Raw genomic sequence first — 72089 nt, 5'->3', positions numbered from 1 at the left:
TCTTTCTGCCTATAAATTATGCTTTCTCTTGCTACACTTGTTTTGTTGGATTACTGTTAATAGTTTATTGTCACTCAGACAAAAACAATAGTTTTAACCACTCCATTTCACAGGCCTACCCTGAAATGTGTGTTTATACTAAAAGTTTTTTTGAAAAATAGCTACCCAAGTGAGTGAATATATATCTATATACAAACACAAAATTATGTAGAGGTTAACAGTATGGGTATATCAACAAGTAGTTTTTAAACTGCTTTCCAAAAATGACCCAAAATAATAATTTTTAGAAGTTTTTTGTTTAATTTTTAAAAGGTAAAGAATTCCCTGTAAGAATCTTTGAAAAGTTCTACAAAGAATATTTTCAGTGACCTTTGCAGTATGCTTCTCTGTTAAGAGAGATTCTTAAAGGAGCAAGATGCTGGCAGCCTGCACTGAGGGTAGGTTGAGCTCTGGCAATGAAGGCCTGACTCTCCTCATGTAGTTCACACTGAGAGCCTTTCATAGGGTCTCTATGGCTGTCCCAGTATTAGGTAGGTTATTTGGTCATGAACATGTGGGGAAGGGGAAAGGACACTGAAGAACAGACATTAGGCCTATGCATCAAGAAAGATCCAGGAGTCATAAAATCAAAACTGCAGGAAACATAATCAAAAGAGTCAAGCATTTGGGAACACCCAACCTTCCCCAAACAGTAGATAACTATAATCTCTTGAGGGAATTATTACCCAGAATCATGGAGAACCCTAATCGAAGCACACAGTCTTCAGAAAAGTAGGATCTGCTAAAACAATACTACAGAGCACCTAAGCAGACATGTAAACCAATGGTATTGGCACCAAAGCAGACATGTAAACCAATGGTACAGAATAGAAGATATAGAGACAAACCCACATAAATACAGTTACCTTATACTAGACAAAGGAGCCAAAAACATACATTGGAGAAAAAACAGCCTCTTCAACAAATGGTGCTGGGATAACTGGAAATCCATATGTGGTAAAATGAAATTAAACCCCTGTCTCTCACCATGCACAAAACTCAACTCAAAGTAGATCGAGGACCTAGAAATTAAACCAGAGACCCTGCAAATAATAGAAGAAAAAGCAGGCCCAAATCTTCATCACATCAGCTTACTCCCCGACTTCCTTAACAAGTCTGTCTCCTAAAGTGCAAGAAATAAAAAAAAAAGAATCAATAAATGTGATCAATTCAAACTAAAAAGCTTCTTTTCAGCAAAGAAAACAATCAATAAAGTGAACAGAGAGCCTACAGAATGGGAGAGAATCTTTACACATGCACATCAGATAGAACACTATCTCTAGGATACATAAAGAACTCAAAAAAATGTAACACCAAAAAAAACCAGAAATAACTAAATCAATAAATGGGCTAAGAAACTGAACGGACACTTCACAGAAGAGCATATACATTCAATCAACAAATATATGAAAAGATGTTCAACATCTCTAGCAAATAGAGAAATGCAAATTAAAACTGCTCTAAGATTTCATCTCGCTCCAGTCAGAATAGCAGTTATCAAGAATACAAGCAATAATAAGGATGTGAGGGAAAAGGCACACTCATACACTGCTGGTGGGACTGCAAATTGGCACAGCCACTATGGAAAGCAGTATGGAGATTCCTTAGAAAACTTGAAATGGAACCACCATTTGACCCAGCTATCGCACTCCTTTGTCTATACCCAAAGGACTTAAAATCAGCAGTTAAGTGATGCAGCCACATCAATTTTTTAGAGGGGGAGGGAGGATATGGAGGGATTGACCTCAGGGTCACTCAACCACTGAGCCACATCCCCATTCCTATTTTGTATTTTATTTAGAGACAGGGTCTCACTGAGTTGCTAAGTGCTTCAATTTTGCTGAGGCTGGCTTTGAACTCGTGATCATCCTGCCTCAGCCTCCCAAGCCGCTGAGATTACAGGCATGCGCCACCATATCCAGCTCACATCAGTGTTTAGAGCAGCTCAATTCACAGTACCTAAACAATGGAACCAACCTAGATGCCCTTCAACAGGTGAATAAATAAAGAAAATGTGGTATATATACACAATCGAATATTACTCAGCCTTAAAAAGAATGCAATTATGGCATTTGCAGGTAAGTGGATGGAGTTGGAGAATATCATGCTAAGCCAAATAAGCCAATCCAATAAAACAAAAGCCAAATGTTTTCTCTGACATGTGGATGCTGATCCATAATGGGGAGTGGAGCTAAGGAAGAATGGAGAAACTTTGGATTGGGCAGAGTGGACTAGGGAAGGGGAGGGGTGTGGGGTGTGGGAGTAGAAACAACTGTAGAATGAGACAGAAATTATTACCCTGTGTACATGTATGAGTACACTGTGTGATTCTGCATCATGTTCAGCCAGAGAAATGAGAAGTTGTGCTCCATTTGTGTACAATAAATGGAAGTGCATTTTGCTGTCATGAATAACTAATTAGAACAAATTTTTAAAATTTTTTTAAATAGGGTCTGGCCTGTCAAGACCTCCCTCAGCTATAGTTAATTCTAACCCCTCAAGGGAAACTACTGCTTCCAGACCATGTCATCAGTTTCTCTCATAACCAGCTCATTAGGAAACGATGCGGCACCATGAAACCGTGTGACAACTGCCCAACCACCCTGCCAACCAGAACATCAAGACTCTCACCAAGAAAAGTCGCTGAGGTTAGTCAAAGGCTTATTACAAACTGATTACAAGCCGATGAAAGGGGCAGGAAAATTGAAGCAAGAACAGGAGGATTCAAATCTTAGAAACCAGTTCTGTGAGCACCCCACTGTCCTCTCTTCAAGGTCATCTGTGCAGTTTCTATGCTGTGTGTCACCCTCACTTCTCACCCACTCTATTAAACTTTTGCTTGCTACTCTCTGTGTTTCACTTGAATTCCTTCAGGTGGAATCACAAGAACCAACACAGCTTCCCCGGCTCTGTGATGGGCCCTTGCCCTGTAACACCAACACACAGAGGCACGCTTCCCCTCGCTGCACAGACTTAGCACACACACACGTACCGTATACAAGGCACAGTGCCCCTCAAATGTGCAGATGGTACAGGAAAGAGCAATCCACTAGGAGAATCTGAAGCATCAATCTAAATGTGGATCAAGTTCCAGCAAGTAAAAATCTAAATATTTTAAGAACCATAACAAACCCTGTGGCCCGACCACCACCCATATGCTCTCTGTCCCCAGTTAAGACCTGAATCCATCATGGAAAATATTGACAATTCCCCACCTCAAACACTCACCCCTGTTTCTCTACCTGCAGGCTCTCTCTGCCCTGTGGGAGATTGCTCAGGTCACTTACATGCACAGGTAACAATCCAAAAATCTTAATTATTGTACTTCAGGTGCGTTTTGTATTTCTATATTCTTGCTGAAATGGTACAAAGTTACTGCATACAACTCTCTTTTTATCCATACTTTTAGGAAGCCTGAAAATGACAGGAATCCAGCACAAGGAGCAACCCTCAACCAATGAGGGTCGTCAATATCCCAACTTCCTTGTCTCCATAGGGACACTTCTAAAGTCCTGAGAGCATCCCCCAGCAGAATCTGCCCCCACTGCCTACAGAGGTAGCCTGCTGCAGTCAGTGCACCCTCGGGTGGCTCTTCTCCCGTTCCTCTCACCTTCTCAGCTTCGCTTGTGCATCCTGGGATGTCTGCACACAAGTCCTTTTATCAGGATCTGAAATATCTTCTTTCAAACAAATTTAAGGTAGTGGGGTTCATTGGGGGAAGGGGGCAGAAGGGAAGAAGTGTTATCTTTTACTTAGCTGCAAATATATTCTAGTCAGAATATTCACTGATGTCTCCTTATACTAAGAAAACCTTATAAGAGGGCTGGGAATGTGGCTCAGTGGTAGAGCACTTACTTGCCTAGCATATATGAAGCTCTGGGTTCAACCCCAACATGACAAGAAAGAAAGAAAGAGAGAAAGAAAAAGAGAGAGAGAAAACCTTATAAAAGGCATATTGTCTAATTGTCTACTTTCCAACTACAGCCATTGTTAGGCACAGTTCCTGGGGCTGTCTCTCCGCTAACATTTCTTCCTCCTGGTATTTGGTTTTCAGTCACTAGGTATATCTATGTTATCCATCCTTTGTTCTATCTGCCAAAGTTACAAATTTACTAGTTCCATTGCCACTCTGCTTTATCTTTTACTCCACCTATTATCCGTCTAGCCTACAGAAACTGTTAAATATGTGAGTGGTTAAATAAAGGAAGAAGAGAAAGAGAAGAAGGATGCTAGGAATGAACAAAGGAAAGGAGGGAGGGACAGAGGGAACTACAATAGAATTTGAAAATGCATTTGGGGCTCAGCCATGCAGTTCTGAAGGGTGGGTTTGATTCATTTTATATAAATTATAGTACTTGCAAATTTCTAGGTTATCTGTAATTCTTAACAATAAGCCTACATACTCCTTAATGTCAAGTGGGGAAAGAAGTTTCACGTACCAGAAACAGGAAAAGCACTAAATCCGAGTTACATTTTTCAAAGAAATTAAAGTCTGAACAGGAAAGAGAGTTCAGTACAAGGAGTCAAAATGAAGCATGCCAAGTTCTTAGGAGAATGGCTTAGTTCAGGGATTTTATTACTCTCTTCTCTAGAGGAACAAAGAATTCAGAAATCAAATGTTTATAAAGGAAAACAAAGTGCATGAGTTTCCCAGTCCCTCAGAAACATAATAGAATGTTATGTGAAGATGAAGATAATAGTGAGAAATCTTACAAGAATTAAAATGACATAATTTAGTGTAACCAGGAATTATCTGCCTCAAAATATCTTGTTCAAGGCCTTTCTTAAGAAATTCTGTCTTCCTCTTCTTCAGAATTAAATCAAAATAAAGAAGCCAATAATATATTAAAATGCTTGTGATTATTTTGTTTTTCCTATAACACTGCCTCTAAATCATGTTTTCACAAGGAGCAAATCATTTTTGCATGTGAATGTGCAACATGTTTTATGTAAATATTCTCTGTGGATTGTATTCTCCAGTTGCTTTGGAATGTGTGTGATCTTTTGCTGCCTATCTCAAGAATGTTTTCTTCTTGATTTGTTTTGTTTTCCCTCCCGCAAAACAAGCAAGCTTTAGTTTAGTTGAGAAAATACAATAAGTAATTCATCCAGGCTATAATTTCAAACTCTTGAGTTTCTGGCAATTTGCCCGCCTTGTCATTTCTTTGAATCTGCCGCCCTTCCTCCCTCTCTTCACTCCCACGCACCCTCAGCCCCTCCGGGTCCTCAGTGGAAGCAATGTGGTTGCTGAGCTGAATGATGGGGAGGGGGCGGGCTTGAAGTCACCCAGGCATAAAAATTCTCTATTTTAAAATAAATCAAGTGTCAGGCAAAGTGGCATGATCAAGTATTGTGTTTTGTGCCTCTTTCTGAGGAACAAATTTTTCCCTCCATAGGGATAAGTATGGAGCTGAGATGATTTAGAGATTCGGGGTCAATTTCACCCCAAATCCATGATCTTGAAATACTGATCCTGATCAGAACTTGAGACAGTGCTGGTAATCCCCAGAAGGCCAGAATCAGATAGAGTGCCAGGAAGCATGATGGAGTTGCCCGGTCACGGGGACAGCAGCGACTCTAGTCCTTCTTTACCACTCAGGTCACTAACCAGATGCATTATATTCTCAAGTTCTGAAGTCATGTTCTTCCTGTGCCTCTTCTCTGCCTGGAATGGAGGAGTGGGAGTTGAAATAAGGACTGAAGTAAAAATCCTTTTAAACCCCAAGCTAGGGGCCAAAGCTCCCTTCATCAGATGCCTATTGGAGACAGGTCACATTGATCCTTTTGAGTCATTTTTGAAAGGGTTAATTCTAAAGCCAAATTCTATGTATCATGCTTTATGGCACTAAATGCCATTCCCAAGGTAATTTAAGCAAAATCCCAAAAGCCCCCAGGTATATCAGTGACAAAGACTCTCTTTCTTGATCAAACTCTAGTACCGCTTCTAGCAGATTAAATCCATGTTTCTAAGATGACACCAGACCTTGAACTCCTGCCCGGCTAGAATGCCCACCTGAGAAAGCTTACAATCATAAATCCTTTCTGTGCCCTTGAATTCTATATTCTCTACCACCCAAAACAGTTACAAGGAACGGGGAACTTCTCTTTGAAATACAAACATTCAAGGAAATAACTCTCAATCCCTGTCCGAAAGGAAGGATCTAACCTCCTGTTTAGATCTAACACCTTGCTCTAATTGTAAAACTACCCCTTGTCATACAGATAGGAAACGTTTGTTTTCTAACAAATAAGTGCCAATTAGCAAACCCAGGTGGCCTAGTCACATGAACCAAAAACTCTTTAATACTCAGTGCCTTATTTTTAGCGTGCAACACCATTTTAAAAGTCTCCCAATTTTTAAATAAAAGTTAATAAAAGGAAGAAACAGAAGAATTGAACTCAGTCTACACTGGCTTCTGTCTAACATTATACTAGTTATTGGATAAAATCAGCTTCGTTTGTTAGGCATCAGTCAGAGTTCAATGATGGAAACATTGAGCTGAAGGTGTTTCAAACAGAAAGAATCCAAATACAGGAAACTAGGTACTTGCAAAGTCATTGCACGAATTGGAGATATGGAGGTAAAGTTTCTATATTTACTGTCCAAAGTAGGACAGTATTTTAGAATGAAGGGGGCTCTATTATCAATTACACTAGCAAAATAGGTGGAAATCAGTACTGTTCCAATTATCTGGGTCCATGATTAGTCTAGAGCCAGGCAGTTACTACTGTGTCAAAGTCACACCAGTTAGCTGGTATTTGAGGTTTTGAAGCTGCTGCCCTCACTGTTACCACCACTGCTATGAATACCTCATACTCACAGAGCCAAACTAGAAAAAGGAGCTGAGGCCAGCCCCTGCCAACCTTAGCCAGCCTGTGCTCCTCAGGAAGACGCACCACCTTCTTCCACCACCACCACCCATTCTGAGTGCTTCTAATCACACAACCTGATTCATGTCTGGATCCCTACCTGCAGATGAATTTGGAAAGGTCATTAATGATTTTCCAGTCTCTCTGCAAAGGAGGAGGGTGGAATACAAGTTCAGGGAACTAATATAAGCATCCACCATAAGCTGTTGTGCCAGGCTTTGTGGCCTTAATTTCACACTGAAAAACAGATCTCTGCTGACAGAGTTTTTAAAAACTGGACTTCCCAAGTCCTTTCAAGATTGCCTGAGTGAACTCTGGGAAATCTGACCACTTTGATACATCATTCCTGCCCATTGTTAAGTGCTGATCCCAATTCTATTTCCAGTGAGAAGAAAGCAAAGACTATGTAAATGTGTAAGTGGTTAAGTGTGTTTCACACTGACTCTCTGTTGAAAATCAATGTATCAACACGTTTTCAAGGCAGCAAGCAGATAGTTATTTTCTAAAGGTTTAATTATAATTAATAACATGTGGGATTTGTGTGGTCAAGAGGAGGGCTGCCTAAGGAGTCATTAATATAATGATGTGTTAGTTGGGTTTCTGTTTCAGCTGCTGCCAGAATTATGGGACACTTATAAAAAATGGTTACTGGTTTTGTCCTTTGCGGGCAGCTATGACAGACACTAAGCAATGTCAGGACACCAAGCATCCATCTTGAAAGAAGTAGAAGAAGAGAAAGATAAAATAACAAGCACCCCACACACAGGCACCCTGATGGAGCAGATGTGTACACAAACAGCCAGAACATGAGGGAATGGGAGAAAGAAAAGAAAGAACGAAGTACGGAAACGCAAAATGAGTGAACAAAGCTAACATTAGGAAGACATAAATATTGAGATTGAGAAAGCCCTTATAATTGTGAAGTCATGAAAAGAATCATTATGGAACATGGACAAACCTTAGTTTTTCATTTTGTTATTGTTTTGTTTCATTTCTGAGGTTTTGTTGTTGTTGTTGTTCTTATGTTTTCTCGCTAATTGAAGAAAAGCATGTGAACATATGCTCTGATGATAAAACCAACTTGTATCCAGAATTGAATTAGTGAGAGACACATTTATGAGCGCTTCAAAGGAAATACTTTTTGAAGCTTCCAGATTAATAATTCATGCTTCCTCCATCCCATTATGAACTGTGGAAAATGGGAGCACCTGCTTTGTGACAATTGTTTTTGGTGTTAAATAAGTATTTCCTCTTGGTGTGACTGGAATTCAACATGTCTCACTGATTCTGTGGAATGAGGAGGCCGTTATTCTTCAAAGTGTTGTGGCTGATTATGTACAATTATGAATTCATTCATTTCTCTCGCACTTCACTACTTCCTCCAAATTAAAACAACTCTTCTAATAAAGAAGATTTTTCAGCTGGATATGGCAGCACATGCCTGTGATCCCAGTGACTTGGGAGGCTGAGGCAAGAGGATTGCAAATTTGAGGACAATCTCAGCAACTTAGCAAGATTCTGTCTCAAAATAAAAGTTTAAAAGGATGGTAGAGGTGGGCTGGGGTTGTAGCTCAGTGGTACAGCATTTGCTTAACGTGTGAGGCACTGGGTTCAATTCTCAGCACCACATATAAATAAAGATCCATTGACAACAAAAAATATTTTTAAAAAAAGGACAGAGAATGTAGTTCAGTGATAGAGTGCATCTGGGCTATATCTCCAGTACTAGTGGAAAAGGAGGAGGGTGGGGAGGAAGATAATATTTTTTCAAAGATGAGCCACAAACATATTAATGATGAAGTATCACAGACAGTTTTATTGCAATCAGGCACTAGGCAGGGATTCCCACTACCACCATGTTTTGAGGTTCAAGTTCATGTAACAAGACATTAAAATGGGGCAGTGCTGAGGGTATAACTCAGTATTTCAGTCTGCTTAGCAAACACGAAACCCTAGGTTCAATCCCAGCACCAAAACTAAAATAAATTAAGACAAATATTTTATTCACAGCTGTTACAAAAAGTACTAAATATCTCGAAATAAATTTAGTAAGAAAAATATAAGAGCTCTTGTTTATGAAATTTCATTACAGAACATAAAAAGATCTAAATAAAGAGAAAATCCATTATTCACAATGAGAAAACAGAATGTCTTGAAATTAATCCCATCTGCATAGATACGTAAGCATAATGAAATACTAATTTGAATATTAAAACAGAATTTTGAAACTTTAGAGAGTTCAAATGTCATACGACCAAATAAATATGAATGAATTGTTGAGAAATTTTTTTTTGAAGAATCACAAATGAGTGCTTGTTTCATAAAATGTGAAAATATTATCAAGTCTAGGTGAATGAAAACTGCACAGTACTATTATTGAAATAGATCAGTCTAGATACATATGAAAATATAATCTATGATGAAGGCAACTGCTATGGTTGGAACATGTCCCACAAAAGTTCATGTACTAGAGACTTGGTCCCCAGTGTTGACAGGTGGGGTTTTAAGAGGTTCTGGGTTATGAGGGCTCTTTCCTCATGATTAGATTAATCTATTCATGAACTAATGGGTTATTGCATCCGAGGCTTTGCTTCAAACCAGGTTCCCTGTAGCTTGCTCATTCTATCTCTCCCACCATGTGATGCCTCCCTCCACATTATGATATAGGAAGAAGACTCTCACCAAATGCTGGCACCATGCTCTTAGACTTCCTAGCCTCCAAAACCAGTAGCTAAACTAACCTCTACACTTTATAAATTACCAAGTATGTACTACTCTATCATAGCAACAGAAAATAGCCTAAGACACTGACAAGACAAATAATTTAGAAAGTGATGGACCATGCATGGTCCAATAAATTGTATTGGGACAACCAGTTATGAATCTAGAAGAAATGTAAGTAAACTCATAATCTCTCAATATATAATCTTTCAATTATACTACATATTAAAAAGGCTCAATGTATGCAATATATCCTTAAAACCTTAATACATATAGATGGAACAATATTTTATAATTCTTTGATATAGGATTGGGGGAAGGCTTTCTAGGTAAGACAGGACACCCAGAATTAATAAAGAAAAATCTAACACATTTGACGATATAAAAAATTTTGACTTTAATATCATCAATGACACCATCTAGAAATTCACCTAGTACCAGATAAGGAGAAACATATTGTAACATATACAACCAATAAAAAAGCTAATATCCCTAATACAAATATAAATAACTGCAATAAGGTAATAAAAAAGATAAATGAGTAGAAAAATGGGCAAAAATTCCAGCAGGTAATTCACTGAAGAACAAACACAAATAACCTACATACATAAAGGGACTCCAATTAAAGCCATCTATGGGCCTTTATTTGTAAACTGAATAAAACATTTGACTTTAAATTATCTTCACTTCTTCCTAGAGTAAATGCGATTTTATTTTCATTTTCTCCAAATATTCTCCTGTTTTTAGCTCTGTCACCTCATAGCCACCCAATAAATATTTGTTGAATAAATTAATTAGAAGCCACACACTTTCTATTTTTAATATTTAATATTCTTTTTGAGCCCCTTTTCTACCTTAAGTGTGTTAACTAGCTTTTATTCCTTTGAGCTTTTGAAATATTAATTATTTATAAAGTTTTTCAATGGTATATTTTAATTACTTCCATTACCTTAAGTATTTATCTACTTCTCAAGGCCCCCCTCCTTCTGCCTCCCACCCCTCCTCCACCACCTACCTACACAGCATGCATTTTTTAACATATTCTAACTCTGCCCACTTTAAGTCATTGATTTAAATATTATATCACAATAAAAAATTTTTAAAGGGGGCTGGGGTTGTGGCTCAGTGGTAGAGTGCTTGCCTAGCACACATGAGGCACTGGGTTCGATACTCAGCACCACGTAAAAATAAAATAAAGATATTGTGTCCACCTAAAACTTAAAATTTAAAAATATATATTTAAAGGGCTAGGATGTGGCTTAGTGGTAAAGTGCCCCTGTGTTCAATCCCTGGTACCAAAAAAATTAAATTAAATTTTTAAAGTTGGGTATGGTGTCACAAGCCTGTTATTCCAGAGGCTCAGGAGGCTGAGGCAGGAAGATTGCAAATTGGAAGCCAGCCTCAGCAATTTAGCAAGGTACCAAGCAACTTAGTGAGACCCTGCTTCAAATTTATAAATAAATAAATAGGGCTAATAGGACTAGGTATATGGTTCAGTGGTAAAATGGGTTTAATCCCTTGTACCAAAATAAATAAACAAAATAAAATAAGTGTTACATCACAAGAAGTGAATACTTTCTTTAAATTTGAAGAATAATTGTGTGAAACTCTTCGAAGAATATACTTCCAATTTGAAGAATGCATTATTGGGTTTAATCATATATTTTAATACCCTAGTTGAAAAATAATTGTCCAGTTAACCAGAGGAGGAAAATATTAATTCAGTTTTGAAAATACAGAATTATATTCCCATAACAAAAAAAAAGAGAGCAAAATGGGTTGGATCAAGTTCAGATTTTCTACAATGATGGTCAAATATTTTTTTTATTCATGGTCTATTTGAAGCTCCGGTTTCTTAAATCCAGACTAATGTGTTTGGTTTATCAGTGGCCTGAAGGGATAAAGATGTCACAGGTGAGGTGGTGGTGGTATTATTGTTTATGGTTTCTAATTCCTGTCCCTGAATCATCTAAACACTAGAAGGAAAAATAAACTAACATTTATTAACTGCCTAACGTATTAAGTCAAGTGTGAGCTACTCAATATATATATTCTCATTTACTTCTTTAAACATACTATTCAGAAGCTAGTAAAGATGATGACTCGGAAGACCAGGAAACAGAGGCTTAGAAACTCAAATACCTTGACTAAGATCTCACAGATTGCAAATGTTAAATTTGGGACAGAAACCCAGATCTAGCTCAAAGTTCATATCTCTACACCAAAAGGCAACCCTGTAAATTCTTAAATGTTGCTTGAATTAGAATATTCTTGCATAGATCTTCAAGCAAGTTTTTCCCATTTTATATTTCATAATGATCAAATTTCACAATGATCATCTTAAGTAGAATGGAATTCACCCTTATTAAAGTATAAATTGGAACTTTAATTACCTCTCTGAATAGTAACCTTGTTCTGTTCAAACAAATTCTTTGTCTGTTGGGAAAAAACACAGTTAAGAAGTGACTGAAGCTCCAATTTAATTATGTTCACTTGTCTCTAGGATTTTTCTCAGGATTTTAAAATGAGTGAATAGTTCAAACCAATTAACAAACAAAGTGAGATTACACCCAAAGATTGTAAAGCTAAATGTCATTGCAGGTAAATACAAATATTAGTAATTGGCATTTTAATTAGAAGATAACCCTACTAAGCCCAAGTCAACTTCACCATCAGCAACTATGTTGGCAGAAAACATGAGTAGGTAGGTAAGCTCTGCAAAGTCTTAAACCCTCCCTCCAAGACACTCCTGCTATCCTTTTAAACACCTCTGTTTCTAATTTTCAATACGAATTCAGCGTTTCAAACTGAGCCTTCATTAGTGCACAATTAACCCCTGCAAACAGCCATCACAACCACCTTAGACCTTTGCTCACAACTGTCACAAAGAGGAAATGAAACACAATGAACTTAAATGTTGGGAAGTGTTCTCTGTGTGAAGAAACATCTTGAGTTTCCCTGGTAAGACTTGGTTCTCCTTGCCCAATTTCAGAAGATGATTACTATCACCTTGAATACCTTGGAGGAGGAAGTTTCCAGGACATAAAAGGAAAAAAGCAAAAAAATTATCTCATAAGCAGTGCAAAATAAATCAGATAACTAAAGAGTGGGTATGAATATCATTCTTGACAGAGAGTCATGTGTATATACCAGAAATGCTGACCTTGTTGTGTGAAATAAGGGAGGCGAGATTGCAACCAAACAAGAAGCCCTAATTAGTGACAAATGCACATAAGTAGGAAAGCCAAATTAGCTCTCTTGTCTATGGTGCTATAATTGACAGGTTTTTAAAACTGTGTAAGATCAATAGTGTATGGGTAAGAACTATAAAACTATGCTTCCATGAAAATCAAATGAGGGAGCTCTTTATTCATTGATAAAGAAATATCTCGAATATAACATTTAAAAAATTAGGGCACAAAACAATGTGCAAAGTGAAATATATAATCATTCCAGTTTTAAAAAACTAGAAGAGAGGAGAGATTATGAATGTATTTGGATCAAATTTGTATACAAAGTCCCTGAAGCCAGTGCACTCACATACACCTGTAAACCCAGCTATTCTGGAAGCTGAGACAGGAGGATCGTAAGTTCAAGGCCAATCTGAGCAATTTAGCAAGATCTTGTCTCAAAATAAAAAATAAAAAGGTCTGGGGATGTAGCGCAGTGGTAAATTACCTCCAGGTTCAATCTCCAGTGCAAAAAAAAAAAAAAAAAGCCCCACTAGTTACCTCTAGGGAGGTTTGGGTAACAGGGGCAAGGGGTGGGACTGAGGATTTTTATTGTCTCATTGTGTATTTTAAGTTTTTTAGATGTTACCTAATCTAACAATAAGAAACAAAGACTGAGAGCAACATTAGTGCTAGTAATAACATGAATAATGAATAATAATGAAGTGATTATAAAACCTAAATAAAATAAGGAGAAACAAGTATCAACTTTGACCCAAGAATTTCTCAGCTACAAATTTTCCTAAAGATATAGACATATTTCAAAATACAGACTCAAAAAAATCATTATTTAGAGATTTAGCAATATTATTAACAAGAAGAACTTGAATAAATCTAATCAATTGCTTATGTAAATTGTAGTAGATCACCAGTCTACTGAGTATAATTGCCAAGGGAAAGAGAACCCAAAAGGTGTTCTGGCAATCTTCCAGCTGCATCCTTGTCTATAACATTTTCACTGGACAATTGAGGTTTGTTAAGGCACTTTCTACTTGGTGAATTATGGAGTCCAAGTTGGCCTACCCCAAAATGTCATGTCAATCTAGAGCCAAGACCTTCATGGCTCAAATGTTTGGTTTCAACAAGAACCCAGTAGCAATGTAATAGCTGCTTTCCAAGAATGGTATAACTCATAACCAAGTCCAAAAATGGTATAACTCATAACCAAGGAAGTGACACCCCTCTCCTTACCCAATGTCCCAGTTGCCAATATCATCAGTCACAGAGACTTGTAGTCAGAGAGGTTGTGGGAGATGCAAATGCTCTGACATTTATAAGATGGGCAAGTCTAAGGACATAATATATCCATTCCTTCTACACATTTACATGTAAAAGCAAAGAAAACAGTATAATTAATTGGCCTAGAGGATCCCAACCAAAGGCCACATTTCTTTCCCTTCCCTATAATGAGAACCTTGTGGATTAAATTAAATTTTATAGCCCATGATGACATAGGATGGATAGGGTATGGACTTTGACTCCCATATCCATCAGAGTCACTTAAGCTCAAATCTCTCCACCCCAATTCCTCAGCATAATCAGATGGTTTTAAATTCTTTTTGGTCCCCCTTGTGGACAAAGAGGCCTCAGACACACTCTAGGCCACCATCCTATCTAGACCTGGAAGGTCAGGGTAGAAGAGGAAACAGGAATTAAAGGACCTAGAGGCAGAGTGTGGCTCTGTGCTGATAAGGAAAGCACATCTACTTTCACTTTTCAGCTTCACAGCAGTGACTTGTGTCTCCCTCACACCAACTCCAATTCTCTTATTTGACCTCAAGCCCCATATCAGGTAGCAAAGTTATCAGTGTTGGCATCAGCTATTTCAGCTTTAGGACCCCTTGTCTCAGCAGCCATGGCCACATTGTTTTCTGGCTGGAGTCACGAGATATACGGCTTTTGGATGACCCAAGCTTCACTGTAGCAGCAGCCACTTTAAGGGGTATACCTAAATTCAGAGTATCTCTGGCTCCTGCAAGGATAAATTCTCTCCATTTCTATCTTGGTCTCATCATAAGGACTATTGGAATTTTCTAGCTAAGGGACTGATCACAAGAATTTATCTTTCTCCAGTGTTTTACCTGCATCTACATTATAGACACATTCTGGGACAGTAAAGACACAGTACATGCCAAGGCTTCATCAAGGCTTCTCATGAGAATCTGTTGGTCTCATGGAATTCCCCATGGCCATAAGAGGTGAGGAGCTTGGGTGTATATACTTAGCACGTGTGAGGCCCTGGCTCAACCCATAGTAGGAAAAAACATTATCCTTTCTCCTTCATATCAGCCACTACAAACCATTCTGACACATAAACCCTCATCCTGCCCAGCTGTTGCTCTTCTTCACTAACAAACTGCTACAGTTTGGATGCGGTTTTACCATGTCCCCCAAGAGTTCCTGACATTGAAATTTAATCCTGACTATGAGTTACTAAGAGGATAGAAACTTAAATCCCACTGTGGGGTTTAGAGGTGGGGCCTTTAAGAGGTGGTTAAGATTAGATTAGGTCATCAGGGTTGAACCCCACCCCCCATGATTGAATACTGGTGGCTTTATAAGAAGGAGAGGAAGCAGAGGATGTGCAAACATATGTGTATCCCCTGCCTGTCACCAAGTGCTCCTGCCAACAAGGAGTCCATTACCAGATATAACACTTCAACCTTGGACTTCCAGCCTACAAAATTGAGCAGCTGAGCATGGTGGCATACATCTATAATCCCAGCTGCTCAAGAGGCTAAAGCAAAAGGAAGGATAGCCTGGACAACTCAACAAGATCCTGTCTCAAAATAATATATAAAAAATGGGCCAAGGGTCTAGCTCAGTGGTAGAGTGCCCTGGGTTCAAACCCAAGAAACAAGAAAGAGAAAAAAAAGTACTATAATATTTAAGCCTTTTTATTTTTATAAAGTAGCCTTCTCAGGTGTTTCATTATAGTAATGAAAAACAGGATAATAAGCAAGTTTTATGCATATTTCCTTCTTCCCTTCCAAGTGAACCCTCCAAAGTTTTAATGATTCACTGTTTCTGACTATAGCAGCTACAAATTTTCCCCCTTCTCAGCTCCCTCTTGTAAAGCAGAAAGGGGTGTGCGAGATTAAGAATCACAGAACAAGAATGAGGCACCAAAAGAAGGTTTATTGGAGGCAGCTCCTGGGCGCGGTTCATCAGTCTGCAAAAGAATGAGGGCCAGGGAAGTCGAGGGCTAGAAAGGCAAGAACAATGTTAATAAGGGAAGCTGGAGGTAGGAGGGCCTAGGCCATCTAAATTGCAACTACCGGCAACAGGTTGACCCAGCAGAGTTTAGGGGGATGGTGTTTGTCGCTGGTTGGTCAGGGCTGATTGGATTGACAGGGCGATTGCCAGGAACCCAGGTGGTTGGGGTCCATTGCCATGTCAGCTTCTGATTGGCCATTTCAGATCTCCTCAGCCAGGTGGAAAGTCCCCACCCACAGCCACCATGAATGGGGAGGGGGAACGGAAGCCTGCTGACCTACGCTTTCAGGTACTCAATTCTTATAGAATAAAGTTCAAAAATCACCCCAAATACCCACACATTTATAGACTCTGGTCTATAAATAAAAATAAGATAAATCTCAAAATATATCTCTATAATTTTTGCCTGAAAGATATTATAACCATCTGTGCCGCAGTCTGGCTGGGCACAGATCACGAGCCACTTAAGCAGGAACAAACTTTATTTCCAAACTCCCGCAAATGCCACCCACGCGGCTGGCTTTCTCTGGGGCACACCACACACCAACCGCAACTCCCACCACCGGAACTTTTCCAACCAACGCAAACTCTTCAGGAATCCCCTTGAGAGCTCAACGGGAACTCAACGGGAACTCCGCGAGAACTCAAAAGTCATCATCTCAATGGCTCGCTGGCGTCACCTCTCAACCATGACTTCTGGCAAAAGATGCCATGTGTCATCCCGACTTGGCTGTGGCCCTCAACACTTCTGCCCACCCAGGACAAATCTTAGTACTGGTTGTTGTCATGGAATATGCTCGAGGCCAACCACCAAATTAGCAAATAAAGCCTCCCACCCAGATGTTGGCAAGCAGAGCACATTGTAAGAAATAATCTTTAAGCCTACTTCCTGGTATTTGGCCTACAAGCACTTCCCCAATTCCTTCTCATTAACAGCAAATGAAGGGAAGATGAGTTATGGCCCAGTTGACTGTACTATTTGATCAATGTTTGGTACTAATTCCCATGGTCTTTCTTCAGTACTACTAATAAATCTACTCAGCCCTTATTCTTCCTCTTAAGGAAAGTCATGTCTTCACCCATATCCCATTCTTACTACCAAAATTTTCAGGAATTTCAAAGAGTCTGAGATTTTACTCTATTCGCAAGAATATATGCTAATACATGACCTAATAAACCTATTTCTTTTATGTACCCGTGCCCTTCCTTCACTATCATCAAGCTTTTGCTGAAGTCATGTGGTATGGAATAGAACATCTGATAATCTGAATTAAGTTGGGCAGAGAAAAAAAAAACAGGTAATTGTGACATAAGGATGCAGAAGAGATATGCTAAACAGGGCAGTTGATGTAGAGAAATCTCACTTTCAGTTTACAAAGTGTTGTCTCCTACACATCTAAATGACCCATGAAGAGTTAATATCATAAGGGAGGGAAGCAGAAGGTTAAATGGTGTGGAGAGATGGAGAATGAGAACTGAGAGGTTCAAAAAAGGAGTAAATTAATCCACTTAACAAACTCTAAAACTGTTATCATTCAATGGGGCTCCCAGTGAGAAATTAAGGACATATAGGATAAAGTAGAAGAGACCCTCCAAACACCTGCAAATCTGTGCACTCTGTTGGAAGATGTATCTCAGAATAAAGGATCATTACACAGTCATCTGGAATTCATGTGTTTTGCCCATCAGTCTTAGTCTGTTTTCTACTGCTATAATAATAGCATAGACTAGATAATTTATAAAGAAAAAACATCTTATTTTGGCTCACAGATCTGGCCCACGGTTGAGAAGCTGCATCTGGTGATAGCCTCATTACTCACAGAGTCCCAACGTGGTGCAGAATATCACATTATAAGAGCTGGGGAGCATGTGTATGTTTCTTCTAGACTCTCCCTTTTCTTATAAAGCCACCAGAGTTCACTCAGGGGTTCTTCCCTGATGATTTGACTTAGTCTTAATCACTTCTCAAAGGCCACACATCTATATGCCATAGTTAATTAAGTGTCTACCCTCTTAATACCGCACAATGGGGATTAAACCCCTACATATGAGAGAAACCAATTAAATCATAGCACCTGCTGACAGTTAAAACTGATGTCAATAATGGAATATAACAATTCTCTGCTTTACTTTTAAGAACCTGTGTTGTAATTACATATACTGTCAAATGATAAGTGTTTTTAAACCTCTGCATATAGAGCAACAAAAATTAAAAGTTATGAATATGAAACTCACTTTCTTTTTCTTCCTTTTATTTGTTCTAATTAGTTATACATGACAGCAGGATGCATTTGATTTCATTGTACACAAATGGAGCACAACTTTTCATTTCTCTGATGCAACTCTACAAAGCTCATTTTCTTTTTATTTAACTCACAAAAAATATTTAATCAATAGTCCAGTCAAGATTATTGATTAATAATCTAGTTAAGGAGTTTAGGAAAAGGAACTGTTTTAATACTGCAAAATGCAACAATACTGAATCATACCATTACCTGTAACAGTGAAGTTCTATTTGCTTCTCATTTAAACAGGGAGTGATTATTAAAATTTGTAAATAATAAGTTGAGTAAATCAGATTGGGAAACTAATAAAGAGAATTGCAATTGTTAACGTGTGTGTGTTCCCAAACTCTCTTTTAAACTCTTCCTTAAACTCTCTTTTAAACAAATTCATGTTAATATTTTTACTTTTATCTATAATCTTGATGAGTTAATAATACCTATTCATGGCTTTGGAAACCGGCAATGTTCTTGCTTTGGTTTTGTCAGCACTTGCCATTATTATTCCACCTTGGTTCTTTTCATCTCTTACTTGTAATTAGAACATCTTGACCCTGAGTCCTATTCCAGATGCTGAATCTAATCTTGGCCCTAGGAGAGAGGAATATAAATAATCTTGTTTGGGTACTCAGAACCAAGTTATTCTTTAAGCTAATCCCATTCTGATTTTGAGTACCGATTTCTCATGAAGTACTTTGTTCTCCTGCAACTAAGACTTTGATCTATATTCAGGTCTTCTGTAACTGAGATTTTTAAGTTGTGTTTCAGTTTCTTGATGACTTGATCTGATCTTATGGTTGATCCCAGTCTCCTCGTCTTTTCACAATTACTTCAAAATTTTTGCCAGCTTCCCTGTTGCTGACAAGCATGACCTAGACCTGCTCCTTGAAACTTTGCAGTTGCTTGTGCTGTTCCTACTGGAGGGATATATTGGCTTCAATTGGAACTTCTGCCTGTTCCTCTTCCCATTTTAAACTGATTTTCAGATCTACATTCTCACTTTCCTTTTTGTGTATTATTCCTAAAATAATTAATCCATGACCTTGGTCTTTGGCTCAAATACACCACATACATACATACACACACACATACACACACACACACACACACACACACACACACACGTTAGTGATTGCAATTATCTTTATTAGTTTTCCAATACTCAATTTATTACTCATAAATTGTAATGATTACTCTCTGTCTAAATGAGAAGCAAATGGAAGTTCACTGTCATTGGTGATGGTTTGATTCAGCACTGTTACTTTTTGCAGTATTAAACAGTTCCTTTTCCCAAACTCCTTATCTAGATTATTGACCAGATAGGGTTCTAAAATTAATGAAACCCAAATTGTTCCAGTGATTTCAGCATCATCTGTCAGATCAGCCTTTATCTACCTAAACTTGGGGCTTACTACTTTTTTAAAATTCTTATAGACTTCCCAAATGCACAGTTTGGTGCTTTGACTTAAATACAGACATATTTGCATTCCTAAGTGCTTGCCAAGTTTCTCCTTGATTTTCTGCTAATAAACAGCCCAATCATTCCTTCTGCTTATCCCTCCTTCAGCTTTTCTACTCCTCTAATGCTGCCTGAATTTTACAGTACTAAAGAAAGTTGTGTTCAAGTTCCTGAAACTCAACTTCTTCTTCCTGGGAATAGCACACAATAAACTTGAAGTGAACGAGTGGCTCCCTGAGGGAACCAATAAAGAGAGAGAACTTGTATCATATGTAAAGACTGCAGTGCCAACAGGTTTGGACTTCACTTGTTTTGAAGAAAAACATGGTGAGGAAGAATAGTACAGTCCCTGGAGTGAAGACGCCCAGGTGCAGACCCTGACTCTGCCACTCTTTGGTTAATGTTACCACTGACTTCACTAGAAAAATCTTTCAGTACCAGGAAACTGTCAAGTTTATAGTGCCAGGTACAAAATTTTCAAAATGTGTAAAATGTGAAAGCTCAAATTTTATCATTGGTAACAAATAATGTCACTTGCATTTCCTGAGATGACAGGTTCACTTTGCTAATTTTTGACAAAGTGTTTACCGAACAACCAAACTTAAATAACCATAATTTGTCGATGGGTCATTCTTCAAGTAAAACTGTTCCATGAAAAAGCACTTGTTACTACTCACAAATAAATCACACAGGTCTTTCTCTCCACACAAACATCATACTGTAGTATGCAGAAGGACTTTAAGAATACTTCCTATTTTGTCACACAGAACATTAAAAATATGTGTACTCAAAGTTGAGATTTAGTAAAATTACTGTTTTACTGTGTAAAGATATTATTAAATGAAACTCATTTTTTTGTTACTGTAAGTGTAGACAATGGCGAATAAAATAGCAACTCCTACATTCTGATGTCACTGCCTTAATTTCACTAAGGACTAGTGTTTCTTACCTGCTGTTGCTTTTGTACCACGAGTTGCAGATGTCAGAAATGTTTCAAAATAGTGAAATTTCTTACTATTATTGTAAAAATAGGTTTATTTTTATGGATCCCCAATAAGAATTTTAGAAACCCAGGAATCTGCAGATCACACTTTGAAACTGCTAGTCTCTGTGAACATAATAGAATCCTAAACTACGGCAGATGCAATAGCAATGGAAAATCAGGACTATATAAAAAATAAATTTTTGAATAGAATTCATCATACTTGGTAATGAAGTATATTTACAGAGACAGAGGGGTCAATCTTAATAAAGACATTTGACTACCTGTTATCAACATGAAGCTATAGAGTCACCTTCAAGAAAAATAATTTTTTCCTAAGTGAAAAGAGATTTGTTCTTCATTTGTTTAGAGACAATAATTCTGGGTGTGTAGGAGTTGGTCACTAGATTATCATCCAGGCCAGCCTTCTGTGGATTTATGACTGACTATTAGACTGAGGGAATTGCAATCATAGGTCTAGAAATGTTTAAAAGATATGTTTCACTAAATTTCCAACTAGACATCATCAAATCTTCAACCTATATTGGAGCCTGAGACTACAACACCAAGAGGCATTAGCTTTTAGCACAAACATAAGATCCTTCAGCCTAAATTTGGCTGACGTGATCCTTCAGCACATATTTGGCTGACACATTAAGTGGCTCTCAGCAGAAGAGGGGGCATCTTGACAAGGTTATTTGATACCATGCATTGTGTTTTTATCTTATCTTCAAAGACTACATATGTGACTAATTATTAGTGATAACCAAATATTACTGCAATGACTGCTTTCTTTTTATTATCTACCTTCTTCTCTAAAAAATTGTCTTTGGAGGATTTTTTTAATGTTCTCTGATGGATAACTTATCCAAAGCATTCATCTATGTGATATTATGTTATATATTTTTTGGTTTATAGCCTTGGTTCCTGGATCATAAATCCTTCTCCGACACAGGCCATAGGAGCTAGACTTTCTCTTCCCCAAGGCAAATCATATATTCTAAATCATCCCATGCTTTTCTGCTTTATGCCTGGTCATAAGAAATTCTCCAACTGAGCTTGTCTGATGGTGGATCCTGAGACCCCCATTTCAGAAGGGGTCCTGCCTCTTACACCAGGGGAAGGAAAGCAGCACAGAGAGGTCAAGAAGAAGCTAATGACAAAAGAGGGATTTGGGAGCTATACAAGAACAATATAAATATATAGGGGGAAAACCATTAACACAATAGTTTCACAAAGCTAGAAAGAAACATGAACAGTCTGAAAAGACAAGGAAAGAAAGGGCCACAAACAATGAAGGTCAATTCAACATTAGAAGAGGTAACATCTGCAGCAGATGGAATGTCAGATGAAGAGTTCAGGATATACATGCTTCAGATGATCTGGAGTCTCAAGGAAGACATTAGACAGCAAAATCAGACAATGAAAGATCACTTTGACAATGAATTACATAAACAAATCCAAGAATCAAAAGATCAACTCTATAGGGAGATAGAGGATATAAAAAACAAACAGAAATCCTGGAAATGAAGGAAACAATAAACCAAATTAAAAACTCAAATGAGAGTATTACCAGCACAGTAGAACACTTAGAAGATAGAACATCAGACAATGAAAACAAAGTATTTCAACTTGAAAAGAACATAGACAGCTCAGTGAGACTTAAGAAACCATGAGCAGAACATCCAAGAAATATGCGATAACATAAAAAATACCAAACTTAAGAATTATTGGGATACAAGAGGGTATAGAAGTCCAAACCAAAGGAATAAGCAATCTGTTCCATGAAATAATACTAGAAAACTTCCCAGACTTAAAGAATGAAACAGAAACCCAAACCCTAGAAGCCTACAGGACGCCGAATGTACAAAATCATAAGAGATCCACACCAAGACACATAATAATGAAGATGCCCAAGAGAGAGGAAGCAGATGATTATATTTAGGGGTAAACCAATCAGGATAATGGCTGATCTTTCAACACAGACTCTGAAAGCTAGAAGATCCTGGAACAATATATTTCAAATCTGAAAGAAAATGGGTTCCAACCAAGAATCATGTATCCAGCAAAATTAAGCTTCAGGATTGAAGATGAAATAAAAATTTTCCACAATAAACAAAGAATTTGCAGCTAGAAAACCAGCTCTTCAAAACATCCTTGGCAAAACATTACAGGAAGAGGAAATGAAAAATAACAATGAAAACCAACAGCGGGTGGTTGTACAGTAAAGGAAAAACTAATCAAAGAGGAAAAACAAATCATGTTAAGTATCATAAATAAACAAATATGGCTGGAAGTACAAACCATATCTCAATAGTAACCCTAAATGTTAAATGGCTTAAAGCACCAATCAAAAGACATAGGCTAGTAGACTGGATTTAAAAAAAAAAAAAGATCCAATAATATGCTGCCTACAGGAGACTCATCTGATAGGAAAAGACATACACAGATGGAAGGTGAAAGGTTGGGAAAAATCATTCCACTCATATGGACCTCGGAAGCAAGCAGGGGTGTCCATACTTGTATCAAATAAAATAGACTTCAAGCCAAAGTTAATCAAAAGGGATAAACAAAGACACTACATATTGCTCAAGGGAACCATACACCAATAAGACTTAATAATAATTAATATATATGCCCCTAACAATGGTGCACTTACGTTCATCAAACAAACTCTTCTCAAATTCAAGAGTCAAATAGATCACAACACAATAATCATGGGAGATTTTAACACACCTCTCTCACTACTGGACAGATCTTCCAAACAAAAGTTGAATAAAGAAACCATAGAGCTCAATAACACAATTAATAACTTAGACTTAATTGACATATACAGAATATACCACCCAACATCAAGCAGATACACTTTCTTCACAGCAGCACATGGATCCTTCTCAAAAATGGACTATATATTATGTCACAGGGCAAATCTTCGCAAATACAAAGGAGTAGAGATACTACCATGCATTTTATCTGATCATAATGGAATGAAATTGGAAATCAATAATAAAATAAGAAAGAAAAATTCCTACATCACATGGAGATTAAACAATATGCTACTGAATGAACAAAGGGTTACAGAAGACATCAAAGAGGAAATTTAAAAATTCTTAGAGGTAAACGAAAACTCAGACACAACATGTAGAAATCTCTGGAACCCTATGAAAGCAGTACTAAGAGGAACTCATTTCATGGAGTTCATTCCTTAAAAGGAGGGAAAGCCAACAAATAAATGACCTCACACTACACCTCGAAGCCCTAGAAAAAGAAGAACAAATCAACACCAAATACAGTAGAAGGCAAGAAATAATTAAAATCAGCGCTGAAATCAATGAAATCGAAACAAAAGAAACAATCGAAAAAATTGACAAAACTAAAAGTTGGTTCTTTGAAAAAATAAATAAGATTGATAGACCACTAACCATGCTAACAAAGGGAAGAAGAGACAGAACCCAAATTACTAGCTTACGGGATGAAAAAGGCAACATCACAACAGACACTTCAGAAATACAGAAGATAATTAGAAATTATTTTGAAGCCTTATACTCTAATAAAATTGAGGATATTGAAGGCATCGATAAATTCCTTAAGGCATATGAGCTACCTAGATTGAGTCAGGATGATATAAACAACCTAAACAGACCAATATCAAGTGAGGAAATAGAAGAAGCCATCAAAAGACTACCAACCAAGAAAAGCCCAGGACTGGACGGATATACAGCAGAGTTTTACAAGAACTTTAAAGAAGAACTAATACCAATACTCTTCAATCTATTTCAGGAGATAGAAAAAGAGGGAGTACTTCCAAATTCATTCTATGAGACCAACATCACTCTGCTTCCAAAACCAGATAAAGACACTTCAAAGAAAGAAAACTTCAGACCAATATCCCTAATGAATATAGATGCAAAAATCCTCAATAAAATTCTGGCAAATCAGATACAAAAACATATCAAAAAGATTGTGCACCATGACCAAGTGGGATTCATCCCTGGGATGCAAGGATGGTTTAATATAGGGAAATCAATAAATGTAATTCACCACATCAATAGACTTAAAGATAAGAACCATATGATCATCTCGATAGATGCTGAAAAAGCATTCGACAAAATACAGCATCCATTTATGTTCAAAACACTAGAAAAATTAGGATAACAGGAAATTATCTTAACATGGTAAAAGCTATATATGCTAAGCCTCAGACCAGCATCATTCTAAATGGAGAAAAATTGAAGGCATTCCCTCTAAAATCTGGAACAAGACAGGGATGCCCTCTCTCACCACTTCTATTCAACATAGTTCTTGAAACACTAGCCAGAGCAATTAGACAGACAAAAGAAATTAAAGGCATAAATATAGGAAAAGAAGAAATTAAATTAGCACTATTTGCCGATGACATGATCCTATAACTAGCAGACCCAAAAAGTTCAACCAAGAAACTTCTAGAACTAGTAAATGAACTCAGCAAAGTGGCAGGATATAAAATAAATACCAATAAATCAAAGGCATTCCTGTATATCAGTGACAAATTCTCTGAAATGGAAATGAGGACAACTACTCCATTCACAATATCCTCAAAAAAAAAAAATACCTGGGAATCAACCTAACAAAAGAGGTGAAAGATCTATACAATGAAAACTACAGAACCCTGAAGAAAGAAATAGAAGAAGACCTTAGAAGATGGAAGATTTACCTTGCTCATGGATTGGTAGAATTAATATTATTAAGATGGCCATATTACCAAAAGCAATTTACAGATTCAATGCAATTCCCATTGAAATCCCAAAGACATTCCTTGCAGAAATAGAAAAAGCAATCATGAAACTCATCTGGAAAAATAAGAGACCCAGAATAGCTAAAGCAATTCTAAGCAGGAAGAGTGAAACAGGTGGTGCCGCTATACCAGATCTTAAACTATAGTATAGAATAGTAATAGTAACAAAAACAGCAAAATAGTAACAAAAACAGTAATCTTAAACTATAATATAGAATAGCAATAGTAACAAAAACAGCATGGTATTGGCACCAAAACAGACTGGTAAACCAATGGTACAGATTAGAGGACACAGAGACAAATCCACAAAATTACAACTAGCTTATATTAGACAAAGGTGCTAAAAACATGCAATGGAGAAATGATAGCATCTTCAACAAATGGTGCTGGGAGAACTGGAAATCCATATGCAACAAAATGAAATTGAATCCCTTTCTTTCACCATGCAAAAAAGTCAACTCAAAATGGATCAAGGAGCTAGAAATCAGACCAGAGACTCTGCGTCTAATAGAAGATAAAGTTGGCCCTAATTTTCATCACGTGGGGGCAGGCCCCAAATTCCTTAATAAGACACCTTTAGCACAAGAGTTAAAACCGAGAGTCAACAAATGGGACGAATTCAAACTAAAAAGTTTTTTCTCAGCAAGAGAAATAATATGTGAGGTGAATAGGGAGCCTACATCCTGGGAACAAAGTTTTACCCCTCAAACATCAGATAGAGCTAGAATCTCTAGAGTATACAAAGAACTCAAAAAGTTAAACAACAACAACAACAAAAACAAATAACCCAGTCAACAAATGCACCAAGGACTTGAACAGACACTTTTCAGAAGAGGATATGCAATCAATCAACAAATACATGAAAAAAATGCTCACCATCTCTAGCAATCAGAGAAATGCAAATTAAAACTACCCTAAGTTACCATCTCACTCCAATAAGAATGGCAGCCATTATGAAGTCAAACAACAGTAAGTGCTGGCGAGGATGCAGGGCAAAAAGTACACTCATACATTGCTGGTGGGACTGCAAATTGGTTCAGTCAATTTGGAAAGCAGTATGGAGATTCCTTGGAAACCTGGAAATGGAACCACCATTTGACCCAGCTATTCCCCTTCTCGGACTATACCCAAAAGACCTAAAAACAACATACTACAGGGACACAGCCACATCAATGTTTATAGCAGCACAATTCACAATAGCTAGAATGTGGAACCAACCTAGATGCCCTTCAATAGATTAATGGATTAAGAAAATATGGCATTTATACACAATGGAATATTAGCACTAAAAAATAACAAGATCATGGCATTTGCAGGGAAATGGATGGCATTAGAGCAGATTATGCTAAGTGAAGTTAGCCAATCCCTAAAAAACAAATGTCTTCTCTGATATAAGGGGGGTGACTCAAAATGGGATAGGGAGGAAGAGCATGAGAAGAAGACTACCACTAAATAGGGAAGAGAGGTGGGAGGGAAAAAGAGGGAGAAGGGGAGTTGCACAGAAGATGGAAGGAGACCCTCATCGTTATACAGAATACATGTATGATGTTGTGATGAGAAAAAGAAAAAAAAAGTGTGTCACATTAGATTGGATAGAGAGAAATGATGGGAGAGGAGGGGAGGAGTAGGGGGGATAGGAAGGGCAGCAGAATAGAATAGACATTATGATTGCTGTATGTATATAGGTGACTCTATGACCAGTGTGATTCTGCAATCTGTTCAATTAGAAAAATGAGAAATTATACCCCAATGATTCAAATGAATGAATTGCCAAGATCATTGCAATATCATGAATAGCTAATAAAAAAATATTATAGTGGAAAAAAAGAGAGAAATACACAAAGTCACTTCAGAGACTTAAGCACATTTAGTGCCTACATTTTAATGTCTAAACTATCTCCAATAAAAAGAACCAGATATCCTCAGAAAAATGGCTGATACAAGGGCAGCAATTGAAATACGAGATTAATCCAGAATATCTTATGGTAAAAAATGAAAGAAAGAAAATATCCTGAAATATAATATGTATAAGACAAATGACACAGAATCAAAGTAAATGAATGTCCAATGGCCCAATGTAGCATGGTATGAGCAACAAAATAAGAATATAAATAGAGTAAAATCCACTGAGTAAGATAAAAATTTATGTTGTATCAGTGTTCTCATTTAACTGTAAGAATCTTTTTATTTCATCCTTGATTTCTTCTACTATCCATTCATCATTCAAATAGTGTATTATTTAGTCTCCATTTGTTACCATAGTTTGTATTTTTTAAATTTATCATTGATTTCTAATTTCATTCCATTTTGGTCTGATAGAATGCAAGGTATTATCTGTTTTTTGTTTGTTTGTTTGTTTGTTTTTTGTATTTACTAATAGTTGCTTTGTGACATAAGATACGGTCCATTTTAGAAAAGCCATGTGCTGCTGAGAAGAAAGCATATTTGCTCATTGATGGATGAAATATTCTATATATCTATGTTAAGTCTAAATTATTAATTGTATTATTTAGTTCTATAGTTTCCTCATTTTTTTTTTGTTTGGAAGACATGTCCAGTAGTGAGAGGTGTGTTAAAATCTCCCAATATGAAGGACTAATTTCAACTGCAGGTTATCATAATATTTTGTTTTTGTTTGAATAATAAATGTCCCAAAAGCAAAGGATACAAATGGAAAAAAAATTTCTGTTCCATTCTAATCCACAAATTTTAAAAGGATTTTATTGGACTTCTGATAGTAAATTTCCATTTTTCCTATTGTCAATCAGATCTCACAAACTAACAAGGAAATATTTCATGTTTACATTTCTAAGATACGAATTCAAATCTCAACCTTTCTTCTGGATGATTAAAAAAATTATGCTTTTAAGTCTAAAAAAACAAAAAGAAGAAGAAGCGAATGAGACAGCCCTTGCTGGATTTCCCCACTTGGTCTATTACTAAATCATGCCTTTTTGTCCAATCACATTTCTACCTGGTAACCCATACTTTAATCATGCCTAGGAAAGGAAGTGTCCATAAAAACCAAGAAGACAGAGTTCTAAGAGCTTCAGGAGAACTAAACAAGTGGATGCTTCTGGAGGATGGTATGGAAGCTGTATGGAGAGGGCATGGAAGCCCTGTGTCCTTTCCCACGTGCCTTCCCCTATGTGTCTCTTTATATGTAGCCTTTGTAACATCCTTTATAATAAACCAGCAAACATTAGAAAATGTTCTCCTAAGTTCTAGGAGCTCCTTGAACAAATTAATAGAACCAAGAAGGGGGTCCTGGGAACCCTACTTCATAGGCAGTCCATCAGAAGCACAAGTAAAACAACCTAGAGCTTGTGATTGGCATCTGACGGAGGGAGGGGGACGTCTTGGGGACTGAGCCCTCAACCTATGACTTATGATGCTATCTCTAGGTAGTGTCAGAATTAAATTAACGTCAACGACATGTAACTGGTGTCTGCTGCAGAATTAATTGCTTGCTTACCAGTGGGATGAAATCCTTCCCTCTCTTTATGGAACTGATCTGTGTTTAGAGCATATAATAAGAGAAATAAAGTCATAATTGTTTGTTTGTTTGCTTGCTTGCTTTTCTAAATCTTTACACTCTGTCTTTTAAAAAAATTTCTGAGAAGGTCAGTAACCCAGCCACAGCTGAAATCTAGTATTCTACCCCGTGGGTAGACTTCAAAGGAAGATTTTGTTAAATGCATAATTTACTACGAATTTTTAAATCCAGGAAGACATATAAGAACTATGAGGATAAATTCTGTAGAGTACTTACTAACCTTATTTTTATTTTCTACTATTTAATTTTAAAAGAACATTAATAGAAACTCCCTGCCACTCACCCCTCCCCACAAATCTCCATACACACTGGCTTTTGGTCACTCCTCAAATGCACCATTTCCTGCTGCCTGAAGGATCTTGCACTTGTTCTTTTCCTTTGTAGTCTACATATATCTGTATAATGAAAGACCCCAAAACTGATTAGATTTAGAATAATAAACATGTGTTATCCCACAGTTCCTTAGGGTCATAATTTCAGGAGGGCCTGGGCTGTGTGCTGTGGCCCAGGATCTCGTACAAGGCTGCAGTAAGGTGTCACTCAGGGATGCCATCATCTGAAGGTTGGACTAAGGGGCTGGAGGACCCACTTCCAAGACAGCTCACTCACGTGGTTGGCAAACTGGAGGCCTCAGTTTCTTGTGACACAGCCATCTCCATAGAATTGCTTTTGTGTCCTCATGATCTGGCAGCTGACTTCCCCTGAGAATGGTGCTGGTGATTTTCATACCGTCACGTGCACTGTCTTCTGCCAGTGACCTGGACAGATGCTGATACAGTGAGTAAAGAGACTCTCTGAAGGCATAAATACCAGGAGGCAAGGATCAATGGGGTTTGAATCAATGGGTTACCCTCTTCTTTCAGATCTCTGTGCTTTTCCTTAGCTCACACAATTCAGGGTCACATTTACTGGAATGTGACCTTAAAAATATCTTTCTACCTGTATGCCTTGTCTAATCACATTATCTCCCCTTACACTACATTACTTTTATAAGCGCTTATCAATGCTTAAAATTATATCATTTATTCACTAATCTGTTCAACGTTTTAATTGTCTATCCCCTAAGGTTCATGATGGGAGAAATTCTGTCTGCCTTGTTCACAACACAGGCCAATCACTGATCACAGTGCCCAATACAAGGTAAGCACTCAGGTAAGCAGTGCCTGAACAAATGAATGGCTTTTGAAGCAGTGGAAATGAATTCACATTGGGCTCTTCATGCTCTTTCACGGTTTGTAACTCCATGCAGATAAATATTAGCAATAAACATGAGATTCAAACTCCGTTAACCATATTACTTTTAAGCAAATCATAGTGTTTGTTACTCGTGAAGGTTTTCATTATCCAGTATGAATGACTTTTGCCTTTCTAAGGAAAATTTCCAGGATTTGAAAGATATTTCAATTACACAAGTATTATGATAAAAAGTAACCAATTTTAAATATTCAAAGTATAATAAGAAACAGTAAACCAGGCACAGAGGCACATCCCATAATCTCAGTTACTTGAGAGACTGAGGAAGAAGGATCACAACCTGGAGGCCAGCCTGGGTAATTCAGCAAGACTCTGTCTCAAAGAAAAAATTAAAAGGTCAGGAATGTAGCTTAGTGGTTAAGCACGTGCCTAGCAGGCCTAAGTCTTTGGGTTCAATCTCCAGTATGGGGACAGACACAACATGGACAGTAAACTATGAGGGAAGAATATTTGGAAATAAATAAATAAATGCAGATGAATAGATTTATTAATTTTGAAAAGAGCTCAATCTCATTAAATACCACTCGAGTATTTTATACTTCCAGCTTTTAAAATATTTAAAACTTCTAGTTTTTGTTATCCCAGTAGATAGAATGTGCATATGTGTAACCTACCATTTTATCACTGAATTAAAGAAGAGAGTATGTTTATTTTTAAAAATAAATGATAGTTCTGTGTATTGACACTGCTTTATTAACTCACACCTCTCTAGGAGGTAAGAATGCAACTTTCCCCTTCCCTGTTAAGAAGAATGTACTCAAAGCTAAAGCTTAATACTGAAAGTTTCATCAAAAATGCTACAATCTATGCACTGCACAAAGACTGATTAGAAATGGTCTGTCAAATGCTCATTTATGCATTTGCACCTCTGCAATTAGCTGATCTGTTCAGACTAATAGCTTTTATAGCAAATGTAATTATTCTAGCTTTTATCCATCTTATTTGAGTAGGAGAGCAGAAATGGATAGGTTGGGCAGTAAATGAACTTCTAAGTTCAAAGTAAGCCAAAGGTTGGTCACTAAATGAACCTCTAAGATCAAAGTGAATCAAAAGATGTACATTATACAGTAGAGAGCAGAAGAATGTTTTTGACACAGAGTAATAGAATCATTCAGTGAAAAGAATATCGTACATTATCTAGTTCACCCTTTCAGTCCAAACAGAAGCTTTCTCCACAGTGCCCAGCCTCTACTTGAACTATAACTATGATGAAGGCAAACTCTTCTCAAGGTATGTTTAGAAAATCTGGTTCAAATGTTCTTATATTGAGTCAAAATATGAAAACTTCCAGTTTCAGTATTAACCATGAAATAAGATCAATCTTTCTACCACTTGACAGTGCTTTAAATCAGTGGTTCCACAAAATATGGAGTACATTGGAGTCATCAAGGACACTTAATTAATGGGACTGAGGATGTAGCTTACAGGTAGAGCCCTTGCCTGGTACACACAAGGGCCTAAGCTCAATCCCCAGTGACCACCAAAAAAAAAAAAAAAAAAAAGATGCTTAAGTACTGATGCCTAGAACCACCAGCAAAATTCTGATTGAAAGATTTTAAAGATTTCCATGTGGTTGAGTGCTTTATATTACAGATAGAATTAAGAATAATTATATTTTAAAAGAATCATCTTGTCTCCAACACTTTGGATCTTCTCTTCCCAAAATAAGTAGTTCCCTTTTTCTTCAATTATTCTATATATGACATAATTTCCAGATTCACTCGTCTTGGTCCCCCCAATATGCTCTATGTAGTTGAAGTCTATCTGCAGATGTATAGTTTAGAAGTCCCCCAATGTTCTGAGTAGTGCAGAATAAAGTTGCCATTTTCTTATTGCCAATTTCTTATTCATTGCAGTCTAAATTGCACTAGTGTTTGAATAATTACGTGACAGTATGGCACACAATAAGCCAATAGTCAACTAAGCTTCTAACTCCTTTTTAGATGAATTGTGCAAAATCTGAATGTACAGAGTTGATTTTTTTAATTTTCTGACTTATTTTTGTACCAAATAACTTCCACCTTACTGGTTCAGTTTCATTCATTCTATTTTAATAAGTTTTAAATGATGCATTATCCAATTATTCAGTATACTTAATAGCCCAGGGTTGAGATAAGAATAAAGCCAGTAAAATACTTACCTTAAGCACAGAATTTAAGGGGCACCAAAACACTCAGAAATCAAGACAAATAACATTTTTCAGGGAAACGTTTTTTAAATCAATGCCCCAAAATCCATGGTAAACAAAATTATCAAAACTTTAAATAAGATAGACTGTGTGTGTGTGTTTGTTTTCCCGGCACTATTATGCAATGGGAATCGCCATTTCTAAGAAGCCTGGACCAGGACCAGCAAGACCTCACATCCTTATCCCAGTGGGATTATGAATAGTGTAATGACATAAAACCTATGGGCAAGGCTGAGAGTTATAATATGGTTGTTTAATAGGATCATTTGGGGTTTTTTTGTTTTTGTATTTGTTTTGGGGTATTGAGGATTTAACCCAGGAGTACTTAACCACTAAACCACATACCCAGCCCTTTCTTTTTCTTTTATTATTATTCTGAACTAGTTCTCACTAAGTTGCTTAGGATCTTGCTAAGTTGCTGATGCTGGCTTTGAACTTGCGATCCTCCTGCCTCAGTCTCCCTAGCCACTGGGATTACAGGCATGTGCCACTGTGCCATTTTTTTTTTGATTATTGATTTTTTATTGCCTTTTCCATACAGTCATTTTTTTTTGATTATTGATTTTTTATTGCCTTTTCCATTTGCTTCATAATACCAGAGGATATTTTGCTAAGTATATATTGGTACATTGTATATTGCACATTTTTCCTTTCATTCTCAGGTTCCAATAAGGTGCCCCACAGCATTGCAATAACTATTCGCCTCCATGCTCAAATTTACATTGCTTGTAAATTTGATAAACATGAATTTTTCATCTTTGTCTGTGGCATTGATAAATACAATTGATTCAAGAAATTCAACTATAAACTCCAGTTCTGATTGAAAGAAATTGTTCCAGTTTGAAATCGTTCACTCTAGAAATTCACTTACCTGTTGTCATTTGATTTAGATTGCCCCATCTTTACATTTCTGTACCTTAGAGTCACTCATTATTCACTAATTTGAATTATAGTCTTATTAACTTAAAAATGTGATTAATTGGACTACCTCATTTCATATACATAGGCAATATCAGAAAGATTATAGTGTTTTGAAATTTGCATTGTCTCTATTCAGAAATGAATTAATTCTTTTTACTTCCAGCATAACAGTTATCTCTACAAATGGTTTTTACTTCAGATAACCACACAGAATAATGAGGCAGAAGTTATAGAACATCATGCTTTTATGAAATTCAAGAAAGAATTTTCCAACAACTAGACATGTTCAGACTTAAATGTGAGATAATAATGTCCCTATCATTAAAACTATTTAGGCAAAAGTTGTCCACCAATTGCTTGTGGATGTCCTAGCAGAAAAGATTCTAAGGACTAAGAGGAGTTAAAAATGGCTAAGTTGATTTCATGTTACATGTATTTTAACACAATAAAGAATTGGGGTGGGGAGTATAAGAGGACCTTGAATTCTATTACCCCAGAGGTACTTTCCAATTCAAGAACACACCAACAAGAGTCCATAAAATAAGCAGTATTCGGTGTTTCCATAAGAGTAAAACTAGTGGTTCTTTCAACTTGGTTTCACATGTAACTATGAATCAAAAAAAGATATTTAGAAAAGAAAAATGTAATTATTTTCATGATTTCAAACCCAAAGGCTAAATGTACATTCCAGGTAGCTGCTGCAGTCCGGCTGGGCAAAATAACTGGGAGGTGACAAGCAACTTGAAAGTTGAAGCGGGAACCGCTTTATTGCAGAACAGCAGAGGTATATATACCTAACTGATTACACACAGCTTGACTCAATTAACATCATCCAGATACAGCAATCAGCCAATAAGGAATCTCCACCATCTTAATGGCTCAGTGGCGTTGCCTCACAAACCACTCCTCCTGGCAAACTGCCAGGTGCCATCTTGACTTGATTTGCTGGTCCCCAACATCTCCCACCTTTTGTTTTATTGAACAACAAGTATGTGGTTTAGGGACCGTGCCTGTTTTAGGTTGTCCAATACTACATATGGTCCTTACCCATCATTGGATGGTCTGACCTCAAATCGTCAGCCTCCTGGCTTAGGTTGGTACCATTGTAATTGGATCTTACCCATCTTTGACTACCGGCCCAACATATTTAGCCATACTTGTGGATAACGACTATAGTGATTTTTACACAAACACCATAAACAACCTGCCACAAGCAAAAGGAGGAGGAGGACACAAAATACCACGATACCAAGCCATTAACAGCTCCAAGTGAGAAACCTCTGGAAAAACTGTACCACAGATGACACTGTCAGCAAAGATACCCTGGTACTATTACAATTATCAATAGATTAGTTCATAATGCATAGAAGTGATACACAGTCCAGGTAAGTTCTGTAAGCAGCTTAAAGCAGAGGAATCCATTAATATGTATTTATTGATGCAGCAGTTTGTACAGTTTGTTGTGATAGCTATCACAGAAGCTGTAGTAGCAGCAGCAGAAACAGCAACAGCTGTGATGATGGTAGCTGTAATTCCTTCTTCCTGTAACTTGCATATGGGTTTGAAGGTATTCCCACAAGTAAGCCTCAAGGTTTTTTACATTTGAAATAAGCCTTAATGGTGCTCATTATTCATTAGCCTCCAGGTGTGGGAGAACCATTGTCGCAGATGTAAGGATAGCTAAACTGGAGTTCTGGAAATCAGCTGTTATGGATTTGAGCCAAATCATCTTCTTTTTGGTCTATAGAAATCGCTTTAGTTAGTCTCTCTGGAATCCAAATTGGCTGCTGTTCTGCCTGTGGAAACACACAAACAGAATCCCGACTCCAGACAGTCACTGGGTCAGGACCTTTAATGATAATAACTGTAAGCTGATGCAGCTGTGGTGAAAGCTGTAAAATCCTTGGTAGCTGTCCCCTGACAATCTACGGCCCCAGAGAGTGTCCTGGACTGAAACTGCCACCAGGCTGGGCCGCACAGGGAGCAAGAGCCTGCGAGACTGTGCCTCCAGGTCAGGTCCGGGCTCAGGCTCACGGCAGTGGCGTCCTGCTCCCTGGGCGGGGGGCGGGGAAGGGCCGGCTGGAAAGTCCCTGCTGTGCTGTGACCTGCTGGCGCAGGCAGTGACCACCGCGCTGTGCTGCTTCACCCACCCTCGGGTGACAAAAAGTGGTTAGTAGCAACCTTTTGTTGTAACTCCTTCCCTGATAATCCTTCCTCTTCTGAACTTTCTTCCTCTTTCTGACTAGAGTTCCTGGGCTTTTATCAACGTGTGCCCTAACTGTTCTTGGTTTTACTGGGGTGCCTCCTTCCTTTAGCAATTTACTTAACACCCTTTGGGTTTGATTTTTACTAACTTCTGATCCCATACTTCCGCAACAAAGACAATACAACACACTAAGACAAAACGAAACAAAAACACACTGTATCAATCTTCTCCATTTTCTTGAAATGGCCATTCGTCCTCTCGCCCTACCTGCTTCCTCAGGGGTGAGCAGTTTTCCTCCTGTCCTATCTATTTCTAGGGACAGGCAGCTTTCCTCCTGTCCTATCTATTTCTAGGGACGGGCAGCTTTCCTTGTCACTTACCCCCGAGCATCCTGGAATTCCCTGTACGGGCCACCATTTGCCGCAGTCTGGCTGGGCAAAATAACTGGGAGGTGACAAGAGACTTGAAGGTTGCAGTGGGAACTCCTTTATTTCGAGGGAACTCAGTGGGAACTGAGCAGGAACTCAAGGTAGTGGGCACCCAAGGTAGCAGGAGCCGCTTTATTGAGGGACAGCAGAGGTATATATACCTAACTGATTACATACAGCTTGACTCAATTAGCATCATCCAGATACAGCAATCAGCCAATAAGGAATCTCCACCATCTTAATGGCTTGGTGGTGTTGCCTCACAAACCACTGCCAGGCGCCATCTTGACTTGATTTGCGGTCCCCAACAGGTAGCCCCAACTTTTTTCTAAACAACCACACATAGTTTCCTCTGCACTCTGGAATCTGTTCTATTTTCTGCTTATAACATCTTTCTGAATAATAAGTCTATGGATTTACTACTTACACTGTGAAGTAGAACATCATGTAATTCTGTTTGTTCTAAAATTGCCCCTTCCTTGCCGCAGAGGAAAAATTAAAAGTCATTTTTGTTGTTTCCATATTTTTTTAACAACTTGAATTTAGGAATACTAATAAAATATTGATATAACCTACAGAAATATGTTTACAGGCCCAAGAGAGAATGATGTTTTTGTACCATTAGAGGTGAAATATACATATTTGGCTTCTCTGAGTTAGTTGTCCTCAACCTGGCTGTTCTTTGAAATCAACTGGGAAGCCCTTGAAGTCCTAATACCAGGACCCCTCCTCCACCAGTTAAAGCAGAGTGTCTCCTCCAGGCAAAGAAGCCTGGGGAAGACTATTAAAGTTTCTGAGTTGTTTGTAATGAGAGTTCAGAGCCACTGCTATATTTGTGTGTACTTTCTTTCTCTCTCTCTCCCCCTCACTCTCTGGCACAGGTGGAACTTAAAACAATAACGAAAACAGCCAGAGGTTCCCTGCATGTGACCAATTCCACATCAGTAACTGAGACACAGATGCTATCAGAATATTTTCAAGGCCTAAAGAGGACAGAGTGGCAATCACTGACTTCCAAAAAGAGTTTTTGTCCCTCCATATGGAGAAATGAAAGGTCAAAAAATATTACTTTTCCTAAACTCAGTTGAAAATAAATCATTCTAATTCACACTTTGAGGATTATTCTGTTCTATTTTTGCTATAAAAGACAGTTGAGAAGTAAGTAGAGCACAATTGGGAAACTCCTGCTGTCATAGTACCCTTTGATTGCAAGCAGATCATACAAGAGCACCAGTAGTGGGTCAGTGATTTAAAAAATAATACAGTCATGCTTTTTTACATATTGTATTGTTTTCATTTTAAGAACTCAGGTATGGTCCAACAATTGAAATGATTTTTTAAATGAGCATTTGTCAAATATATAGAAGAAACAATTTACCATAACTGATCATATTAATTGTACAATGTAATGGATCTCAATGTGACATTTCCATATAAGCATACATCATGCTTTCATTGCATCCACCCTCCCCATGACCCTCTCTTGCCTTCCTCTCTACCTCCCCTCAGTCCTCCTTCACTTCTCTAACAGTCCATTCTGCCATACGACCAGCACTGGCTTCATGAAAGAAGGTTCAGTTCATAAGAAATTACTAGAGAGTTTTAAATTAAAGAGACAGACTCTCATTACCTTTAACACTAGCTCCAAGACAGCTTCTCCTAGCTCCCGCCTCCAGCCACCTAATGCGGTGACGAGGTTTACAGAAGAGACTAGCTAGAGAGGGAGAGCACGCCAGGGAGTGAGCTTTTATTGGGGAACAAAAAATTCCAGGGAAAATCCCATCCAATGAAGGTTAAGGGGGGCAGCATCCCAAGGTCAAGGATGACGATTGGGTCTTCAGATCAGTGGCCAGGCACTCCTCTGCGTGGACAAGCCCTCCGACCTGGGAAAGGGTGAGGAAGGCTTTTAACACAGCTGTGTCTAAGCACCTCTCACTCAGCCAGAGAGGTAACTCAAATCACATGGGAGGATGGCCTCCCACAGTCCATCTACTATTTTAAGGGTTTTGTTTTTGTTTTTGTTTAAGTTTCCACATATGAGTAAAATCATGTGATAATTACTGCGAGAAATAAAAAGTCTGTCAGTCCATTTTGAGAATACAGTATTTAGCTTTAAAGGTAAAATGACTGGGGATATAAGAAATGCAGCTGGAGGAGAGAGCCAACTGAAAAGTTACAAAAAAGAAATTAAAATAAGTAAATCAATGAAAATTTGCAGCCCCTTTACAAACAGAGATGAGTAGGAAGGGGTCCAACCTGAGTAACAGAGATAAACTGCATAAGTACCAACACTCAGTCCAAGGGGACTTTTCCGCTACAAGAAAACAAGGGGAGGTAGGAAAAACTAAAGGCATATATTTTTAAATAATCCAACAGGAGACAATAAAACCTAAACAACACTCTGGAAGACTGTGCAATCCATAGTACTCAGCCAGTGAGGAACTGGGGGAAGGACCTTGCACTCTCCAGGATAAAATGCACATTTTACCCAAACTGTGGGTCCCTGATCACCAGGCATCTGATCTTGTAATACTGTCATTAGAGTAAAGCCTCATTTTTGCTCTACCTTGTGTCTTTTTTTTCCCTTAGTTGTAGATGATATTTTTGTTTATTAATTTATTTTTTGTGTGTGCTGAGGAACTAACCCAGTGCCTCTCACATGTGAGGCAAGCACTCTACCCCTGAGCCACAGCCACAGCCCTACCTTGTGTCTCTTAGTCCACTCTTTTGGCTTTGACAGGTCAGCCTGTTTCTCACACTTACATTCCTGTGTCTAACTGCACTTAAGATGAAAATCGCCAATTCCATCCATTTTTTCTGAAAATGACTTGATTTCATTCTTTTTCATGGCCAAATAAAATTCCATCGATTCCATTTTGTATATAGAACTTGTGTGTGTGGTGCTAGGGATCAAGCCCATGGCCTGTGCATGCTAGGCAAGCACTCTACCACTGAGGTGCCTCCCCAGTCCTAGAAGAAGCAATTTAAAAGTCCATAAATAGCAGATTGGTTAAAAAGAACACAAATAAAAAATACAGGTATATCAAACTCATTCTATTGTACAAAAAGTTCAGGTTTCAATATAGCATAAATGCTCTAATCTCATTTTTATAAATATATAGTTATATACCAAATATAAACATAAGATACATTATATAGTCTTCCATATATAGATAAACATGAGCTGTACATATGAATATGAAGATGGAATGTATTTATAAACATATATGCTATACATATAATATGTATATAAAATTTTCCATCTGTTTGATTTTTATCTATGAAGTTTTAATTACTGGTAATTTTTTAATTTGGGGGGGTTTTATTTATTTTTATTTTCCTTTTTTGTGTTAGAGCCAATACATTAATTATATAGTAAAGAAATACTAAAGGATTTTATAAATCCACATGGCTTGTTTGTGGATCATACTTAGGAATAATCTAATTTTGCATACAGGTCAAGCATCCTTACCTGACATTCATGGGACCAGAAGTGTTTCAGATTTCAGATTTTTAAAAATATTTTCATATACATCATGAGTTATCTTGGGAAGGCAACCCAAGTCTAACATGAAATTTATTCATTTGTTTTACACACCTTATACTCATAGCCTGACTGTAATTTTATACAATATTGTTAATAATTTTGTGCATAAAACAAGGTTTCATGGTATGGAATTTTCCAAAAGTAGCAATGTGCTAATACTTTAAAAGTTTCAGATTTTGGACTCAACCTGTATCAGATCTCCAATCATCACTAAGATAATTAGAGTGAGGAATTGTGAGGAAAAGAGAAATGCCGATTTCATAATCTAGTCCAGTCTCTCAAATCTGTCTCTTTGTCAAAACAAATCAAATTTTATCTACTTCCTAAGCCTTCTGGGTAAGCCTTTGATCTCTCTGTCCTCTGAATTCTTAGATTTTTGTCTAAACAACACATTTAGAACTCAATTCAATATTGAATTATGTTGGTATTTTGCCGCAGTCTGGCTGGGCACAAAATCATGAGCCACTCAAGCAGGAACAAACTTTATTTTTGAAACTGCCGCCAATGCCCCGTACGCTCACTCCCGGGAAGATTGCCGACCGACACACGCAGCGTTCTCTCGGATCCCAAGAGGAAGTTCCTCCTCCGGAATTCCCTCCTACCACACTTCCCCAACCAATGGGAACTCTCCAGGAGTCCCGTAGCAGGCCGAGGTGAACAGCAGGAGTCCAATATCCATAAGAATGCAAATCTTAACATAATCATATCATCTCAATGGCTTGCTGGCATCACCTTTCAACCAAAAATGCCATGCATCATATTACTTGGCTGTGGTTCTTAGCATCATTTCACTTTTCATGTGTGTAAAACTGACCTTACAATAAGAATATAAGCAAAATAAGGACAAGGCTACCTTATGGCATGAGCCCAACACAGTGTTATGCACACATCTGGCCAGTGCTTATTTACAGACCTGAGGGGATGGAACCTTCACAATGGAGCTTGCTCAACTGTGCTCAACCCATGAGTGGTCAAGTTTCTGATAATTTCCCTTGCACTAACAACTAAATCAGTGATACTTTCAGTAACCTTGTCCAGAAGATTATGCCATGTGTGACAATGATCCTAATTTGTGTAATCCATTGTTATCAACTACTTCATCTGATCATGTGCACATTGCTTAATTATGCAAGAAATGCTTTATTTCCATAGTATATATGACAGTCAAAATTTTATTCAAATGATGAATTTAGGGAAGGACTTTCTTTTGGGAATTGTGAGACCATTAAAATACTCTAAAATGAATAAAAAAAGAGTTTCATAGTGAAATAAGTATGAAAAATGTTGCATACTTTAGTCAATTCTTATAATTCATACCTCTGGCTCCAGTGAATCCTTGCAGTGAGTCAACCTGTTTAATTTCACTTAATACAGAATTTTTCAATGAAATAATTTGTTGTGTAACATTCACTAACATCCTGCAGAACATACTTCAGGAAATGCTGATTATAAGATTCTGAATTCCATTTCCTCTTTCTTAAAGGTCATACCAAAATATCACACTTTATTAGTGAATTATCACCATATGGTTTGTTAGGGCTAATTAAAGAAATCTTAGCATCAGAAGTCTTTGTTGTGTCCAAACTTTTCCTCAAAGATGTGTCATGCAGAAGATCATCCTTCATCTGAAACACCAAGACAACAATCCATACATTTTAAGATTGTTAAAAACAAACATGATCATTTCATTTGCCGGTTAGACTCCATGGTGCACAGAAGGCTGTCAACCTCTCATTTGCTAACATGTTTCTCACATATTCATTTCTTTTCTCTGGTTCGACTGTTAGATGAAATATTCTATCTCAGAATTAATCTATTGACACCAAAGAAAGCTGTGGCTGACACACTGAAACTGCTTGAAAAAAAAAAAAAAGAACAGTAGAAAAGAACATCATCCTGGTAGAGAACAAAACCTTCTGGCTACACTTAAAATATTAAAATCTGGTTTGCAGCAGCTTCTGTCCCTCTGTGAAAACAGAGAAAGATGGTAAAAGCACAGAGCTGGAATAGGGTTCTGGATGCCATAGTAACAGCATCTTCAGGGATGACATTATGTACCACCTGGTGCTCTCCTGACTAAATTGCAGTATTATGTCTCAGTATTCACCAAGGTGGGACAAAGCCCAGGCATAAAACAGAACAATCACATTAAAGCAACAATTCACCTACAGGTTGGAGTAGGATGCATCAATCTTTTTTTATTTTCCTAATAATGTCTTTTGTGCTACCAGGTGTTAGCATCATAACAAGATTTATGAGCAGAGCCAAAATTCAAAATGCTCTAAAAGTAAAACAGAGAACTATAAATTCGCATATCACAAACCTACATAGAAGACTTTACTGGAATCTATTCACTTCAGTAAGAAAGTCTTGCCAAACTTTTACCTATTTAATCACAGAGGTGCTGAAGCAGAAGCTGAACAAGTGCGCTGGGAAAATACTGAGGAAAGCTGGACAGGACCTTGGATGAGATGCTCTCTTGTTGCTCTCCCATGTCCAAATGCAATGCTTCTTTGGTTTTGGGGGGACTGGTTTATTTCACTTAGAATGATATTCTCCCATTCCAAATGTGGATGCTAACCCATAATGAGGGAGGGTAGGAAGGGGGAGAATAGAAGTTCATTGGATTAGACAAAGGGGAATGAAGGGAAGGGAGTGGGGGTGGGAATAGGAAAGACAGTGGAATGATTCTGACATAACTTTCCTATACACATATATGAATACACAACCAGTGTAACTCCACATCATGTTCAACCACAAGAATGGGATCAAAATTGTAATATGTGTGTATGTATAATATGTCAAAATACATCCTACTATTATATATATCTAAAACAACAAAGAAAAGAATGAACCCCTTAAAAAATGCAATGCTTTGTGACAGTGTCAACATGTTTCTGAATGTTAGGATGAAGCAACCTATAGAAAGGTAATAATACTTTTCTACCTTCTGATCAAAAAGAAACCTTTCATGGTTTTGTAAACCTACTCAAATAGAGAGGTTTTATCTTACTGTGTGCTCAAATTCATTCCCAGACATATCAGTATTAATTCAGCAAGCACGTATTCACTGGGAATTTGTTCCATGTGGAGCACCACAACTGCTATGAAAGATATATGTCAATAGTAAGCACCCAATATTTCTGGCTCCCTGCTGATTATACTTCCTGCCACATTTTGAAATTAAACATGACATGCGGCCTGTTGAGCCCATGAAATGTGAGCACAATGGAAAGTGCATCACTCCCAATGCATCATTTGCCATGTTCTCTCTCCTCTTCTTCTGTGATCCTGGAAGCACAAGTTGAAATAAAGGCTCTAGCATCTTGGGTCCATCACTTTATCCACCAGTACTCCCACACATAACTTGCCAATCCATCACCCTGTTAGGCACAAAATCCAAGAGAGAAATCAGCTGTCTTAAGTGACTGAGAGTTGAACAGTTGTTTACCACATTATCGTTTAACCTCTCCTGCCTTGTAAGAAACAGATAATAGCTTGTTTTTTTGTGGAGGGGATAGGGTACTGAGGATTGAATCAAGGGGTCTTTACCACTGAAATACATCCCCAGCCCTTTTTATTTTTTATTTGAAAAATGGTCTTACTAAATTGCCCAGGCCACTCTCCAGTTTGTGATCCTCCAGTCTGAACCTCCCCAGTCACTAGGATGACAGGCATGGGCCATAACACCCAGTTAAAAGATAATAGGGTTTTTTTTTTATTGGGGGTGAGAGTGAGGGGTTTACCAGGTATTGAATTCAGGGACACTAAATCACTGAGCTACATCCCCAACCCTTTTTTATATTTTATTTAGAGATAGGGTCTCACTGAGTAGTTTAGTGCCTCCCTTTGCTGAGGTTGGCTTTGATCTTGCTGTCCTCCTGTCTCAGCCTCCTGAACCACTGGGATTACAGGTGTCCACCATCATGCCCAACACCAAAAAAGCCTATGTACATAGCTTACTATATATTATCCCCTCTTGTCTTGACCACAAAAGTACCTTCGTTTTCGTTTAACATAGAAGAAAATTGTGTACCCAAGGAATTAAGTAACTTGCCTAAGAGTAAACAGATGGAAAATGACTGAGCCACACAATCAAACTTCATTCTAAATCCATCCATGCAGCTGCTCTTGAAAGTTAGATTCTACTCAGAGTACATTTTTAAAAAGATGAAATATAATAATTCTGAGACAAAGCAAATTTCTAATGTGTATAACAGACTAGGTTAAAAAAAAACTTTGCAGAAATATAAATAGAAAAAAATCAACTTAGACCAAATTTAATCAATAATATTGGTGCTAATGGGTCTTGAGTCAAATCTATACAATTTGGTAGGGTTCAATGAGTAGAAAGAATGGAAAGCAATAGAAACTGAAGGCACTGCACAAGCACACATGAACCGGAAAGAAACTATTAAAAGAAAATGAAGGAGGTTGGGCTGTAGCTCAGTGATAGAACATGCACTTAACATGCATGAAATCCTAGTTCATTCCCTAGCACCAAAATAATAATTTTTTTAAAAGACAGATATGGTTGTAGCAAAAGATTGTCTTTTATTATTATAATCATTCAATGCTATTAATTGCACAAATTAATGGGTTTCACCTTGACATTTCCACACATGCTTATATTGTGCTTTGATTGTATCCACCCTCCCTATCACCCTCTCTTCCCTTCCCATCCCCTCCCTCTTCCATAATAATCTGTCTTCTATTTTCCAATAATCTTTGTTCTGTTTGTTTTCATTTGTTTGTTTGCTTTTCCACATAGGAGAGAAAATGCTTATCTTTCTCTGTCTGGCTAACATCAGTTAACATAACCTCCAGAGCCATTCATTTTCCTAGCAGAAGACTCTAGTGAAAAGAGTGATAAATGGGCCATGGATGGGCTTTTACAGGCTTTTTTCTATGAAAGTAATTATGAGATATAAGGATAAATTACAAAATTCCAATCAGCATAGAGGAATAGATTGAGAAATGTGTTTTGAATGAATATGAATTCCCACAGGACTATAATGTTTAAATTTAGACTATGATGTTGTAATTCATCATTATAGGACATCTTAAATTCCGTTGTTTTCGTCACTTTAGTCCTTACCAGGGGACCCCTGCCTCTACATCGAGAAGTTAAGAAGAGGTTACCATGCAGACAGCATGAACAACCCCAACCACAGTTGAGGGCAGGCATCACCATCAGAGCCCTCCCTCAGCCAACCTTAATCCCCAAGCAGAAATCTCAGTTTATGATTTAGTCAGGGTAAACAGTAGGAAACTGAGTTTTTTCAAACAAAATAATTGTCAGTTGGAATATCAGGGAGAAAATATTTGTTCATGAGTGTGACTTAATGGACTTCACATAATGAGAAGCTCCACTGGTGGAAGCAGCAGTGTATACAGCATAATTAAATTGCAGGAGAGTAGAAGATAAAATAGCAAACTAACAGCAAATACGTTTGCAAAGCATCGGCCAAATAATCAATCAATAAGTTAACGTGTTAGAATCATATTGTGGATGGGTTGAAAAGCTGAAGGTGTCTCAAAGGTATGGGAAGGCACCAGAGGCTTTTGAACAGAGAAGTAATATAATTTAATTCATTTATTTTTATTTATTACATTTGCATGGTGATTTGTTTTATGTTCACCACAGTGCTAAAAAAAATGGTAAAAACATGGAGAAGCAATTGTTTTGAGGTCTTTCTTTAGATTTAATGAATCCTTTATCTTACCAGTACTAAAATGTTTCAAATAAAAATGGATTTTTTATTATAAAAGTACTATAATGGCATTTACTGTATTAGATTTAGAAAATGTATTTTTAAAGAAGATCTCATTCATAATATAAAACAATAATTGTAACAGCTATAAACATACCCCTGGCTAAGCCTAACAAAAGAAATGTAAAAGTAATGCAAGTGTGTGAATTATATTCCAATAAAGCCCTTGCCAAAAAAATTAACACAGAAAATACATAGACTTAGAAATGCTTAATGTAAAACTTTGATACATATCCTTCAAGATTTTTTAAATAAAAATTGTACTTTGCTCACTATTATGAAATCTTCTTTTTTGGATGGTCATGATATTAAGACTCTTTTCCAAATCAAAGAACATTAAAAATCATTAATATTTCTTTATATGGGTATTCCATAATTTATCAATTTTTTTAATCTGTTGCTGGGCAATTATAGCATTTTCAACTGTTTGATGTTAAAAGCAGTGATGTAAAAATATTGTCAGATTATTTCTGTCAGATATAATTCTTGAAGAAAAGCTGGATCAAAGAAAATAAACATGCTTTAATGTACATGTTAATGAAAAAGTTACAGCAATTTAGGTCCTGAATTCCTTTTCACATACCTTGATAAGTGATAATTTCCAACTTAGAAATTATCTTTTATACCTTTGCCAAGTGAAAATTGTTAGTTACCTCATGATTATCTCAAATTTCACTTCTTTAATTAGTAGTGTATTTCAATAATTTTCATACATGTTCTCAAAATATGGGTTTTTACTTGCCTATTCATATCCTTTGCCCAATTTTCTACTGATATGTTTCTTCAAGTGTTATCAAAAGATACATCTAGTTTGAATATGCTAAGCAGATTGAAGCATATGAACTATCTACTACAAAAGAAGATTAAGATTTCAGAACATACATTTTCATGTCATTTGTATTGCTATAAAGCTGTGGCTTGTTTTATTTAGGGCCAGAGTAATTTTATGGTCAAAGAAACAATAGAACCAAAGTAATTTCAATTTGTAATTCAACATAGCCAATACTCAAGGCACAGATAAGCAAAAATACTTCAGTTTTGGTTTTTTGAGTTACTGGGGATTGAATCTGAGACCTTGCACATACAAAGCAAGCTCTTTACCACTGAACTACATCTCAGCACTTAATTTTTAATCCAACTGCTTTACCTCTACTTTGGAATGCTATGAAATTGTACAGTGCATCTTAATACTGTTGAAAATTCTTTTCCTCTCCTGACCTCTCACTTTAATGCCTCTGGAGCCAATTTCTCTCTTCGAAGCCATCTAAAATCTCCTTGTCCTCCAAGCAACTTTTACTCCTACCTCTATCCTCTGTCTCTCTACTGTATTATGCATTAGAGAAAATATGTTTTTAAAAAATCTCCTTCTTACTAAGAAAACTTCTCCACAAATGTGGAGGAGAGAAAAAAACATTTTCATTATGGAATAAGCATTAAACCAGAATGTGACATGCATCGCAGGCATTCCACCAAGAGATTGCAAATTCAGAAAAAAAATCTCTCCCTTTGATGCAACTAAGCAGATACATTTCAGTGCATATATGGTCTCAGATAAATATCATCTAGTCCTCACCTAAGAGGACTGGACAAGGCCACATCACACCATCCATACTTGTTTCACCTAGTAATTGAGGTGACCATTTGTGTTTGCCACCTAAATTTATCCAAAGAAAAGATAAATTTCTCAACATTATATAATTCTTTACAACTAGAAGTTGTTCTAGAGTGAGACTCTATGAAGTCAAGCTCCTACCCCCTTCCAGAAACTAGGAAGTAGGGGCACATTCCTTGCTAATTCATTTAAAGGAGATGGCTCCCAGCTCCTTAAGAAAACATTCCTGGGTTGTAAAGCAGGCAGTAGGCTTATTTAGGTTTTCAAAAGTTTATACACATCTTAAAGAGACAGAGGAAAAAAACTTACAATTACAACTTTTCTAAAGAACATGTCCTGAAAGAAAATGGCTGGGAGTGTTTTCCAGGGAAAACAATTTTTTTTTTCTTTTTAATTTTGAATTAACCCTTATGTATGCAAATTGGTTTAACCTTCCTCAGTTTGGCAACACCAAACCTTTTTGCTAAGGGCAGAGGAGACCTGGCCAGAGTCCTCCAAGGGGGAGGGGGGGGTGGTGGCAGTGGTCTGGAATGAAGAAAATCCTTCACTATCCCTCAGAAAATACTCTTGAAGATACTAAAGCACCTTTAGACATTGATCTCAAATGTTCCTCCATTTTTCCCATGTCCTCCCCGTACCCCATTATGGATCAGCATCCACTTATCAGAGAGAATATCAGGCCTTTGGTTTTGGGGGATTGGCTTATTTCGCTTAGCATGATGTTCCCCAATTCCATCCATTCACTGCAAGTGCCATAAGTTTATTCTCTTTTAATGTTGAGTAATGTTCCATTGTATATGTATGTGTCTGTGTGTGTGTGTGTGTGTGTGTGTGTGTATCACTGTTTCTTTATCCATTCATCTATTGAAGGGCATCTAGCTTGCTTCCACATTTTAGCCATTGTGAATTGAGCTGCTATAAACATTGATGTGGCTACATTGTGAATTGAGCTGCTATAAACATTGATGTGGCTACATTGTGAATTGAGCTGCTTTAAACATTGATGTGGCTACAGTACAATATTATGCTGATTTTAAGTCCTTTGGGTTTAGACCGGGGAGTGGGATAGCTGGTAAAATGACGGTTCCATTCCAACTTTTCTAAGGACTCTCCATACTGCTTTCCAGATTGGTTGCACCAATTTACAGTCCCATCCGCAATATAAGAACTTCCATATTTTGAACCACTTCTTTTTTATATCTTACTTGAATCCCCATTGCCAACAAAAATCTCCTAGAATTTATTTTAGGTTAGTTAATGTCAATTGTTATTTAATTTGGGCTTGAGAACTTTCTGGTTTCATGGATCTTTCATGCTTCCACTTTTACATTCATTTAATTCTCATTATAATCTCACACAATTTACTATTATTCATGCTTAATTTTTTTCTTGTTCTATTTCAGAAAATTAAGAATTAAAAAAATTGTAATCTTGCTCTTGAGGATTATTCTGGTTCTGCCTTTATTGATCCTTAAATATTTAATGGTTGTGTTTCCAGGAAAGGAGACAATGTATTCTCTAGAATAATTCTTATTTTTTAATATTTTATTAGTTGTTGGTGGGCCTTTATTTATTTTTATGTGGTGCTGAGAATCGAACCCATTCCTCACAAATGCAAGGCAAGTGCTCTACCACTGAGCCACAATCCCAGCCCTAGATAATTCTTAATGACAGTTTCTCAAACAGAAAAAGACCAATCTGAGGTATCTATAAGAGCAGTTGTACAAAATCTTCAAACCACATACTCAGCTAAGGGATTTGTCACAACCTGTTCCAGTCACCTCCCATAATCCCAAGTTTTTATAGTAATAAAAACTAGTTCTTTATTTTTTTATTTTGATTTGTTATATATGACAACAGAATGCATTACAATTCATATTACACATATAGAGCGCAATTTTTCATATCTCTGATTGTACACAAAATAGAGTCACAGTGTCTTCTTACATGTACTTAGGGTAATGCTGACCATAGCATTACACCATCTTTCCTACCGCTATGCCCCTCCCATTCCCTCCCTCCCCTTTTCCCCTTTGCCCTATCTAAAGTTCTTTAATCCTACCATCCCCTGCTCCAGCATATTATACATCAGCATCCTTAAATTATAGAAATCATTTGGCATTTGGTTTTTTGGAATTGGCTCATTTCACTTAGCATTATATTCTCCAGCTTCACCATTTACCTGCAAATGCCATGATTTTATTCTCTTTTAATGCTGAATAATATTTCATTGTATTTATATACCACATTTTCTTCATCCATTCATCTAGTGAAGGGCATCTAAGTCGGTTCCACAGTTTAGCTATGGTGAATTGTGCTGCTATAAACATTGATTGGGCTGTGTCCCTGTAGCATACTGAAATACTAGCTCTTTATGATTCATATAATATTGAGATCAAGTACATTGTTAACTTAGCCAACCATCTCCATATTGAATATTGACAATATTTATTAAATGTTTATCCATTTGTTCAAAAAATTTTAACCCACACTATTGTTCCTATAATAAGAAATCAGATAAACAGAAAAAAATCTATAAAATATAATAAAATTTTAGAAGCAGATCCAATAACATAAAAATAATGAACACTGAACTACCTGAAATCAGTAGGGAAATGATAAGTCAATAAATGGTGTTTAAAAATTACAAACATAAAATACAGAATGAAGAGTCAAATGTCAATATTTTTTAAATAGTAATGAGTAAAAATATCTGCACTTACTAGAGTAGGGAAGGGAAGTTTATAAATATAAAATTATAACACAGAAGCTATATGAGATGGAGGGAGTGAAAGCAACAATGATGTTTTCAAAAATTTACTGGCAAAAACAGATGTTACCATAAATGGATGAGGGCTCTGAAGCTCTTATCAAATTATCCCCCTTTCCCCCAGGACGTTGGCAAGCTATTTGTCTGGTCTGTATGGTGATGAGGGGTGGGACAGAATAGATTCATCCATATGTATGAGATTACAGATCATTGCCAAGCACTATGCCACACTCTGGAGATGCAGAGATGCATCCATGCTACAGTGGAAGGATGTAGAATCCTTTTTTTTTTTTTTTCAAGTTCTTAAAGTATTTATTGATTCTTTTTTCATTGTTTATAAATTTTTATATGCCTTATCAGGATGTAGAATCTTGTGAATCAAACCATTCTCTTCATGATACAGGAAGCATGGTAGCAACAAGTTGTGTGCAGGCTACAAAAATTCACAGCATATCAGCCCTGAAACTGGGTTGTACTTGAGGGAGGGAGATATAGAGCTAAATCTCTAAAGTGGTGACAGCCAGAATAACAATCTAAGGACACATCTGCTTATATTTTATGCTCTTCATGTGTGTTCTAGAGATCATCCTGCAATCTCTATCAAATCACTTGTTTTCCTTTAACTTCAGTTGTCTCATTCATAAGGTCATTTCTTATTCACCCCAGCCTGTCGGGCAGCTTCAGAATCATAATCTTATGACCTAGAGTATAATGTATTCATCGTGTATTATAACTTCTTCAGGTCTGTTCTGTTAGTTTTTCCTGGAGTTAAATTATTTCTAGAATAGACTATTTCTTCCAGTTTCCTAGAGATTTTCTTAAGGTCTCATGGATTTTTTTTTTTTTTTTTTTGTACATTCACTTCTTCATTCCTAAAGAAATTTTCCCTCTTGCATAAATTACTTAGAAAACTTTTTTAAAAGTGTATAAGTATATAATTTTACAAAGATTGTTGGCTAAGAAAACTGGGTTGTTTCTTTCCTACATGCATATGCTGTGCATAATGGAAAGAACATTGCCCTGGAAAGGAAGAGGCCTGAGTCCTTGCTTCAGCAAAGTCATTAACCCACATAGAATTAGGCAGTATCTTACACATAGAAAACACTCAGTGAAGACCTGTGGAATTGAGTTGGAACCATCATCGTAAAGGATTCTGATATTGCAACACTACCACCTAGTGGGAAATCATCAGAAAAAAATTCAAGGTGTTCCTTAAAAAACGTTCCTTTAAATACCTTTGAATCAAATGTTGTGGGACCATTCTTAAACAACACCAAATGATATGCTAGCATTTTTTGTAGGATGATTGTTGGAGTCACGATATATGAATAGGTAGTATATAAAATAAAATACTCAAGGTCAAGTAACTTTGGATAACCCAAAGTCAAACAAAAATTATCAAGTCTTTTTTTAATGTGGGGCTTCTCATAGTATTTAATATGCTAATTTGCATTTTTACTCTTCAGGAAAAAAGATATACAATATATTCTCAATGCTATGACTCACTTGTAATTCATCTTGTAATGCTTTTATAATTGGGATTAATCTTACAAATGATGTGTGTGTTTAATAAAGCAATAGGCTCTTTCTCCAAAAGTCATTAAATCAATGGCAAGACTTATAATTAATATCACTTTTATTGTGGATAAATAAAATAATATGCATATTTCACATGTTTATTTGAATATTGGTCTCTTTTTTCTTGGATCATCTCATAGGAATAATGTTCTACACAACACCTTGGTGTAATCAGATAAAAATGTTTATCTAATTACATTGATTTTATGGTTTAGATATGAGGTGGTCCTCAAAATCTCATTTGTGAGACATGCAAGAATGTTCAGAGGTGAAATTATTAGATTATGAGAGCTATAAACTAATTCATGAATTAATTCACTGATGGATTAACTAGGGGGTAACTGTAGGCAGATAGGATATGGCTAGAGGAATTATGTCACTGGGGAATGACTTTAGGATTTATATTTTGTCCCTGAGCTCTCTCTACTTCCTGGTTGCCATGTTCTGAGCTGCCAGGCCCTTCCACCATGATGTTCTGCCTCAACTTGGGCCCAGAGCTATGGAGTTGGCCAAACATGGACTGAATCTCTGAAAATATGAGCCAAAATAAACTTTGCTTCCTCTAAGTTGTTCTTGTCAGATATTTTGGTCATAGCAATGAAAAAGCTGGCTAAAACAATTGGTATGTTGTCAAAATAAATTAATCCACCTCAGGCAGTTATTTTAATATTTTTCATAAGCAAATGGATTTTGCCTTGGTGGTCTATTGAATGGCTTTCACCCAGCAATTAAAGCAGCTGGAAAAAGTAAAATCTGGCTAAAACTTCTAAATTCTGTGCAACCATGGAAATATGTCTTATGGAATAAGAATATAGGGACTAAAGTTTTTTAGTAGTAGTAGTAGTAGTATTTAGTTTTAGATGGACACAATACCATTATTTTATTTGTTTATTTTTTATGTGGATCAAACCCAGTGCCTCACGCATGCTAGGCAAGCGCTCTACCACTGAGCCACAACCCCAGCCCAGGACTACAGTTTTTTGTTTGCTTTTTTTAAAATTTGTCACCAAAATGCCAAAGGGCACTGTAGGAAACTTACAGAGTTACTACAAGATATTTTTAATTTTCAGGTTAGCCATATCTTGACATATGTTAGACACTGCATGATCTACTAACCTGAAGTAGTTCTGTTTTACCATTAAATCACATGAATCCTTTCACGAACATCTTTATTAAGCTGTGTTTTCTATGATTACTATTTTTTAAGAAAAAAGAAAATACTGTTTAAAAATCAGCAGAATGGTTAATTTTGTTTTGTTTTGTTTTCTTTTGTTTTTACTGGAGGACCATCAAAAGTTTCTAAGGCACAAAGAATACCAGGAACCAAGAAAGCCTGAAAACCTCTAGATGAATGCACTCAAAGATCAACAAACATTACAATTTACTAGGTGTTTAGCATTGTCTAGGTACTGGCAATAATAGCAATACAACAAAAAGAAGTCTGCCCTCTTATGAGTTTACATTTTTGGAAGACTAGATAGACAATAAGAAATGAATATACATGTCAGAGTGATATGAAGAACAATTTAGCACTGACCAACTCCTTCAATTCCATTAACCCATTTAAAAGCCATTGGTTTCCCACCACCCATTGGAGTTTGAATTCTTAGTCTGGCTTCAAAGTCCCTCCACAATGTGCCAAATAATTTAGCAGTTATCATTTCTTCCCAAGACATCCCTTGATAAAGAGGTTACTACATATAACATTACGAGTGGCCCCGTGAGAGTTTCATCTGCCTTACTAGATAAAACCTACTTGAGGGAAGGGACAGAACCTCACTAAACTTTATATTTTTTTATAGAATCAACATAGTTCTTTGTGGAAATCATTCAATACATAATTGCCGAAGAATTGAAAACTACTAGGCAATAGCGTTATACCACTATAGGCATAACTACCTCAGTTTCCTGTCTCACTAAAGAAATCCCATCTGCATGCATGCTTTAAGGACTAAGCCTAACTTACCCATTTGCTTAATGCTATTCAAAACTTCTTTTTTTTTTTTTTTTTTTGGTTTAAGACCTCTATTACAGGGCTGAGGATGTAGCTAGAGCATTTGCCAAGCCTGTGTGAGGCCCTGAGTTTATCTACATATCTCAAAAAAGAAGACAGAGAGAGAGAGAGAGAGATGGAGGAAGAAAGGAAGGAGAATTCTATTCTATTACAGTGAGACTATGCCCAAGAAAAATAACATGAAGTCACCTTAATCTTTTGTGGACTGAAGGCAGGTTTATACATTTAGTAAATCTGTGCTTAGAATAAGTCAATGAATGGATTAATTAACAGATGAATGAGAGTGAGGATGATTCCACAAATAACCCAAAAAAGTAAAATTTACACCCAATCCAATTATTACAATTTGGCCCATTGTATCAATTCTGGGCAGTGGATATAGGAAAATAATTTTGCTCATTTAACAATTGAATAAATAAACAGAGATGTAGAGATGTGATCAAGAGTAAGATCATAAGAAAGCAACACATAGTCCTAACCTTTGAGAGATTAACTCTGTGTATACTTTGATCAGAATGAAAGAAACTTGTCTAATAAAAAAGTTTGACTTGCAAAAAAAAAGAAGAAGAAGAAGAAGAAAGCAACACAGAATCTAGAAGCCCAGCACCAAATCTAATATTAATGCATTCTACAGGTTTAATTTTGTAGTTTCAATACAATCCCATCATCTTTGAGAACTCTAACTAGAGCTATTTCCAGGTGAAAGTTTCAAAAACATTACTCATCAGACGTAATTCAGACAACAGAATGAACGCTTGGTTGTCAGAAGATGTGGGTGAGACCAACAACAGTATATTCTCACTCTCCACTCTGGCCCTTGGGTCATGGACTTCATGTCCACCATTGAACACTGTTTCCGCTTGCTGAGCTCCTCTACACACCCCCATGCCACAGAGAAGTGACATCAGGAGAACCCAGATTAAATATTTTTGGCCAACTTTTAAGTATTAGTGATAAAGAGTCATTGTAAATAAGTTGGGAAATAGGAAGAGTGAGGTTAGACATAATAATGAAATAACTATGAAAATGAAGAAAACACTTTAAGAATATGCTAGAACATTACCTCACAGAGAGAAGGTAGCCCTTGGATTAATGAAGTCCAGTGGAACTTCTCTCTCAAAAGGTGAATGAGCAGCAATTTGTGAGGACAAGTTTAATGAAGCACCCACCTGTGACATTGGTCTCATTGACACAGATTTAAACAAGTATTAGAAATATTTATGTGACCAACCATCTTATTTTGCCAGAGTCTGAAGATTTTTCCAGAACATGGAAATGTCAGTGTTAAATCCAGAATGGTCCAGGGCAAACCAAGATGGTAGGTCATATAAAGTAAATCCAAAGGCCAGCTTGAGGAGCTAGCTAAGAACATAAATAAGTAAGCTTTTCTGTTTGAGAAAGTTACTTAATTTCTCTAGGCCTCATTTACTTTGACTATAAAATAGGGCTGATAATGGTGCCCACGTACTATGTTGGTTATGAAGATTCAAGGAGCGTATAAGGAGTGCTTAGAACATGGTAAATTGCTCAATAACTTCATTGCTTTTCCTATCATTTTATGAGACACTCATGAATGTCTGCTTCATGCTAGTGTAATGAGACAACTAATTCTATTATATTTGTTTGAAATATATGAATGCACCATGGTTTCAACTATTTGAGACTTAGTTGTCCATAGCTTCCCACTGGATGTGGACATTCTTTTAAGAAAATCTCCTAATTGTCTTTATTAAAGAGAAAATAAGGCCCATATCACTTTCGCAGGACCCTGGCTCACAGTAGGCCCAGGTCCATCCTGCCACCAGCAGACACCTGCCAGAGCTCAGGCTCTGGCACAGGACCACCTCTTCCAACCAGCAGACCACAGTAGGAGCTCAGGCCTAGCCCAGATCCGCCCACACCAACATACAGGGACCCAGGCCCAGGGTAGGTCTGAGTTCCCCACCCCCCCTACACCTGGGACCCAAACCTAACCCATTTCCATCTTGGGACACTGCAGACATCGCCATAGCCTCCCCCATGCAATACCCCCTACCTTTTGACAACAGACAGGACCTAGAAGACGCTGCATCTCAGAGCAGGCATCCCAAAGACAGTGTAACACCCACCATTTCAGCCCTATCTCTGTAAGACACTTCTTTCATTTTGGGGCACCTCAACTATCATCTTGAGTTATCTTAGCTATTGCCACCACCACCTTTAGTTACAGTAGCATACATTGAGGGACACCAGCAGGATCTGGAAGCCCAACATCAAGGTGAGATACAGAAATGTGTGGGCTCTCTCTTATCCAGCGAGGAGGTCCTTGGAACAGGGAGAGTGTGGCTGCGAAGTTGCTAATCAAGACCTCCGAAGACCAAGCAGAAAGCAGGTCTGGTTTTATTGCGCAGTTACCATGTGTATATACTCAGGCTAAGCTGATTACAGGCAGCCACCAATGCAATTTCTGCTAACTGTCCTTGTAGTGACCAATCGAGGAGTGGGCCATGAAGGAAGCACAGGGACTGCAACACATGGCTTCACACCCAGGACTATGCCTACGGGGTAAGCAGTTTGTCACTCACATGTCTAGCACAGGGGAGTGGTTTGCCACTCAGACGCCCTTAACGTATACCATGTATGCAGTACTCCATGCACTTGTTCCCACAAAGATAATCTGCACGGGTACTACAAGAATATAGGGTAGAAACTGTAATATCTCAGATTCACACTGCAAGAAAGGAAGACACATAGACAACATGAAAAAACAAGGGAGGAAAGTGCCCCCCCAAAAAACAGGATACTACAATAATAGAACCCATGGAGAGCAAAGTTGATGAAATGTCAGAGAAAGAATTCAGAGGGCTCATAATTGAAATGATCTGTAAATTAAAGAATGACCTAAATGAGCAAATACAGGCAAAATTTGATCACTCCAACAAAAAGATTAAAGAGCAAATACAGGTAGCAAGAGATTACTTCAAGAAAGAGATAGAGACTCTGAAAAAAAAAAGTCAGAAATCCTTGAAATGAAGGAAACAATAAATCAAATTTTAAAAAAACTCAATAGAAAGCATAACCAACAGACTAGATTACTTGGAAGAAAGAACATCAGATAATGAAGACAAAGTATACAATCTGGAAAATAAAGTTGACCACATGGTGAAAATAGTAAGAAACCACAAACAGAACATCCAAGAATTATGGAACAGCATCACAAAACCAAATCTAAGAGTTATTGGGATAGAGGAAGGTACAGAGTTTCAAACCAAAGGAATGCACAATCTCTTCAATGAAATAATATCAGAAAATTTCCCAAGCATGAAGAATGAATTGGAAAACCAAACACAAGAGGCTTACAGGACACGAAATATACAAAATTACAACAGATCTACAGCAAGGCACATTACAATGAAAATGCCAAGCACACAGAATAAGGAGAGAATCTTAAAAGCCACAAGACAGACGAATCAGATCACATATAGGGGGACACCAATTCATATCTCAGCAGATTTTTCAATCTAGACCCTCAAACCCAGGAGATCATGGAACAACATATACCAAGCTCTGAAAGAAAATAGATGCCAACACAGAATCTTATATCCATCAAAATTAAGCTTTAGATTTGATGATGAAATAAAAACCTTCCATGATAAACAAAAGTTAAAAGAATTTGGAACTAGAAAGTCTGAACTACAGAACATCCTCAGCAAAATATTTCATGAAGAGGGAATAAAAAAACAACAATGAAAATCAGCAGAGGTAGGTATTACACTAAAGGAAAAACTAATCAGAGGAGAAACCAAGTCAAGTTAAATACCAAAAATAAACAAAAATGGCTAGGAATACAAATCATGTCTCAATAATAAACCTGAATGTTAATGGCCTAAACTCAACAATCAAAAGACATAGACTGGCAAATTGGATTTTAAAAAAGACCCAATAATATGCTGCCTCCAAGAGACTCATCTCATAGGAAAAGACATACACAGACTGAAGGTGAAAGGTTGAGAAAAATCATACCACTCATATGGACTGCAGAAGCAAGCAGGGGTTTCCATCCTCATATCAAATAAAGTAGACTTCAAGCCAAAGTTAATCAAAAGGAATAAGGAAGGCCACTACATATTGCTCAAGGGAACCATATGTCAATAAGACTTAAAACTTATAAATACATATGCCCCAAACAATGGAGCAGCTACATTCATCAAACTCTTCTCAAGTTCAAGAGTCAAGTAGACCCCAACACAATAATTTTGGGCGACTTTAACACACCTCTTTCACCACTGGATAGATCTTCCAAACAAAAGCTGAACAAAGAAACTTAGAACTTGATAATACAATCAATAACTTAGACTTAACTGACATATAGAATATTTCATCCTTCAACAAGAGAATATACTTTCTTCTCAGCAGCACATGGATCCTTCTCTAAAATAGACCATATACTATGCTACAAAGCAACTCTTAGCAAATATAAAAATATAGAGATAATACCCTGCATTCTATCAGATCATAATGGAATGAAATTATAAATCAATGATAAAATAAGAAATAAAAGCTACTTCAACATCTGGAGACTAAATAATATGCTACTGAAAGAACAGTGGGTTGCAGAAGACATCAAGGATTATAAAAAAAAATTAGACTGAATGAGAACAAAGATACAGCATATCGAAATCTCTGGGACACTATGAAGGCAGTTCTAAGAGGAAAGTTTACTGCATGGAGTTTATTCCTTAAAAGAAGAAAAAGTCAACAAATAAGTGACCTAACATTACATCTCAAAGCCCTATAAAAAGAACAAATCAACATCAAAAGCAGTAGAAGGCAGGAAATAATTAAAATCAGAGCTGAAATTAATGGAATTGAAACAAAATTAACAATTGAAAAAATTGACAAAACAAAAAGTTGGTTCTTTGAAAAAATAAATAAAATTGACAAACCCTCGGCCATGCTAACAAAGAGGAAAGAGAAAACTCAAGTTACTAACATACGGGATGAAAAAGGAAATATCATGACAGACACTACAGAAATACAGAAGATAATTAGAAATTATTTTGAAAACTTGTACTCCAATAAAATAGAAAATATCAAAGGCATCAACAAATTTCTAGAGTCATATAATTTGCCCAAATTGAATCACGATGATACATACAATTTAAACAGATTAATTTCAAGCAATGAAATAGAAGACACCATCAGAAGCCTACCAACCAAGAAAAACCCAGGACTAGATGGATACATTGCCCAGTTCTACAAGTCCTTTAAAAAAGAACTAATACTCTTAAATTTATTTCAGGAAACAGAAAAAGAGGCAGGCAGTACTTCCAAACTGAGGCCAATATCACCCTGATTCCAAAACCAGGCAAAGACACATCAAAGAAAGAAAATTTCAGACTAATATCTCTAATAAACATAGATGCAAAAATTCTCAATAAAATTCTGGCAAATAAAATACAAAAACGTATCAAAAAGATCAGGCATCACGATCAAATGGGGTTCATTCCAGGGATGCAAGGTTGGTTCAACATACGGAAATCAATAAATGTAATTCATCACATCAATAGACTTAAAGGTAAGAATCATATGATCATCTCAATAGATGCAGAGAAAGCATTCAACAAAATACAGCACCGCTTCATGTTCAAAACACTAGAAAAACTAGGAATAACAGGAACATATCTCAACGTTGTAAAAGCTATCCATGCTAATCCCCAAGCCAACATCATTCTAAATGGAGAAAAATTGAAAGCATTCCCTCTAAAAACTGGAACAAGACAGGGATGCCCTTTTTTACAATTTCTATTTAACATATTCTTGAAACACTGGCCATAGCAATTAAACAGATGAAAGAAATTAAAGGGATATGGATAGGTAAAGAAGAACTCAAATTAGCACTATTTGCCAGCAATATAATTCCATACCTAGAAGACCCAAAAAATTCCACCAGAAAACTTCTAGAACTAGTGTACAATCAGAGATATGAAAAATTACACTCTATATGTGTAATACGAATTGTAATGCATTCTGTTGTCATATATAACAAATTAAAAATTTTTAATTTTTTTTAAAAGAGAAAATAAAATCTAACAATAGAAAATTAAGTACCTTGTGGTCTATATATTATCAATTAATATGGCATCTCCACTGCCAGGCTACAAATGAAAGAATTAAAAGCCCTGACAATAGCCTATTTTAACACTAAAATGAATGAAAACTGAATTGTTCCCAGAAAGAGACTCTGCAACAGAGGCAGAGTAATCTTCCAAATATTGCACTGGAAAATATTATTAAGTACAGCATTCTGATAGTGCCTATGTTTAGAAAACATTTCTTATGGTGATTCCTACACAGGGATTCTGTGCACAGATATCATGAAAGATCATTCTATGAATTCATTGATGATTACATGTCTCATTGCACCATCACCACTAAAATATAATCTGTAAGGTAGGGCCATATCCATATTATTCTTTACTGTGTTAGAGTGCCTGTAATACTGCCTGATCCATAATAAGTACTCAAAGAATTAATCAACATAAGTTTGGTTTAACATCACAATTTTTCTGATGCTGAAATACATTTAAAAGAACAATATCAGCCAGAGGTAAGACATTAAACTTTTATTACACCTCCACTACAGTGAAAGCGTCTGCCAGATTTTACTGGAATTTTTCATTTTAATAAGCCATGTTAAAAAGTAGCGCTTTAAATTCCCTAAAGACAACTTTAAAAAAGAAAAATCTAAACATTTTCAAAACAATTCTAACTTCAGAAGTACATGTTTGACTTTATTGGATAAAGATCTCCTTCCCTAACACCTCCCATCCATGCTTAATTGGGGGTATTCTTCCAGTGTCTAGACAGGCACTGACAGCAACCTGGATTTACATGTGAATGGAACCATCCTATATTATCACACTGTAATATTTTCTTTATGCTTAAAATACGATTTATGAGAAGCATATCTCAGTGAAAAAAAATATATTGCTCTTTTTAAATCTTTTTTATGGCCAAGCATCTCCTGAATGAGGAAAATAAGAGATCATAGACACAGTTTGACACTGTTGCTGACACTTGAGAACTCTGCCCTCAACTACCATCTCTCATTACCAGCCTCCACATCCTCTACCACAAAAAGGAAAAAGTATACCTCTCCAGAGATAATAAATATCACTTTCCCTACACTGTCCCATTCTTCCTCAAAGCCGCCTTTTGAAACCTTATATTAGTTCTCGAGGGTTGCCATAATAAGCACCACAGACTGGGTCTCTTAAACAACAGAGATTTACCTCTACACAGTTCTGGAGGGGAGGAGTCAAAGATCAAGGCATCAGTAGGATAATGTCTTCTGAGTCCTCTCTCCTTGACTGGAAGATGGCCAGCTTCTTTCTGTGCCTTTCCCCTCTGTGCTTGTCTATGTCCTAATCTCCTTCAAGGTCATATTGGATTAGGACCTACCCTAATGATCTCCCTGTGCCCCTTTAATGACCCTATTTTCAAATATGTTCACATTCTGAAGTAGCATGGGTTAGGATATAAATGTGAATTCTGGGATGCTCTTGATTTAGCCCTAGCATGTGTGAGGCACTGGGTTCAATTCTCAGCACCACATAAAAATAAATACATAAAATAAAGGTACTATGTCTACCTACAACTAAAATAAATAAATAAATAAATAAACCTATGTCTAAGAGTACATTCGTGTTTCTATATCATATATATTTCAAACATTAATTTTAGCAATAGGAATTATGAGACTACAGTATTTTACCAAAATTCTGAAATAAGTAATACATGTGAGGAAACTACAACTTTGATAGAGGGTCCATTATGGGCAGGATAGACATGGTTTAATTTATTTATGCTTTTCCATTTGGATTTGTTGTTCATCTACACTTCTGCTTATCAGAACAGATGCTTCCTGGAAAACATACTTACCTTCCATGTTAAATCATTGTCAGAAAGTAATGGCATCAACAGAAGCCAATAGCAACTGAGACCTAATCATCTAGCTTCCTGCACTTGGTAAAAATTAAGTATTTAAAATGCTTAATGCAGCCACTTATCATTCTGTCATCCAGACATTTCCATCTCCCAGTGAGACTCAAGCCTCAGTTGCATCTTAAATTTATGCAATATCTATTACCCATGCCATTTGATATGGCACAATCTTTTCACAAAGTACCTACTGGGGAGTAATTTCTCTGTGCATAATTTCCGTATTGATTTCCAAGGCACTGACTGCCTGAATAACAATCAAGGTGCATATCAATCCCCTATTCACCTGAATTCTTTAACTCAGGAATTATTTTCATGTATTAACCTTGGTGTGAACAATGTTAAGCACCTATCCTGCAAAAGGTAATTACAGGGACAGAACTCAGAGGCAGGTTTGAACTGGCAGGAACCTCACTAACTTATTGTCACAATGGGTCAATGATTCATTAGTTTCTGTCTTTTCATCTGAGCAAAAGGAAAAAGCACTCTGTGAAAGTCTTCAACTTATTCCAGCTTAAAAATAAAGAATCCGCCTTATCAGGGTGTATAAAACAATATAATATATGAAGGTTGTTTTTTAATTTCCTGTATAGATGATAAACATCACTTAGACTTCAAGTATGCAATATGGTGGGTTTGAAAAAGTCTTGAAAGAGTATTTTAGTACCATAATCAGTGGGTTGCACAAAGAAGTGGGGATGTGTATTCTAACCTCTCCTGCGATGTTCAGTGATTTCAAGATCACATTAAATGGGGACCTCTTTAACCTAGGGGGACTACTATAAACTGCCACAGGTGATTTCAGTACCTCAGCTATGTTTGCAGGTGGGAAAGAGACTATTTCAAATGTCCTCCATCCTCCAAAAAGTCATGTATTGGAGCTGAAGACCATGATCACCAGTGCACACATACCAAAAAAGCTCTCAAAGACACACCCTACTCTGCAGCTGTGGATATTTTTCACATGCAAAGAACACAATGGAATGCAACAGTCATAAATTATTCCAAGAATTCGTTTATTCATAAGCAAAGCATTTCTAACGTCCAGGAAAATGCATTCTGTCAACACAGGTGGGAAGGAGGAGGCACAGAACAGATGCAGGAATCTCTCTTCAAAATTATATAAACCTTATATGATATGTCAAGAAATTTGTAATATTTTGAAGAACGAATAAAAAAAAAGTAAAAAAAAATGGCCAAATTTTGAACAGAAAGTGTATACCTCACTACACAATGAACTTGATTCTTAAAATTCTCAGTTAACTCGAATTTTATAAATTTAATTCTCAGAATTTCATTGTCAAATCTGGATTATAACTTCACCACATTTATTCAATAAATCTTCTATTGACAACAGCCCATAACATGTTAGTTTCAGTTTAATAGTCCTATTTGCATAATTTTAATCTATATAAACAAATAAAATGCATTGGCCATTTAAAAAAAAATTATATAAACCTTAAAACTCGCAGTAAAACCTGGAAAATCACAAACTCAAGGTAATCAGACCACTGGGAAATGGCTTTTCTTCAACACACACACACACACACACTCCATTTATAACTCTTTGCCTTAATATACCTGAAAGTTCTAAGGCAGAGCTGAATCTCAGGCTCTGCTTTCCAAGTGACAGACTTGCTACCGTCAGGTAACTGAAGTCCTGCTTCTCTCTTCCTCTAATCCAGAAGGACTGGGCATGTGCCATTTAGCCCAGCCTCCACCAAGACCCACGGCCCACCAGGTCTCTCCTGCTCTTGCTCTACCTCTCTGTCTTCACATGAAGAAGCACCTTCGACACTGACTGGAAGTCTCCTCAACAAGATCCCCCAGTTCGTTGGGTTTATTTTCTACTTTCTGCATTGCCTCAGGTGGCAGGGTTGCTACACTTTCTACCACTACACAACAAGGATTCCCTTTTATCTAATTTCCAAAAACATCTTCCTCGATTTCCAGTAAGCCGTCACTGGCAGCCTTCGGAAAGGTCTTCTTTCAAGACACTGTGGATTTCACTTACACACACCTCAAAGTCCTTCCAGCTTCTGCCCATAGCCAGTTCCCACAGCCAGATCCATGTTTTGCATTTTTGTCTCTACTTCTAGGTACCAAAGTCTGTAACAGTCTTCTAATGCTGCCTAACAAATTATTCCAAAACTTAGCAATCTTAAAACAAGGGTGAACAATTACTGCCTCACACAGACAGGAATGTAAAGTGGCTTAGCCAGGAGGTCCAGGGGTCCCGGCTCAACTCTATGAAGCAGCAGTCCAGATTTCAGATGGGGAGTCCAGGGAGGCTAAGGCAGCTGGAGTTCCAGGGCGGAGGACCAGAGAGGAGAAGCTGCACAGAGAAGCCTAGAAATCTGCAGAGCGCCCCCTCAGACCCCAGCTGCATAAGGACCAGCCCTTCTGAGGGAGAAAACAACCTGAGGCCAAGGAAGGCCCACCAGACAAGAGCAGGGCCAGCAATCCTCAGAGTTCACACAGCCTGACAGATGTTCCTGTTCCCACCCAAAAGAGGTCTCAGAAGCAGGGAATTCTAGACTGAGGGGTGCTCTGGTCCTGCCCAACAAGGCTAAAATCAAGCTTCAAAATAATCAAATTTTTCCAAGTTATTTAACTGCATACCAGAACAAAGCTCAAGGAATAAAAAAATATCCAGTGATCATCAGGAAAAATTTATAACATCTAGAAATCAATAAAAATCATCAGGCATGCGAAGAAGCAGGAAAAAAAAAAAAACACCAGTAAGAAGATCGATCAATAGAAAGACTCAGAAAGATACAAGTGACATAATTAGTAGACAAGGACAACAAAACATGTATTATAAATATTATAGATTTATTTTGTTTGAAGAAGCAGAGAAAAGATTGAGTATAAGTAGAAAAATAAAGGATATATATTTGTATATTCATATATGTATACACACACATACATAACCAAACTTTAAGAAATGAAATACGGGGGTGGGGAGTGAAGAAAGGGAATATACAATGTCTTATATAAAAACTATACCAGTTGAGATTAACAGCAGGTTAGATGCCACCAAAGGAAACATTAATAAATCTGAAGGCATAATAGAAACTATCTAAAATTAAATACTGAGAAACAACTGAAAAAATACTGGAACAGCATCAATGAGTTTCAGAACAACTTCAAACAACCTAACATATATGAAATTAGAGTTTCTAAAAGAGAGAAGCAAACACAAAAATTTTTTAAATAAGACTAAGATTTTTCCAAATCTTGTGAAACCTATAATCCCATACATCCAAGAAGCTTCACAAACTCTAAACACAAGAAACATGAAGAAAATTACACCAAAAGCTGGTGCTCTGGCACACACTTGTAATTCCAGCAACTCAGGAGGCTGAAACAGGAGGATTACCAAGTTGAAGGTCAGCCTTGGCAACATAGCAAGGCCCTCAACAATTTGGTGAGACCCTGTCTCAAAATAAAAATATATAAAGGACTAGGGATATAGCTCAGTGATAAAGCACCTCTGAGTTCAATCCCCAGGATAAAAAAAAAAAAAAATTACACCAAAGCACCACAAAATGTGTTTAGCATAAACTTTGGCACAAGTGATTCCACATCCTGCTGTATTTTCTTCATAGCTATTATCACCATATTTCATTAATATAGTTATTGGATTACTGTCTTCTTTACTCCCTAGAATTTTAAGTCTTATGAAGTAACAGCAAGAAATTCATCTTGTCTATTATAATATACCTAACATATAGAACCATGCCTAGCATACAGTAGATATTTAAGAAAAAAATATGTTGAATGTTTATTCAGAGGAGTTAATTATTTTATGCAATTATCATGCTGAAGGAGACAGAATTTAGTTTTAGAAATAAAAACATTATTCTAACTAGTACTTGATGCAATGACTAAATTACCTTTAATTCATTATTGATTTTAAAACAAAGTACATTAAATGTAACCCAATTTTCCTCAGTATGATCTTGCTCTTTACAATTGCTTTGAAACTTACCACATCTGGTTTCATTTGCATTCCTTTTTCTTCATTTTTATTCTCAGTCTGGATCCCTCTAATTATACACATGAACACTATCCTGGGACAAACAGAAGCACACTGGGACATATTCATGTGCGTGTACACACACAAAGACACACAGGCAGACGCGAACAGAAGGCAGACACAAACGAGCTCACACAAAGACAAAGACACACAATGACATCCTCATGGACTTATAGATTTTTAATTTATACAAAATTGCTACATACTAAAACCCCTCTTAGAGATTCATAACCTGCATTAAGGGGTCTTACCTAAAGAAGTTGGGTTAAATTTGCTTCACAAGCATTTTCCAAAATTATTTGCACATGAAACTTCTTCACACTCCTATTAGCAGCTGCAGCCCAAAGAATAGTCACCTGCAAGACACTGGCTCGGGAAATACTGAGCAAGATCACCCTATGGAGAATATCAGGTTGATTTAGCCCAGGGAATATCCATATCAGTTGTTAATATTTTTCAAAATTCAGAATTTTAGAATCCACTTCAGATATATTAAATTGAATCATGCTACAATCCCTTATGTGCTGATCTATCACTAGAATTTCAGTGGGCAACCTACTCTCATTTTCAATTTCTTAGCTAGTTTCTCACTATTAACCTTGGTACATAAAACACTCTAAAATTCAGTTCATGTGAAGTCCCACTGTTTGGTTCCAAGACCAGATGTTACCCTCCCAACAAAGTCCTCTCTGCCTATTCTCATTGGCCCTGCTCCATGGTGTTGCTCTACCTTATAATGTTTTTCTATTCTTATTCCTACTAACTTTCAATATAATAATTTTCATGTTTCTCTTACTAGACTTTACTTCCTTGAGGGTAAATCCTGAATTTTACATCTTTATATTTCTCATGCTTTTCAGTAGTTTAAATCAAATAACTATTTGATAACTTTGTTGTTGATTAGTTTAGATTGAAGTGAATTGAAATCTACTCATTTTATCTTTGGTTCTCATTTCTCAGTCACTCATAATGTCCATAAATTTTGAGTCTTTTATGTAGTACAAACTTCACCTGATATGTACTTGTCCTATAGTCATCAGTCTGTAGGAATGCTTCATTGATGCAGTCTACTCCATGGTGTCACAATGTGGATAGGGCTATGGCCAAGAGGATAACGTTGACTAAGATGGCCAGAGTAAGTGACCATTCAGAACACTAGAGTCCACATTTGAACCAGGTCCCAAAGTCCTAGCTCCCTGATCTGTCCTGGCTAGCCCACTCTTGACTAAGGTCCACCAGCCCTGGCCAAGGAAAGTTAAAAAGCATTAAAAAAAAAAAAAAAAAAAAAAGTCCAGGTACTGAAAAGGCAATGCCAAAAATAATAATAATATACTGTAATAATAACATCTATCACTTATTGACTGCTTACTATTGAACTGAGCCCTTCCTTCATTCATACTACTTCATTCATCCTTACAATAATCTTATGAGAGAACTATTATTAGCTTCCCCTTTCTGTAGATGAGAAATTAAAACACAGCCAAGATCACACTGCTAAGGGATAGCCTCTCTGACTCTGCAGTTCATGCTCCTGGCCACAGCTTTAAAGTGTCTCCACTAATGAGTCAGAAACCCAGGACAGCTTCATCTGCGGTGCTCAGTGCTTCTGTTCCTCAGGAGCTCTGCCACCTGTTGAATAACAACTAGCTGGCTACGGGTTAGATTTATAGTTGGTCTGTGCCAATATTCCCCCAGCCACCCACAAGCTTCAACAAGCTTAAAGCATCCAACACCAGGCATTTTAAAAAGTGAAAGAAACAACTCCACATACAAACAAACCAATTTTTTAAAAAAAGAACTTGAATAGACATTTTTTCAACAAAGACACACAAAAAGCACATGAAAGATGCTCAATGTCATTTGAAATGCAAATCAAAACCACAATGAGACATCATCTCATACTCAATGGAATGGCTACTATTTTAAAAAATTATAAAATGATAAGTGTTGACAAGTGTTAGAGTCTGTAAACAAGTCTGGATGGCGCCTGGCATTTTGCTAGAGGGAGTGGTTTTTGAAGTAACGCCATCGAGCCATTAAGTGTGAAGATTTCTTATTGGTTGACTGCTGTATCTAGTTTATGTTAATTAAGATAAGCTGTGTGGAATGTATAAATACCTCTGTTGTCCTACAATAAACGGCTCCCACTCCTGCTGTATCAATCTACACAAGTTGCTCGTCACCCCCGGTTATTTTGCTGCAGCCGGACTGCAGTAGACAAGGATATGGAGAAACTGGAAACCTGACTCTGTGTTCAGGAGAATGTAAAATGGTACAACTGCTGCGGAAAACAGTGTGGTAAAAACTTAAAAATAGAATTACTATATGATCCATCAATTTCACTTGTGGCTATAAACCCAAAAGAACTGAAAATAGAGTCTCAAAGAGATATGCTGCTCAAAAAATCATTATTCATAACACCCAAATGTAGAAGCTACCCACGTGTCTATCTGTAGATGAATGGACAAATGAAACGTGGTGTACACATGCAATGGAGTTTTATTCAGCATCCATAAGGAAGGATATTCTGACACATTTATAGCATGGATGAATCTTAAGGATATTATGCTAAGTGAAAAAAAATAAGTCAATCACAAAAAGATAAGTATTATTTGATTACACTTGTATGAGGTACCTACAACAGTCCAAATCACTGAGATAGAAAGTAGAATGGTGGTTGCCAGGGGCTGAGTAGAGGAGGAAATGGAGAGTTGTTTCATGGGTAATGAGTTTTGGTTTTACAAGATGAAAATGGATCTGGAAATGGTTGGTGGTGATGTGAATGTACTTAATGCCACTAAACTGCACAGTTCAAAATGTCTAAGAGAGCACAATTCTTGTTGGATGATTTTACTACAGTGAAAAATATACATATAAGTAAGATTAGAATAAAGAAACTGAACATTAAAAAAAAAAAGAAAGAAAAAGGGGTTGGCACTGTGACTCAGTAGTAGAACACTTGCCATGCATGAAACCCATCCCCACCACAAAAGAATTTTAAAAAGAGAGAGAGGGCAGAGACAAAGAAAGAGAGGTTGTTGAGTAAAAAGACAAAAGAGAAAAGGCACCCACCACCTGGTCCCCTCCTCCCACCCCTGTCACCATGTCTCTGCTCCTTGTCATATTCTGTGACTCTCCCCAACATCTGCATGTCAAATCATGTCTTTCAAAATTTATTTCAAGTATCATCACCCCTTGACATCTGATTCATCCAAATAAAAATCTTCTCACCTCCGAATTGCTACAGTCCTATATCATACCTCTCATTTATCCTTTATAGCATATTATGCTTAGATGTGGGCTTTATTTCCCCCAGATGAGAGATCTTCGATTATCTAACCCTGTATGGCCAATACTTCTTTTTTCTTTGTTGGTATCAGGATTAAATCCAAAGCTTCACACCTGCTAGGCAAGTGCTCCATAACTAAGCCATATTCCCCAGCCCCGTCTGGTCACTTTAACATCCTATTCCTTCCCCAATGCCTCACACCAGAATCCACCAGAATCTTAATTCTGAACAACTTACCCTGACCTATTTTTTTAAATTTATTTCATTTTGCCCTTTCTAGTCCTGGCCTCTGGTTTTCTTATCCTTTTCACATATGCCAAATCTGGTGTCCCACCCTGTCCCATATCCAAAATTTAATAAGTGTTCATTATTAATCAATCTAGCATATGCATACCAGGCATTCGCTAGATTCTGGGGACATTCCCTGTGTTGCTTTACCCCTAGCCCCCCATATTCTTCCTCTAGAGCCTGCACTGATTTCACACTTTTCTTTTCAAGCAACCTGTCTGAATTGACTCAGCTTTGGGACTCTCTGTTTCCCCACATAACCACCCTGCCTATAGACAGAACTTCTATTAGGATAATTTTAGGGACAAGTTACAAAACAAACACTTGGTTAACACAGGTTTAAACCACAGAGATGTAACTTACAGATAACAAAATGTCTAGAGATAAGTGGCCCCAAGCAGGGCGGAGGCTCCAAGCTGTCAGCATTCCAGTGTTTGCAGTTCTCTTTGCTTTGACTACTTTCTCCAGCTAGTACACTTAACAAAGAGGAAAGGAAGAATCAGAAATTCTCCCCTACAAATGTAGCTTTTATGTTCCATCGTCATAACTGGAACCAAGCCCACCAGTTCCTGCTGGCCAAGAAGAACCATATTTAATGCGACTGGCTAACTATAAAGGGGACAGGGCTAACTTCCCTGGGCCCATTGCTGCCCATCCAATATCTCAAGGAAAGCAAGGTTCAGTTAGCAAGAAGAAAGAAAGGGAACCGTTGTTGGGTAGATGAGCAGCTGCACCTGTCACAAAGCCATCTAGCCAGGAGCAGGAACCACCCCATATCTGAATCGTATCTGCCTCGCTTTGTAACCATCACTTTGTCACACAGGGTGCTCAGGCATACTTCAAGAGAATGAAACGCTTAAAGATGACTTGGAGGGGATGGCAAAAACAGACTATTTCAAGTGCTTGTGGAAGGTTGGCATGTGGATATCAATGTGTGGTAGGAGGTATTAGGGCTGGATATGCAGGGTGTGGGTCACACTGATCTCTGAAGAATTCAATTTTTGAAAACTAAACAAAAGCATATAACTTACAAAGGTAATTTGTTAAAAATAATAATAATTGCTACCTATAATTCTTAAAGAATGTGTATAGGGTACTCAGTTGTACTTAATGTGATTGTGACTGTTCTTTTTAGGGAAAACTTCATAGGGATAGTGCACACTCAAAGCGATAATGAAGGAGACAACAAATAAGGGAATGAGTTAGAAGAAAACCCCTGGAGGTGACTGAACTAGAATCAGAAAACTCTAGTAAAGATCATATGACAATTTAGCTTTTACCTTCATCATTCTACAGATACAGAAAAGGAATCAACTGTGAAATGACCTTATCCACAAGCCATCCCTTCTCTCCTAGTCATCTATCCCAAAATGTGGAACTTTATCCCAGTGATAAGACACATACTCCTTTGAGTGAAGAGAGATGTCGGAAGATCTGCGCTTCCCTCTACAAAATGCAGATGACCCTTGATATGTCCAAAACCGTGTGATGAGTAATGTCTTTCTCCTTAATCCACTAGTAACAGTTCTACTTATCAAAACTAGCCCAACAGTTGTTTACACTCCCTAAACTGAAGTGATTGGGAAAGCAGAGTAGCTCAGAAGATTCAGAACACAGTAATAGAAACATAAGAATGTATTGCTTGAGACCAAAAGAAGAGTATCAGGTAGTGCTCCTACAGATTGGGCAAATATCTCAGATTCATGGATCTCAGTTAGTCCACATTTAAAACTGGAAGAAGAAAGAGAGTCTGAAGTTCTCTGTAGAATTTTTCAGTGCCAAAGTTTTATAATTTTGTGAAATTTCTGTCTCGAGAATTCACCAAATCAACTTTTCAGTTACATATCGTATCCTTTCGTCTTTTCTCTCTTTCCTCTGCCTGGTAATCATTTGACTGTCTTGCCTTCACTTCTTCCTTCATGACTTAAGGGCAGGGTTCATTTTCCTTAAAAGTGAAGCAGCACTTGTGAAGACTACACACTGTTCCGTAGGATGGCCTGCCTAACCCACCACATCCAGAGGGCACTATTGCAATCAGAGCTACCATAATTACTCATTTACTATAAATTTTTCCGGCAATGACAGTAAATGATGTTGTCCTTTTGAAAAAAAAAAAATCACTTTTTCTAATTCACACAAGATTCCCGCAGGCTGGTAGTAGCACTGAAAGCTCATTCTTTCTTGTGTTCTGCATTAGCACTGGTCTGGTACTTACTTAGTCACCATTGATGTATGTTGAGTAAATGAGATGCAACAGTGCTGAAGAATCATCAGGAAGGCACAAGACAGCAGCTGAAGAGCATAAGAGATGGTATGCAGTACCCCAAGAGGCTATAGCAGGCCCTGGTGTCTGAAAGATAGTCATTCCGCAGGACTACAGTAGTGACACCCACTCCCAGTTCCAGATAAAGCTTCCCATGGAGTTGGAGAATCAGATTGATAGGCAACAGTTTGAAGAAAAACTTTGAATTATAAATAGCAGAGAAGCTGGAGGACAGTCAGATCTTGAAGACTGTTTGGATTTTTTGACAGCATATACCATCTTATGCTTGTGAACTCACTATGAGAAGGTTCTGACATGTGTCTTCAAATATATGCAAGAGCAGAATGAGAAAATATATGCTCCGCAAGTCCTCCTCCTGACAGACTCCATTGAGAGAGGACTTAGAGCTATTTAAAATCATTTATGAAGAAAGAGGCATAAGCAACAGAAGATAAACCATAGGATTAAAGATCCCATCTCCAACAGGAACCCTCATCTGCCCACTGGCCAACCACAGACTGTCCCTACCTTATCTCCAAAGCATCATTCCTTTGTATCTGCTGCCAGAGCCACAATGTCATTTACTCCAAGGACCAGCTTTCTACAATTCTACACCTGGAGTGATCTCTAGCCACTCAGCATCCACTTTGTGTCTCCAAATCATGTCTTTAAATCTATAATCTTTTGGTTCATTTCTGAGAAAACACAATGAAGTATTTCACTGTATTTTTTAATCTTAAATGTTTTAATAAAATATGTATTCCAGTGCAGTTTATTTCTCACCTGCCGTCAGTACCATTGAT

At 37.2% G+C, this 72089-nt stretch overlaps 1 pseudogene; it reads left to right on the top strand.

Moving 5' to 3' along the window:
* Window positions 1-37948: 37948 nt before the first annotated feature.
* On the top strand, window positions 37949-71741 carry LOC143398412 (golgin subfamily A member 7 pseudogene; annotated as a pseudogene).
* The last annotated feature ends 348 nt before the right edge of the window (window positions 71742-72089 follow it).

Source organism: Callospermophilus lateralis, chromosome 4 (assembly GCF_048772815.1).
Source record: "Callospermophilus lateralis isolate mCalLat2 chromosome 4, mCalLat2.hap1, whole genome shotgun sequence".
NCBI classification, from domain to species: Eukaryota; Metazoa; Chordata; class Mammalia; order Rodentia; family Sciuridae; genus Callospermophilus; species Callospermophilus lateralis.
This window is presented reverse-complemented; position numbering and strand designations above follow the sequence as displayed.